This window comes from Varroa jacobsoni, unplaced genomic scaffold, assembly GCF_002532875.2.
Source record: "Varroa jacobsoni isolate VJ856 unplaced genomic scaffold, vjacob_1.0 scaffold_517, whole genome shotgun sequence".
Lineage (NCBI taxonomy): Eukaryota > Metazoa > Arthropoda > Arachnida > Mesostigmata > Varroidae > Varroa > Varroa jacobsoni.
This window is the reverse complement of record NW_019213419.1, coordinates 425985-498073: the sequence shown is the minus strand read 5'-3', so window position 1 is coordinate 498073 and position 72089 is coordinate 425985. Positions and strand designations below refer to the sequence as shown.

At 41.2% G+C, this 72089-nt stretch overlaps 2 protein-coding genes and 3 long non-coding RNA genes across 8 annotated transcripts; 3 read left to right on the top strand and 2 right to left on the bottom strand.

The window, feature by feature from the left end:
• The first annotated feature begins 40773 nt into the window (after window positions 1-40773).
• On the top strand, window positions 40774-45891 carry LOC111261086 (toll-like receptor Tollo). The gene has a single exon (XM_022834307.2). It carries the CDS (start codon window positions 40774-40776, stop codon window positions 44383-44385), a length of 3612 nt encoding a protein of 1203 aa, XP_022690042.1. The 3' UTR covers window positions 44386-45891.
• Window positions 45892-51866: 5975 nt separating this feature from the next.
• On the top strand, window positions 51867-54234 carry pug (pug C-1-tetrahydrofolate synthase, cytoplasmic). Its single transcript, XM_022834300.2, has one exon. It carries the CDS (start codon window positions 52054-52056, stop codon window positions 53977-53979), a length of 1926 nt encoding a protein of 641 aa, XP_022690035.1. The 5' UTR covers window positions 51867-52053; the 3' UTR covers window positions 53980-54234.
• Window positions 54235-57403: 3169 nt separating this feature from the next.
• LOC147753402 (uncharacterized) lies at window positions 57404-58300 on the bottom strand. The gene is made up of 2 exons (XR_015311353.1): window positions 58208-58300; window positions 57404-57789 (listed from the first exon to the last, which is right to left on the bottom strand). It is a non-coding gene; the product is annotated as an uncharacterized LOC147753402 (long non-coding RNA).
• A 218-nt stretch (window positions 58301-58518) lies between these two features.
• LOC147753401 (uncharacterized) lies at window positions 58519-62930 on the top strand. 4 transcript variants are annotated; one of them, XR_015311349.1, is made up of 3 exons: window positions 58519-58598; window positions 60495-60571; window positions 62014-62930. It is a non-coding gene; the product is annotated as an uncharacterized LOC147753401 (long non-coding RNA). The 4 variants fall into 4 exon arrangements; XR_015311348.1 differs by lacking the exon at window positions 58519-58598 and adding an exon at window positions 59616-60181; XR_015311351.1 differs by lacking the exons at window positions 58519-58598; window positions 60495-60571 and adding an exon at window positions 60267-60407.
• Window positions 59856-60564, bottom strand: LOC111261076 (uncharacterized). Its single transcript, XR_002680768.1, has 2 exons — window positions 60478-60564; window positions 59856-60273 (listed from the first exon to the last, which is right to left on the bottom strand). It is a non-coding gene; the product is annotated as an uncharacterized LOC111261076 (long non-coding RNA).
• Window positions 62931-72089: the final 9159 nt, after the last annotated feature.

Sequence of the window (72089 nt, the reverse complement as noted above, 5' to 3'; positions counted from 1 at the left end):
TGCACTGGGTTATTTGTGAGCTTCCCCAGTAGCACGATGTATGCCACATTTGACTTTCAACAATATACGGCACCAAATTTTCGTTGATGAAAAGATTAGTTAGTCGTCTACACAGATCTTATCGTATTCTTTTCTCGGCCATTGTTGACACGTTCTGCCATGCTATTCCTGCTGGAAGACTTTATCATCATGAATAGGTGAATACATCTCCGATAGCGGTACATAGTGTTCAAGTGCACGCCTAGTCTTTTTAACGCCGAAGCCTGGGATCATGTTGTTGGTTGTTATTGATAGCGAGCCTCAGTTGTTGACCGCGCATTTATTTACAGCTATAGATTTGTCAGCGTTGCTTCGAGCTGAATCCAGCTCCATAATAATGACTTGTTGTTGTTGTTGTTGCTGCCGCTGCAGCAGTAGCCGCTGTTAGTGCTACTGATGATGACCTGGGTCACATTCGCGTGTACAGCCCTCATTGGACTTCGCGTCGTCTTGTGGTCATCGATGCAAAACTTCAACAGGTTCCTCGCATCATATCGCTAACGGCATGAGCGCTTACTGATACCATTCTTCTGCTGTTATTGCTGTAGTAGTCGTTTGAAGCTGCGCTAACGGCCGAACCATGTCGGGAATAGGGCGGACTTTCTTTTGCCTGTTGATCCGACATGTTATTCGACAATCCAATCTTCTTGCGGTCACCACTTGTACGACTGACATTATCGATAAGGTTAGAACAACTTGTAACGATAACGTTAAGGCGTCCATATCACGGTGAAGGATGGCACGCCCAAACGTCATCGACCAAGACATCGCTAAAATGCTAGCAACTCCGAAGCACAGGTTTTCTACTGCACATTCAGAACGAATCAATGTAAAAGGATGCACAATGACTGATGTGCATACTCTTACATTTGCTGCCGCTGCCGCTGTGCTGCTGCTACAATCGGTTCTGCGTAAATTTCTATGGCCGAACGGGCTGAAAGCATCCCATTGAACGTGATCTGTCTTCGTCGTTCCTGTGACCATCGCCGCGATCATTCTCAGTACCGTAGTGAGTTGCCACTACCTCTTTGTAAGCGCCACGTATTCGTCTATTCCCTGTTCCCTGCGTAACACGTCCAGAGGTCATGCTCGCTATGAAAAGGTCTTTTTCCTTGACAAATTTGCGCTCAGCGTATCATCAGGCAACGCTGGCGGACTGGCCTTTTTTTGCAAGAGTCGATTTTCAGTAGTTGAAAACGGTAGCTAGTGGCACACCACAAACCGGCAATGAAACGTAAGTGCGAACAATTGAGGGAGCAAACTACATAGATAAATAGATTATGGTGAATTCCTAGTACCATCAATCTCTGTATTTTGCATTTTAATCTCCTGCATTATATTCTCCATTAGCATCGCCAACATCACCAGCAAAGCAGATCGGGAGCCAAGCACAGCTACTGAGGCGTTTTTGTTAACTTTAACTTGATCTTAGCCGGTGGACACGTTAATTTTGTGTAGGTGGTGGCACGTTGTGATGGCCATGTCAACCGAGTTATCTCACTTTAGCAGCAACAATTTTTGTCTACCTCTAATAATGTATCTATTTAATGGAGACCATTCGACGGTTGCTCACTGCGGTCTGAGTCTAAGGATTTTCCTCCAGCAAGCATCTGTAGGCCACTTCGACGTATTGCTTGCTTGTATGTATGAAATTATACATTACTATAGGAACTAAGCGAAACGGCCGCTGACTTACTTGCTAAACATTAAAAAATACAGGGCGAAGAGTGCTAGATTCTATAGATAAGCACATTGAGCCTCAGATACCCTGTCTAAACTAGCGACACCCTGCAAAGAACGTCATTTCATTGAAAAAGCTTCATTATTTTGTATAATGTAGAATTTCGTGAAGAAATCATCACGCACTTTCACCTACAACGCTAAACCTACTGTTTTTTGCCAGGCCTATAACTTCTAGACACAGATACCTCTAGTAGCTTCGTCACAAATGAATTAGTTGGCTTAAGGGTAGGATATATTTCGACATCTCTGAAACTGCGATCAAAAACATCTTTTTTTTTATAGGAAGAAGAACGAATGACCAAATTTGTCGAGCATCACTTGATATCTAAACTCGTGATCTTATACAAGTTAGCTTAAGTAGTGATAAATTAACAGTGCATATTATGAAAGTAATGCGTAAGTATCTTCCGCTTAGGTTTTCAAGCGTTCAATAGAGAAGCTGAAGTTATAGCTAACCCGAATAGATATATCATGCAACACTATTTGCCCATTAATTTATTTACGGGCCCATATACCTGTCCGCACTGTTTCATGTCAAAACACCGTGTGTTAACATTTTTCTAGATTATCCTGTGTTAATTTAGCTACTTTTCGTATCGTATATTCTGGTTTGTCACGTTGGAACAGTTATGGTTTCCAGATGTTTCTTGCTTTAGCGACTTTTGGCGAGAACGGCGCATACGATACAGCAAGTAGCAAACGGACGAGCGCCAGGCAACCAACAACGGAGTAACTCCCAATCTCGTAGAGAGACAGAAGCCGTTGGGCAGGAGAATGAATCTTGAGTATCATGGACTCAGTTCTGCTTAGGTACCTTAATCCTTCGACGTTGCCTGTTCCACAGTTCAGCACACCGACACACAGGTACTTGTCAAAAACGCATTAAGCGAATCGGTAGAGATGAAAAGCTCCCTGCGTTTTCAGACTTTCGAGCGCAAGTTTCAAGTTTTCGTGTCGAATTTCCGTGCAAACATGCTTGTATAACAGAGGTCTGCTAATGGGTGGAACTACCTGTTTCCTAAGACGCATATGCTGAGCTTGGCCCCCGTGTAACATTGCCACACATCGCTAATAGCTAATGATCTACGCCTCTAACTCTTCGGCTGACCAAGTCTTCCGAGACGCTTTCCCAGAACATTTGGAGTGCATTAGGCAGCAATAGAAGAAAGAGCAGAAGGCTACCGCGAATTGATCTGTTGATTCATAGGCAGCGTGAGCTTATGTGAACGCGGACTGCGACTGCCGTGGAGTACCACATAGATCGCAGCGCCTGCGACCAAACGCTCGTATCAGAAGGACAAAGCAGGATACATGGGTAAATGGAGTGAATTAGTTGAACTAGGTACTATTCAAGAGGCTAACTTAAAGTTTAAGCTCTTTGTTAAAATAATCTAAATGAGTTCAATTGATACACTATCAAAAGAGTAAGAAATTTCACACATGACCCAAGTGCTTGATCACAGAGAAAACGATTTGTGCTCTTCAGACAGGAATTTAATGTACACAGCCTACAATACGATAAGCTAATAGACACTGTTAATTCTTATTTGGTTATTATTTTACATTTTTTTGGATAATATTGATAGTACTATTATATCATTAATCAATTATGTCGGTAACCTTTGGAGGCCTCAAATGCTTGGCACTAATGAGACGCAGCGTTATCTATCAATGAATGGCATTCTACTGCTGGCTCGCAATGCGATGAATCAATATAATTTAGCTAGAAAATATCTTAAAATATCTGGTCTACTGGTTTGTACGTCCGTGTGGAGAGAGTATCAAAATTCCCGCCCTATTGACTTCTGCTGTCGTCATCATGAACCCACCTGTATACGAGGAGCAGTATTATTGATAAATATCAATGATTAGCAGAAGAAGGTTATAACTAGCTCGGCGGTTAGATACTTTTAGGAGAAGGTGATCCGTAATTTTTATCACTATTTCGAACTGCAGCCCGCGGCAGGTCGTGTCCGTTCTGCCGTTCCTTTCATCGTATGATATAGAGCATTCATCCGGCTCGGTTGACGTTTTCGCATGCCTCATTTCTACCATATTCTGTCGATTTTTAAAGGCAGAAAGCCCGCGAAAAGTCATACCGATTTTGCGATACTTCGGGTTTCTATGACCGCGTGTGACAGCCAGGGCCTTTGTCTGTATCACGATTGTTGCCGATGATCTCACAAAGATTTCTCTTTTGCTTCGTATTCCATAGATTCGTTAAATTCGTCAAACAAGCAAACGATTCATTTTTTTCACGTACACTTATAATCGCTATTATTGTTATCTGATTTTGACGATGACCTCGAACGATCCGCGTGACTGACTAAAACCGGTCGCTGATCTCTGTAAACTACTTATGTACAGGTTGACGTAAGTATCGGTCGGGCATTTGGCTAGAACTGTCGGCTACCAGATCGACAAACGATGAGAGGGGAATATCTTCGAAAATCCCAAAGAGGACGAAAAAAAAATGTACCGAAATCAATAATGAAGGCACAGATGAGTTGAACAGCTAACTAAGTCGCTTAAATGGCATCGTACGTGGCATATATGTACACCGATAATCATTAGTTATATTTAGAAATAACTAAGCAGTTACCGCGGTGCACGATTATATGTGCCGAAGTTACGTACAAAAAGTAAGAATATACGAATTTAAGCTGAACGCTGACAACTGAAAAAAACACTATACTTCGTTATTCGCATATTCAGTAACTACTATTTGTTGTTACTTATAACTTACATGTTAAGTACGGACGAGTCTCACGTAAACGGTGACTTCTAGCTTTGTTCAACATAAAGCTTAGCCAGACAGGCATAGTTGACCGAGTACGTTAAACAGGATTCCAACCGTTCAATACTGAAAGTCGCTTAAGTCGTGCGAAACAAGAAAGAACGTTTGCACGATAGAATTTGAATTTCTATAGGATATCGTATCCGAGGGCGCACATGTTTCCCCGACGTGCAAAGTTCCGTCGGAACAGGGTGACGAAAGCATTCCTTCAGCTAGCATCAAAGAGTGACATCGGCAATTTCTAAAATATCAATTGCGAGCTAGCGTCATTTTTCTCATGTAATGGATCTGCATGAGGTCGTCAACGAAACTTGTAAAATGAGTCAGTCGATGTCGCAACGACGTGCTCGTTACATTTTCATTGAAATAGCTCATATATTCGTAGGTAGTACGCTACTGTACAGAAGCCTTTTTTAAGCGGCACTGCTAATTCCTCTCGTAGAAATTCATAGAACACAAATGTTCAGATTCAACTTGGGCAACTTTAGCTAAAAACTATTAACTATTATATTTATTCGATGAGACCATGTCGATTGACGAAAAAAAAACTTCAAAAACTAAAAAAAGGCAGGGGTGGCCGCTCGAGACCAACGGTTTCAAATGAATTAAATAAACTACCTTCATCCTATCCACACTTCTTATTGATATAAAATCCGGCCAGGTAAATTTTAGAAATCAACTTAGCGAAAACTTTAGAGGATTTATGAAATTCTAAATTTCACTGATTTCTATAAGAAGTAAAATATCAATACCTTTACGCTTGCGCTAACTCAGCCCATAGCCGTTGATAATAAATGTTCGATGTCGGACACATTCTCTCTCTCTAGCTACACAAGAATACGTCATTCATAGTTTGAAACTCTTCACTATCACCCCCGACATTCCCATCTATGAAGGTGATGTTGGAATAGAGACAATGACGCGAGCTATAGAATAAAGGTCGGTAGCTTCGCGTAGGTTAGGTCGATCTGATTCGTCTGATCGAAGTAGGTGGTCCTCAGATTAATCCAAACGGCAACAAGCTGATTTACACGTAGAGCCTTCCCTTACTAGCTATCGCAGTTGTAGCGCTCGCACATCTGAGGTGTGTGCGAATATTGTCCTTTAGAACACCTAGCCTCTCAAGCAACTGCGACTCCAAAGTCAAACTTACCATAGCATCTATGCTTTGTCCTTAACTCGAGGTAAATTCCTATAGAAAATTTTACGAAAAGGCTTATGACCTTCAATCTGCAGTATGGTATGTTAGAGAGGCTTCGAAAAGTAGCGGAATAGACTGTTCACCGAATTTCTGGGTGTCAGGAAATGTGGCTTCTTGTGAAACAACCTTTCTGGTTTGCGGAGGCTTCCTAGTCTATCAGGCGAACTCGATGCCGTTTGTGGCAGTCGGATGAAAAATCTGCAGGCTTTAATAGCAAAATTAGAGAGCGCGTTCACTTAACAGTATCATCGTTTGCCCGTACTGGCTATTCATTGGTCGGTGTTATAAGCAAAAGCCATTATAGCATACTACAGAGTCACACCAGATGAGCGACAGAAGTTCAATATGATTATTCTGACCTGACTATCCCTAATTAAATATTATATGGCCCTGTTCCATTTAGCGAAGCACGAACCTTAGATGTTTTTCAAGTGTTTTTCTAATAGGACATGAACGCTTCACTTTTAAATGTTATATTCCCCTTCGTCAACTTACTAAGTTGAAATTGCCCCACTTAGAAAATATGTGACCGCGTTATCATCCTGTCATCTCTTCAAGAACTTAGAAGAAGAGTAAAACTAATGTACCTGAGAGCGTGCCTCAACAACGAATTTTATTTTTATAACTCTAACGCCAGGTCGTTAATGCACATTCGACTCGCAATAAAACAGTTCCCACATATTACTATAGCTGTACGCGGTGGTATTAAAACAACATGGCCAGTCATTAGTACATCAAAATAAAATACTTACAAATACAAAAAAAATCTATTAGCTTGTACAGTAAGTTAATTTTACTTGTCAGGATATCTCCACGTACAGGTCTTTTACCTGTATAGGTATATATGTTGTGAAAATATTTTGCATTCCTACAAGTAGCTAAGATACATTGAAGCCAGTTGCTTATCGCTCATTTCAGTATCTAGTACGGCAGCCTGTGGAGCAATCGTTCGTTAGGCATGAAAACGTAACATATTTAAAAAATAATCTCGGTATCCAGTCATTGTATATTGTGCATTCCTAATTCGATGCGAACACACTGCCCATCGCCAGCTTACTAGTTAGCCATCCATTGTCCGGACCACAAATGGTCAAAATATACGCTAGAGTTGTTATGTATCGCAGAGGCGATGAGCAATCGGTAGCGCTTGCGACTTGAAGCCAGACTCTTCCTACGGATAATGCCGTTTCTTCGTTTCGTCGCCCAGGACGATAGCTTTCGTTAAATGATACCCGTACGGCTGTTATATAGGAAAAAGAAGTTGGGGGAGAACTCGTAAGAAAAATCACTCAGTCCATCGATCGTGTGTTTCTGTCTTTTCGCATCCGTTCAACAGATACCGAGTATAGCCTGATAGGTTTCGATGACGCTGCTACCCGCGACGCAGCCCATGACTACCCCACAGCCGACGGCTGTTAGTCCTGGCTGCCGCCACCAAAAGCGCTGCCGCGTCGAACCGTTCATCCGTCCGAAAAAAAGCCGAGCGCATCTAATCGCGTTACAGTAGAGCCTAGCTTGAGGTGTTGGACCTTCAGAGGTGGTCCAGCATCTCGTCAACTCCCGTAGGAGAGGGTACACCGAACAGTCGCTTAGAGTACAACTAGACGGACACACGCGAAGCAGCCTTTAGGAAAACGCTTCAACTGGGACAAAGTCGAAGGCGATTTGGCCTGAAAGATGAACGCAACTGGAGACAACTGAAAGAGAATGGTAACCCGACTGGCGGCGGTACCATTCCTTCGTCTCTTTCGAGCATTTTTCGCTGGGTATTCTGAGACATGATTGCAGAGAAAGGACAAGGCCTCAACTTTGATAGCAATGACGACGGCAGCGGTGATTGTAGTTTTGCACAAATTAGTTACGGAAACGGTACCCCTCTACTCCTTCGTTTAGTTGAGCCAAAAAGGCTCAAAGAAAGTGGCGACGCTGTTGGCCCAAAGGGCATCTGGGATGAAGATTCATTCAAATATCACATGCGTAACTGTCAATAGATGTTTCTGGACGGTCCGGGTATTATTGAAATTTTTTGATAGAATTTTGTCGGATATAAATACGAACAGAAAAAATGCTGTGGAAGGAAATTGCCTAAATCTACCGGAAAATGACAACAAAAGGAAATCGCCATGTTGAGTTGACAACTACCGACTTGCGCAGTGTGGAATTTGCGTAATGTTTATGTTAAACTTTTTTTGTAATGAAGTTTTTGAGGATCGAATACGTCAAAAGGGAGTGAGTCTCCAACTAATTCTACTCGACAGCCTCACTTCATAAAAATCTTTATTTTAGTAATGAATAGGATTTCCAGAATAGACAAGCTAACCTTTAAAACAGTATCAAATCGACACATACTATGCGTAATGCACTGGGTATCTTCAATTTTTCTCAAATCTTCCTGGTTTAATTTTAAAGCTTCAGTAACAAAGAAAGGCCGTCGATAAGTTGAGGCGCACCTTTTAAAGCGGTAACCCCCAATGTATTTGAGACCAAACTCATTACGAGCTCAATTAGATTTGTTGATTTAACTTTTCTATAACCCTCCTACGCCTTGGCGAACAATTGTAACTCTTAGCTAAATACCCAAATATCGTTGTAACAGATACGTGGTTACTCATTATAGCTAGGTTTATATCAGATTTCGACTGGAAAACGGCGGGTTTAGGAGAGGGACCAGACGCCCACTCAAAGGGTAGATGGTGTGAAAGGATGGCTGAATGGAGCAGCGGGTAGATGCTTAATGCACTCTATGGCGTCTATAAGTACGTATGTCTTTGACGGCGGCGACGAGGTACTCGCATGGCGGTGAAATGAGCGTAAAGGAATTCGACTAGTGATGATCACTCGAAAAGCCTCGGAGGGGAAACTGTGGACTGTGACTCACCGCGTCTGTCTCACTGGTAACCAGAAGGAGCGCCCATTGCCAAGCCAATATGCTCAGCCTTCAGGCAGATATCAAAAAGGCTCATACCGTTGAACGTTTCTAATGAACATTTTGGCCTCGTGCAACTCATTCACTACGAACTTCAGAGTGAGTGCATTATTCATGGAATTAGAATTTTTTTTCGCATTATTATTTATAGTTCATTGTTTAATGATGTTGCTATGGCGAATTTATCTAGCATAGGAACATTAGCACACACTGACCACAAGTCGCAGCTCAACATCGATAAATCTACTAAGTTAATGCCATTATCAGTGTAGATGTGAAACGGCGCAAAGGTTCTTCACGCGATTTTGCCACTTCGACTGGTAACCTCGAAGCGGTACGTTATTTATAAGAGCCTGTGGGCGATGAGCTCATGTCGGTGCCGAGGTGGGTGTTCACTCACCGTAAACTCGAAAAGCAAAAGAGTTAGCCTGGGTTTGTGAACATTTTCGCATACTGGCTGATACACAAAACAGCGCTTCCACTCCGTGATTGAATACAATCGTAAGGAAGTCCTGGTTTCGAACTGGGGCTTCTCGTTTCTTATTCTAAACCTCAGTGAGTAACGACACTCCCCGATGAGTCCGAAAGAGAATGGGAAAGATCGGATTAATTAATTGCACTCCAGACATGTCATGCTTTTCGTATAGATGTAATCGTCATTGTAATAAACGTTCAGATAGACATTTTCCACAAGGTACTTTGAGTATCGGCACACGCGCGAATCTAAACCTCTGCTGAAACCTGCTAAGCTCTCGCTTGTTGCCTATTATTAGACAGTATTGAGACTTATTTTGAGCTCTAGTAAATTAACTCGCGAACTCAATTTACGTATCACCAACCGACATCGAGATACGCTGCGCACCATTATGTAGTCACCGTTATAACGATTGTTTGCGTCTACCTGTGAGCTGCACGTTTTCGAACTCACGGCTATCATTGAACGCTACTTCCGTGAACAGCAGAGGAGCTCATGAGTGCATCTTAGAAAAGTATCCAAGCGAAATATCCAGCGTGCGATATCCGCTACCTTAACGTTTGTCGCCTGCATCGTCGCTATTATTGCTATGTTCGCTGGCCAATTTGCCGGCCACGCTCGTGTTTCCCACGCATGAGCCTTTCATACAATAGCGGTAACCGTGTCTCCTTTCTGATACGGCTACGCAAGCGGATAACACTCTGGTTCTGACCGCCACTCAGTGCGCTACCAAACAATAGCGACAAATTAGAATAGAGGTAAGAAAACTGTCTTGTGTCGAAACGAGTATAGTTCATAGCTGTTAGCTCGATCGGCATTGTATCGTCGGCTTGGCTTTTGCATAATGCAGATCCGTCAAAATGGCTATCGTAGCTATTGTATGGATAGTAAACAGCCAGCTATTGTGTATGTATTAGGTAAACGTCATTAGACATTAGAGGATCTATTTAGCTCAATTCATTAGCTACCTAGTCAGCTCGTAACGCTAATATGAACACCATTGCTACGACCCAAACGCCACTCGAAGTCAGCCACTACTATACAGGAGGCAAATGATCGTCTTGAGGTAGCAGACTAAGCTCGGGATGAAGTGTCATAACAGGAACGACATGGCCATTTATCTTCTATACATAGAATGCTATTGATGATTGAAAAACGGCTTGTACAAGGAAATAATTCTATTGATCAGTGCAATTTCCGTTCGCAGGTTTGTTAGAGTGGCATAAGGTGGAACGTCGGGTCGTCATCCTCATCACCGTTACTATAGCCATCGCTTCTCTAATAGCCGAACCCAATACGTTGGATCTGGGTTTATTGCTAAAAATTATATAAGCATTGCATCTGACACTGTTCGAACGTACCAAAAATGGCGCTGGTTATTATCTTTTGTCGGTCGTGTGGGCAAAAAATCATTACAGTCTGCTGAACTCCACGATCAGGGGGTGTACACTATACCAGAATGAGAAAATCACCGTTACCCACAGATGTTTGAGACATGTACAAACTCATAGATTTCATTTTCTAATGAAGTGATCGTGTGACGTATTTTCGTTCGTTTCGCAGCGTTTCGATTTAATCTACAAATCGATGTGACTCTATCTGTGAGTATGCCGAAAGTATAGGTTGTGTACTGCACTTTTATGACAGTACTGCTTTACCAACCAGATTGGGGTCCTAGCAATGGATCCTCATGTTCACCTGTAGTTCTTGCGTGTCATTAGTCTCCCCGTTATTTGTATCGAGTTAACCGTTCTTTATGTCGTATTCCGCAACAACAACGACAACAGCAATAATACAGGGTATCTTTAATTCGAAATTGTGTCACGCCGAATTTCATACGTCCTTGGCAAACGAAATAGGTTCCTTTGCCGTATCACAAAAGCGTCAATGCTAGCTCTACTAATTTACCGTAAAAAGCTCTACCAGATTGAGTAGAATGTCTACTTGCGTATCGAGGTGTTTCAACGAGCTTTAGCTAAGATAAGAGACTAGTCTATTGGGATCTGTCACTAAGACGTATCCAACCTAAATCATGTTCTCATGTTTGTTTTGCATAAATATATACGTTCTTCACGTTAAGGTGCTGATAGAGCGATTCTCATCCGAAGCTGCTCTCGAAGCGGGGTCGACCCACTGGCTCAGTCCAAACTACGTTCGTACAAATTGTCATAGCAGCAAAGCCGTTCAGAAAAGAAACTGTTTTTGTTATGGTATTGCTTCGTTAGACACACAATTTTCACACAACTTCCCCATTTAGGAGAGGGAACAAATGATTCCTCAGCGAAGTGGGCACATATTCTGATAATCTCATAGGGCCTCCCGTTAGTTGATTGCTCACAGGACAGTTCATACATGATTTAAACCGTTACATGCGATGATGATGATGAAATGATTCACACCCTACGGTGGTCGTGACGCCACATGCTCCGAGCGTAAACTTTTAATAACATAAATAAGCTTAGATGTTTTTGGTCGTTTCACTTTGTGGAAAATCGAGGAAAGAAACACTTATCAGATTTAATCTCTAGAGTGCCGACGTAAGCCAATAAAGCTTTTTCCGTCCTTTAATCACTCCTCTGAGTCTCTTGTGGAGTACGCCTTTGAAGTATAACAATAGTTTTCAATCATAACCCTTTTTAGTTTTAATGGTCTTATTGAGCCTGTGAGAACGCGGCGTTACATCACATTCGGTATTGGATACAGCGAGAACAAGTAGCAAGTATTTGAAGTGCGTATGTACTAATTAAGCACTTATCTGGCCTTCTCCCAGGCGAACGTTTAACAAGTTTCCCAGCTACATTCTCCTTTTTAGGCCTTATGTAATCTTATACTTCGTCCTCTACATTATAAAATTACAATACTTAGTAATATAGTATTTCGATAAATCTGTTTGACGGTCAGCTTCAGCACAGGATCACACATCAATCAATTATCGACTACCGTCGAAGGACTACGGATGCGAAACAGTTAAAAATAGACTGTACCATAACTATGCGAATTTGTTTTAACGAGCTAGGCACATCATTCACGTCGATATACAGTCCTTTAATTTACCTTCGTTTGCTTTGAAACGTGATACAATCCATTTGCTACTAGTCCAACGAATGACCTATTCTGTCCTTAACTCGCTTTTCTTTCTGGTTTTTTGTGCCTTTAACTGACTCGTCGTCTTCCCGATAGATCGTCTAGCTTTTACCATCCTTCTTTTCCGCTGATGCTCCGTTTCATTGCAGTTGGGTTGAAAGCAACTGAGGCGAAACGCCTTTAGTGTATACTCCCCAGCGGAAACAGACGATATGTCTCAAACTCCCTCTTGCGTACCAGTCCGGTCAGTTCCTCACGCTTCTTGAATGATGCTTTCTCACTCAGACTCTCCATTCGTCGGCATTGAAGCTAGTTACTTAGCTTCGTAGATATCATCATCTATGAGTTTGACCTTATGGTTCTCACATATAGATGCGCACACGCCTGTACTTATTCAACGAGAATTGCTATCACTGGTTGCAACTCGTTTCAAATTTTCCTCAGAACCTACAGAGGGCGGCAGAATCCTCAGTTTTGATGACTACTGGGTGGTCCAACAGCTCGAGGGATAGATCTCCCATCTGCCGGACTCAAAGAAGAATACATTTCCGGGATTCGAATATCTTTTTCCCAAGTCGAATTGAGACGAAATCATGTCCAGTACTATACACCAGTTGATGAAAGTGATTGCACTGCCAGCGGGGCTTAGTCTCCAGGAGGAAATTCACTGATGAGGAGCCGTCCTGCGAAAGTAACGCTACCCGTTAGTTCCTATCTAATGGAGGGTCCACTCGATAAAAATCACGACCCGTTTAGCTTTCAAAATTGAAATGTAAATACTCCCGTTTTTAAATGAAAAATCGTATTCTTTTCGCCAACTTTTTCAATTGGTTTACTTTACAAATCGATTATAAATACATAAGTTATTTACTACTTAATTACTCAATCCTATAAGTGCGCATTGTGCAAAATAGTTCTTGCAAATATATTTACCTCAAAAAATCTAATGGCTATATTAGCGAAACGAAAATATGGAAATAAAATTATCACTGTTGCTTGGATTGGAGATTTAAAATTATTGCGGTTAGTATGCGTATCCAGGAAGCGAGACAAAACCGCGTTACTTTAGGGGCCGCATCTTAGATAGGCATCCCTCTTACAAGTTTTTTTTTTTTTTTTTTCTTTAATTAAATGACGTCCTGCGCATTCGTATGATTCATTTACTCGTCAAGCCAGCTTATAACACGATTCTAGTATAGCGGCAGGAATTACTAATCAACGATTCGTTTGGTTCTCCTTCCCTAGTCTACGGCTCATAGAGTGCGTATTGTTTTGAACAAAACCAAAACACTCTAAAATCAAGTGCGACGTTGCTTCACCGCATCGGTCGAATTCTCAGAGCTACTGGCTAGAGAAACAAAGAACAGATGTGCGGGTTACCACGGACGAGCGCCGTGAACGGAAACGGTAGTATATTAATTGCAGCATCTCTGATCTGAGGAGTTCCCGCTCCTGCAGTACAAACATCCTTAGACACAGCTTCCTATAACTCGATGTACAACTTGGTAGATTTTCTATAGAGACATATATGTGTACTAGTGAACGTAATCAGACCGGACGTTGGCGGCGCCCACCCCACCTTTTAATGATATCGCCAGATCTCTGACGTACACATATTGGCGCTGTCTGCAGGATATTTCGGAGTCTGGAGCAGGATATTTCGCGTGCACTGAGCTAATGCATTAACTGTGTCTGTCTGCCCCTAGCGATGGACCAGACGAGGATTGAGTAAATATGCGCTAGAAGCAAAACAGTTTCATATTCTTTGCGGCCTGGGTGATTTCTCACACATTCCAAGATGTTCTCAAGGCTCCACGTACGAACAAAGTCCATCGTCAACCGTGTGAATCAGTAAGGAGATAAATAGTGGGCACGTGTCAGCGCCGAAATAGCAGCTGCCGCAGTATATTCTTCGTCGCGTGAATCTACATGTAAATGGCTACTGGAGCCGAGTTGCATAAGAAGAGCATTATAAAAACAAAAAAGGAAGCTCCAGAATGACCACTTGTGTTAATATCGCTCACACAATCTGAATTGTTTGTGATAGTGGGATCGATGTATATTAACTTTTTTATAAACGAACATTATTTAACAATTTAGCTATTGTTATAAACAGAAATACGGCAGGTTTATGTGTGGCTGACATCAAGCGAAGAGTTTTGTTATTTGAAATCAAGTTGTTTATGTTATATGTATTTAGTCGTCGTCATATAAACCAGATTTTCTGGAAAATTTAAAATAGATTTTCGCAATGATTGCACATGTTCCTTAATTACAATTAAGGAACTTAATTACAGGATTAGTTACACGATCTCGTATTATGAGGAATCTTTACAACGTATGGAAAATTGTCGTCACCAAATCGATGCCGTCCGCATACGACCCTATCATTGATATGAACTCGCCCGTAGCTGACTTATTTTTTCACAGTTAACTTGTATCTATTCATACTAAGCCGTTACATTAACGCGCTTGTTTATTACTCGTCCATAAATTTGCGCAGTTGGCACGCGACACTTCGCTCACCGGTTCATAATTTAACATGAATGTCACCTTTGCACCAGTCATTTCTGTCCTTTATCCCTCTTGTCTCGGTAGCCTAAGCGCCGCACCAAACCTCTTCTAGGTAATTTCTCGCACCTCGGGTGTGTCAACCTTAAGTTCATCTCTTCACTTCAGATAACTCCAATTCGAACTACGTTACATGTTAATGCACTATCGGTAGTTTCTCTAGCGATCAATGGCAGCTTCTCCTGTCCATGTCAGGCACTTCTGAGCTTAATCCGTCCAGTTCGTACCTTTCGTTAGAAGTGGGTTGACGAACAAACATGTACCACCCTCCAAGTGCGTTTGGGACAGTCTCACAAATATGAGTGCGCGCTAGCATACACATTTGGGTCTAGATCGCAATTGTTCTGTCTTTCCCTTCCTGTACTATAAAAAAAAAGGAGCTGCTGCATGGTCAGCACCGGTACTCACAGCCCGGTTAACTGCCGTACATATCCAAAAGCGTAGATGCTTGATTTTGGGGCACGCACTCAGGAGGAGTCCATATAGACACCGCACATTGCTCTATACGGTAAGCAACTTACGTCGCAGGACTTTCACTCAGCAGAGGTAGGGTTTAACAGTGTCGATCATCCTATGTAAGGCAGTATCCTCCTCAATTATCTGATACATTTGTTGCATCTTATATAGAGGCACATGAGCATATTACAAATATGCAATCTTTCACAAAATTTTCAACAACTGATTGAACAGTTCTAATCACATTATTCAACATGTTAAATATATTAAACATGTTAACTCGAACGCGTGGCTAGCTTTTCCCCGCCAATGTACATTTCGTAGAGATCCTCGTTGTTTAAGCTGTTGTCAGTAGCCTGGCATTGCTTTTGGTGTTGGGGAAATCTGAAATCTTTACAATGTGGTTCATTTATATTATACAATTCACCTAAGTAAACCTTGAAAAACAAAAATTGTTTACTCTTAGTGCTGAACTTGTGCCTTAGCCACCCTCTAATATAAGTATTGTTGTACGTCTGTCTTTATGAGATAGTGACTATAACTGCCAGGATATTAGTATGTGTCTGTTCTTCTACACTTTTTTTTCTTCTATTGGTCAGATCTTTTGCTCACCCTACGCCCGCCCTTTGCATAAGCCCGTCTGTTCCCCACCATCAGGAGCACTGCGTTCTCATCTTCAAGTCACAGGGGAATCGAAATGAAATCAACGGCAGCTCCCACTCCGCCCCAATCGCCCCGATATTAGGCACTACTAAGCAGTATTGGAGCCTTCCGTCGGCATTGCTTTTTCCGTCTCCAAGTTCCTGCTATCTCCAAGACTCACTATGCCCTCCTTCTGTTTCATTTCTACAATGGCACACAAACTCACTCTTTTTCTATTCATCTGTATATCTCTTACCGTGCCCAAGACGAGCGTAGCGCTATTCTACAGGGAGTTCAGGTTTGAGGAGGCACTCAAGAACATTTGTCATGACTTAATTGCACCGACGGCAGCGCAGGGCTAACAGTAGCGGCGTCGTCAACTACGGCGGCAACAGCAGCACATAAAAAAGTCATACGTCGAACAGTACAGCATTCGACTTATGAATATTTATATTCCATTTCACCCGGTTTCGCTTGAGCACGTTCCTGGTCTCCCCCCTTGCCCAGTCAAAGTCGGGTCGAAATCGTCCTCCTTCGTCCACTCTACATATATCTCGAGGATATCCCACTTTTTCCTAATCTCCCTAGAGACAGGTAACGTTCATAGTGATGGTAAACGATGGCAAAATGGGGAGATAGTGGTGGCAAGTACTAAGCAGTAACGAATTTGCGAAGATGGCACACCGACACGACGATGATGATCTCTGGTGATTTGTATCTTGTCATTTTTGGATGACTGTTGCTGAGAGCTGTTAAATACAGATGGCTAATTGTTTAGGCAGAATGAATGACTTTATTGATACATCTGCTTCTGCTTAATGTAAACTTTTTTTTTTTCTAACTAAATATTAGGGCCACGTAGCCATAATTAATTTGGGGCGTAATTGGGATACCTGCTATTACAACGCTGACTAGAAATTACACGAACGAAAAAACGCTATATATATATATATATATCTGTGTGTGTGTGTGTGTGTGTGAGTGACGCTGTATATACACACACACACGCGCATTGATTTAAGCAATTGTTACCATTCGGCCTGCGGGTAACGTCTGCCCTTGTTAGGCAATTGCAGTTTGCTTTTCCCACCGGTTTTCACGATTCGATTCGAATGATTTTCTTCGATTATTTAATTATTCTGAATTAGATATTGTTATAACAACAGTCTTAATTAATTGAATCAATTATCCCATTTTTCCGCTATAATTAGGCCGTTGATATGCCACCATTGACTCACTGAGTCTGGGGTTATCTGCTTGTTTCAAGACGAAATTACCTTTGCCCTTTAGAAATATCGTGCAAATAATGAAATAATGAATAAAATAATGAATAATTAATAATGAATAAAGTAATGAAATATAATAAAATAATGAATAAAAATGAAGCTGCTCAGCCATACAACTTAAGAATATGAATATATGTATTTTTCCAGAAATTTCTCACCTTAAAAATATCAGTTTTGTTTTGTTTTGTGAATAAAAACAAGGGACGCTCTTTTTATTCACAAATTAATTTTATACCCATTGTCAAGAGTTCAAAACATTAAACCAGTTTGTATATTATATAAATTCTTAGCCATTATTGAGCTGTTATTAGGCTTAGAGAGATAAGGGATTAGAAAAATGGTTGGTATTTTTAGCATATTAGACCCTTTTCGACATAGCGTTTTCTCGGCATATCCTGAACACGCAAAAACCACTATAATCGATTGGCCTTTCTATACATGGATCAAATCATATTAAAAAAACGTCAGCTGGAACCAGTGTCTAGCAGCATTTACCAGGACAGAAAGAAGTATATATATATATATATATATATATATATATATATATATATGCACTAGTAGAGATCGTAGCGTTCTGCGCTCACAGTTTTTCCTGCTTAGGAGCAAGTTACTTCCAGCTGGCTGTTGCAATAGCAGTACTAGCTATGAGCATTAGAAGGAAACTTGACAAACCTGCCCAAATCCCGTCCATTTGCTACCACAACATACAAGGAAATCCTCTTTGCTTTCTAACAGCACAAGAACCGTTTTACACATCATCTTCACCAGAACCTTCGCCGAAAGGCTTGAATAGAAACGAGTAATGAAGTACTTCCAGGAGCACCGAGTTCTGGTTGCATGCCAGCCGGGACCCGCCCTCTGAATAAACAGGCTATAACCGCATCCTTCAACTCATTCCGCAGGCTCTGCGTGTTCTAACGGGCCTATGTCCTGGAATTGGGCGGGGAATGGTGCCTAACGGCGCGAGAGAGCAACATCACATTGAATACTCGTCGATGTCCTGCACTCAGATGGCATTGCACAAACAGAAGGCTTTCTGATTGCGAATCTAATGTCATCCAACGCCTGCGAAAGCTGTCGGAATGCACTGCGCTTTCGAGCAGCATCAATGATGTAATGAGATCATAAGCTCGGGAAGTACGCTAATGGACGTTTTACGCGTGAATGCCAACAAGTCGTTGGCCAGCAAGTTTGGCTAGGTTTTCTAATTCCTCCTAGCTTTTTAAATAAACTTCCTTTTTTCTGTCTCTTCTTTTCTAATCTATTTTATCCAGTCTCAATGAGGCGCCATTCTCAACGTCTTCAGATAATGAAAAAAAAAAAAAAAAACTATTATCGATAGACAGAGGTGAATAGTTGCATAGTTAAACCTAAACCGTTACAGCAACCGGCACTTTTGTGGGCTAATTTTTTAAAAAATTACTTTCTTTTTTAACCCATGCCATTTGCAAGCACGTAATGGCAAAGGCGCCATAGGACAATTTCGTGCTCGGTTTCTGGTTATCTAACAGATCTGCGTGAACACGTCATATATCTGTCCTGAAGATTTTATTTTCGCATTGACCGATTAGGTTGCTCACCAAAGCAATGTAAAGTGCTATATGAAGACACACAATTGAACGCAAATTAAAAAACAATATTTGTATAGTATCCTAGATGAATCTTTTTCAAGTGTTAACAACTCACTGGGATCATATTTTTGAAGTGTGTTTTGTCCGGTTGTGAAGGTCTACGGTAACGAACTCATATTCGAAATGTATTTAAATTACTTGCACTGACTGTCAACGGCGCCAGAACTGGAAGATTCGATACAAACACGTTTGCGTAGGTTGTATATAATCATAGAAAATAGATTAATTGTTTTCGTTATTGACGCGTCTATACGGATTCGTCATGATTTCATTGGTCATCTGCAACTAAATATCTACTTATCCGTTCAAAGCAATCACTAACGGCCGGGATATGGCGTGCATAGAAGGTTGAAACGAAAAAGCCGGTCTTCACAGTCAAAAAGCTTTTCAAAAAATCGACAGTCTATATGGCCTATATATCTGTGTATACTCCAACTCGTTTAGGGATGTAGAATAAATACGTGTGCGTAAATGCTGTTGTCGTGTGTAAATGCCAACCATTTCGAAAACGGTTTTAACGATCGTTGTGTTTCTTTACGTGTACGTATTCTTTTCTGAAATACGTACGCAGACTCTAGCGTAAATTGAGCCAAATTGCCGATGAACTTTTTACGCAGTTGTCCTAACAATTTTTGGGAATTCGTAGAAAAAAAAAGAGAACAAAATGTAAAGGCTGTTAAGTTTTTCGAGCACAGCATTAGCTTTCAAAACAAAGAATTGACATTTGTTGCGATAGAGTCCAACCTGGTCTCTTTTCCGGTTAACAATTAACTTTCTAGAAACTAGCCATGTTCCTATATTGTTGGTTTAACTTGTCGATTAACTTAACTTGAAGATATAATTTGAAAAATCGGTCAAGTTTCGACGAGGCAACAATAGCACAGTAACTGCTTAATTTTATTGGAAACACGGGACAGTTGATGCGGAGGAATATGCCATCTGTCCGACGCTAAGAATAAAAGCTATTAAAAGAACAAAAACCATGTAGTCGAGCTTTTACGACACAGATAATATAGGAGAGTCACGCAACCTACAAACAGTGCAATGGATTTAGCCGAACAGGGTAATGGGCGTTTAGAATATCTGCGTAGATGAAATAGAGACAGATAAGTGTTTGTATCTGAATATTCATGGGTTAAAGTTAGCGCATAATGTACATGCGTGGCGCTGTGGTCAAATGATGAGAGGCCCTGGGCCCCCATACACATGTGTTTTGATTTCTAGTCATTGCACGAACACTTAGATTATGGCAGTTACTCTCACAGAGTGCGCATTTATTGCTATGAGTATGCGACTAAAACACTTCTGATATAGTGGTATGATGTTCGTACCATGTCCTAAGGCTCGCGAACGCTACCACATGGCTGTTTGCCGCCGCCTACCAGTGACCAGTTTACCAACGTATGATGTACAACGCCATGCTGGATTCCAGGAGGCCAGTGAATAGCGCGACTAGTCCTCAACAAGCGCAATATTTATAATCATGATTACCATTGTACTAACGATGTTTCATCGTAGGTGGCTTCTTTCGCTCTCCCTCCCAACATCGTATACACCCATAATAGGCGCATCAACGCAAGGACACGCACGAATATATAACAAGGCACGCATACAGGCGTCCACGATACCGTACATATGTACAGATAAATAGGTATTGATGTATATAAATAGGGAGAGTTTCAAACAGCGGGAACAGTGGTGCCACAGTGCAGTACAGAGGCGAGTTATGCATCTAGCTGGCGCCTGTACTGTACCGTATCGTAGCAGTAATGGTGTACAACATTTGCCGTTCGCGCTCTCTACTTAGCGTTTTTAGCTGCTGGGCAGGCCGAGTTCGTGGTAAACGATATTGGTAACGAACAATAAGCCGCCACCGCGCGACGGTTGCAAGGCTACTCTCTTGGGACACGGAAAAGTGTCGGGTTGGGTTTGAGGCCTAGGTGAAAATGGGAAGCATGAGACCGGTGCTGTTTGGTTGGTCGTCGCGCGGTCCGCGTCATCAACAGCAGTGAGCTCTTCTATTGCTGCTGCTGTGCGAACAGGAATGACCTCGGATCCCTTTTAGCGACCCCAAACGCACCCCTTGCTAACAAAAGGATCCGACAACAGCACCTCCCATTTTCAGGCCAACGTAATGTCTGGATAGCCGCTGTCCTTACAGCCTGCTGCAATCTTCATCGACCCAGCCATGGCCACAGCGGTGTTGTCGTTTAATTTGTGCTAGGCTAGCCAAAGAAACGAAATTATATTGCGACTATTAAGTGGATATTTGGATCATATCTGTCTACTCGTAAGTATATTATGGATAGATCTGCAAGGAGAAAAAATTTCGGAGATCACGCGCAGTTAAATCGAGCTCACCTGGCTAAGCCTCTCGTACTGACGGTGCTAAAACTTCGGTTATTCCATTCGATAATATTACCAGATTTTTCTATTATACTTTCTACCATCCGTTTTATTATAGACGGTCTTCTTTGTATAAACATTTGAATGATGCCTCAGGAAAGCCGAAGTAAGCCAATTTTGATCCATCTAAAGATATATTCACTTCTACTGAATGTGCCGGTTTTTAATGCAGACATGCGACATGGCGTACCAGTATTGAAAAACTCCCGTCCGAAAAGGAGTAGGCCCACTTACAGCCGCTTTCCAGTAAAATACATTTTCGGATGCTGTCAGCAATTTAGCTGAGAACTTCGGTCAAAACTACAATGTGAACACTTTAAAATTCGACTTAAAAGATGATTTTCATAGAAATGGGCATGAATCTACATCAGTGGACAACTTCCCTGGGAAAATGGCATAAGTGAGTTTCAATGCAACTAGTCCAGAAACTAAAATGTCGATATCTGAGAAACTCAGCCCAAAATAATAATGTTAACCTTAAAAAAGTATTTGCGGAGTTATAAGCGGAGCTACGGAGGCGGTATGACGCCGGCGTCAACTCTTTGAAGCTCTCACGAAAAGGTCCTTGTTCCTGACCGATCACCGACATCGGCGCCATGTGAAGACGTCGAGGGCTGAGTTTTCACAGCTCGACTCTACGCCACCATTATCGCGGCCACGCTATCATCGACATCTGACGAAACCCTCCTCATGTCGCGACCGTTCGGCCTTTAGGCGGCACTTTTTTGGGTGTGCCCATTTCGCATACTAGAGGTAGACGGCGCTTAAGCCAACTTTGATGCCTTAATATTTTAGATAGCCAATCTACGAAGGTACTAACTAGCGCGTACTTTCAGCTCTTCATGTTGTCGACCGATTATTCCGCTGAAGTGCTCGTGCTGCCGCCTTACCCCTGGTGTCTTTTTGGTAGTTCGCTAGTGACGGGATTTCACACTTGACAGAACTCAATTGGACGAGATGTTAATCTCGTTCTGCAGGAAATATCTGCCGTATTAAAGTGCCAATGATTACTGAGGCGTAAGGCGCGAAGTCGGTACATAAGAATTGGTAGCATGCTTCGCTGCTTGAATAGTCAGGTCACCGATGTCGAGAAGGAGGAAGCTTGTTGAAGCAGCCTTGTTGACGCCTTGCTCAATACAGCCAATCCAGTCCAATAGGCGGATTCATTGGCGAAGCAACCATATCCGTCGGCACTTTGGTGGCGACTATCGCGCGTATTGGGATTATCTCTTAAGGTGAAGGGCTTACTGTGGAGTGAGTAGCATCCAGAAGCAAGCAGAGCGTCTGTTACTTTCAGTGGGTTGACTTTCCTGAGTATGAAAAACCTTCTCATCGTAAACAGCTGCCTCAACAGTACATAAGTGACCGCCAAGTACGCCAGCAAGACAAACGATCGATAGGTTTTTTAGTGAAACGACCTGTTTTGCTCTCTACGTTGGACTACGTGCGCTTTTATCGCTTATGCATTTCAAGAGCTCACAAAAATATAACTTTACCAAGTATGTTTCAAACGAGAAGTGACCTAAAAGCACCTTTCTAAAATATAATCGATTTCAGCTGGTCAAGCATTATTTGTCGAAATGTAAACAGAACAAAGAGGTTGGTCCGGAAACTCTGTGGAGATCACATATAAACAAGTTAGCGCGTTTAGTTGCATCACTCCATTATGCCAGCCCTTGTATTAAGACGCGCCACGACGAGAAGAAGCTAACAACCCAAGCCTAACCTAACCTAACCTAACCCAAGCAAAAAATTGTATCGCTCAGATTCTGCGAAGTACCGAGTGAGTCAAGTATAAATCTAGAATAGCCGTACTCTATAACGTCACCTAAAACGACCCTATGCACCTTTCAGTTAACATGTTTGTGTACCATCGCTTTTTAAGGGCTAAGTTTTTTTCAGCTGGTATTGGCAGCGGGAACAAGAAAATCGATCAAAATAATGGCCTAGTTGCTTTTCGTTTTCCAAGTACATTAACCACAGTCGACTTTTCCATAACTGGAGTAAAATTGAATTCTATAGAGGCACTAGTTTGTTTTAACAAACATTTCTTGCACCAGGAGAAACTGACTGTTTTTAATTATTGACTCTGTCTTAAGCTCATCATTGCTCACATACTTCACTTGGTGGACGTCGACGCAGCAGGTGCTACAAAATGCATAGAAGCATGATTAAATCATTTTCAGCGCTTCGCGAACTTCGATTCGTCACCGAGCGTTTGCTTCACAGATTCCAAGGCTACTACGCTATAATTTCTGCCGCTGCACTACCTGCCTTATAAGACGAAGATCAATATTAAGTACAATATTAAGATCAGTATGTTTAAAGTGATTAGCAAGTGATGAAATAACTCTTCGGAAAACAGGTGGAAGCGAACTGGAAACTAAAGCTGCAAGAAGACGTTCTCTTAGTTGTGTGTGTCCTTTCAGTTTTCTATATTGCTTCTCCAAGAGTATTAAAATTATATCATCTACACCCTCGCTTGGGAGTTAGTATGTAAAAATTGCACAGTGGTAGAAAAGTTTTTTCGACGCTTGATTTGCCCTGGGCGGCAGGTGATTCTCCTCGCCCTCTATTTTCCCTTGAATGCACTTTTTAAAGAGGGTTGGGAGGTAAAGTGCATAGAGCTGTCCTAGACGCCTTCCTCAGCTGCTGTACTTATACTCGGGCAAGAACTAGCTATACGTTCCCATTGCACGCTTGCCAGGATACCTTTAGCTGGTGCTCGTTGCAGGCATCCAAGCAAGTTTCTCCTAAACTCGTTTTTTCTTTTGAAGCTTTTTTCGGAAAGAAGAAGCCCATGTCAGGGGTGGGGCAGGGCAGGGCAGGATGCATATACTTCTGGGGCACCTAAAGTAAAGCACGTTGAGGATTCAATTGCTGAGAAGGTAAAATCCACTCCAGGTATGTTAAGGCTACATTTACATTCACAGTATTACCAAAGTGTCGAAATATATCAGTAGCAGACAGACGGAAGAAAAGGTGCTGCAGAAGTTGAGTACGAAGAAATCACTACACAAGAAAAGCATGATATTAGAGCAAAAAAATGGAAATGAGCTCCGTGAGAGTATTAAGAGCCGCCGCCTTTTCTAAAAGTTTTTCCTTGGAGTCTTATCGCTCTGTGGACAAAGTTACGACGTAATCCGTGGTCGGTTTAACCTTATAGCGGCTTATTTTAAAGGGCACAAAATAGACAACCGGAGAAATAAAAAAATTTGCACATGTGCACCTGAGCATTCAGCCACCAGGTGTTACGGCAAAGGTCCGAAATGCGTAAATCTTTTTATAGGAAGGTGCTTGCTTGTTCAGGTGTTCAAAACACAAGCGTGCAATAGCTTGAGCAATTTTGCACAACATAAAAACTATTGCTACGTAGCGGGCCGTGGAGTTAGCGTCAAAGTTCATATAAAACAATACGTTAATTTTACTAACATCATAGTGCTGGTTTAGCTTTTTCCTTCAGTAGTCCCTTATTAATACTAAAACTAACTTACCTTACAGTTTTTCTTTATTGTGTCCTCTATTGATGCGTTCATCGTTTCGGTTCAGGCCGTGGTGAAATATGAAGTCACAAATAATTCCTAACTTCAAGAGATCTCCTTTATAAAGTTGTAGTAAAGGGTTTCTACCAGATTTAAGGGTGATTTTTGCTCTGACTTTTTGCTTGTAATGAATAGAAAACATGAAATAACTGACCTTCCTATATATTTCTGTGGAATTACAACTCAGAATAATTAAATTCCCTGCCCATGCCTCTCCTACAACTTCAACTAAATGAGTCTTACAGCAGCGATAGCCAGCGAAACTTCAAAACCCGACCTCAGTCAATGTCGTTGAACTCAGATCGGGGAGATGCGTTGCCGCAGAACAACATCCAACAACACAGTAGACGACTATAATGAGGCAGGCCTCATCCCAGGACACGACAGGTGACCCACATCCGACAAACAGATATCCCTGCAGTGCTATGATATACCGTGTTTACTGTGATCTGCGGGTACAGAGCGCAACTGTAGATAGACAGAGATGGGATTCACTTCGAAATATTTACATGTTTTCTTACAAAAAAAAGAAAAAAGAGAAAAAAATAATAAATCTCTCTCTTAAACGAGACTTTGCGGTGACTCTGGCCAGTAGCTATTTCTCTCGTTTCAAAATCAGTCGCCAATAGAGAAGTGACCGCGCACCATCGTGACCAATATACGATTGAGCTCCGTACGCCTAATTCTACCGCGACTGCCATCGAAACGGCAACAACAGCAACAGGCCTTTCGGAGAGCAGGCAACTTTGCTGTGTATATATATGTATATATAATTGGAAAATAAAGCGAACGTTCTGTTTATTTCACAAACCATTTCTATTGGCTCGTACAAAATCGTACATGATTGGGTGCTCACTATGTATTTGTTGTCAACTACTTAACTTTAAAATTGGAGACATTATATTTTTTTGTTAAACATGTTTTATTGTTGACAATACAATATTGTTTTTTCTATTCTGTTGTATCTAATTGTTTAACACTCTATGGAGGGTGTAACCTGAAATTGAAAGCTGAAAAGCTGGCTTGCCTACACTAAAAATAAGCTATACAATTAGCTCACAGGCAATAATTGGAAGAGACTCAAAAGAGTAAATAGGAAATAAGCTACTCTATGACATGTAAAATCAATATTGGCTTAAAGTTCTCGTGAGGCTTTACCTATAGTGACCACTTCGATGTCGTCGATTATGCAAGAGTCATATATGCAAAATGGATGACAAAAGTTCAAAATATCGATCTGATGCCAGAACGAGGTATAATTCAGTTTTGAAGTTCAAGCATTGGAGCTTGATAACATACATTCTGTAGACGTTACTACGAGCAGGGCATTATGATATTTTAAATATTTCATTGAAAGCATATGTTCTAAGGACTAATCTCTCCTTAGAATAGGAAGAAGCATAAAAAGCACGCAATGTAGCGTGAACGATAGAAATAAATTCTTGTAATAAGATGACGCGGCGTACCCCGATTGTGCTGATTGATTGATTTCCTTCTTTAAAGATTTTTTCATTACCCCAGTGATTCCTCACATGAATAATACTTCAGATCGACATGACCCTATTTTGCACGAAACACTTTTTTCAGATTGTAGGAATAATTGGTGCCACATTGTCTATGCTGTTACTGGATTATTTCCTATGGCAATCATTTTTTACTTTATTACTTTGGTGTTAATTGGCCCCCTTCGAGGTCACAATTTAGAAAAAATGATCAACGAGAAGCATTTCATCATTATAAAGTGAACGCATGGCACGTCTAAAAGGATCAGCTATTACATAAGATTTTCGAAGAAGGCTAGACAACATTTCAACAATAAAATAAACTTCGAACTAAGCAAAAACAAAAAGCGCGCACCGAAATATTCTGCGCTTGTTCGCTTCAAGCTTCAAAGAAAAGCTAGATTTTAATCGTACGTACCAAACAGAACCGCCAAGATTATATATCTATGTATTAGATTAGGTTAAGGATGTAAATGTTGAGCACTTTTATAAAGAAAAAGACCTCAGGATTAGAAGACAATGCAAAGGATATATATGTATTTAATATTGTATATAAGTGTTTGGTGGATACTGGCTTTCGGCCAAACACGATTGGTCTCGATCGGTCTGGAACATGCAGAAAACAACTGTCCTTTGCAAAACGTCCTACGCTCATCCATTACCTTTAGTCCTGTCTTTAATAGAGTTTGCAATTGTTGTGAAGCGCTGCTTTCAGGTAAGCGAATAAAGCCTTCAGCTACCTATGCTCAGCGTGTGATGTAGCGATAGCCGTATGGGCAAAAACGCCCCAGGATCATAACAATTATCATTGGCAGTAGTAACAGGGTATAAATTCCTAGTAGTCTAGTGTGCTTTCTTGCCGTCGTTGCATTTGTTATATATATATGCATATATATATATCATGCCCATATCGAACTGAACCTAAACATCCCTTTAAGAATAACAGATTATAAGTCAGCCGAAAGAACGCCTGCTAGCTATGTGTTCTTCCTAGCCGTAATGGCGAGAAGCGACTCGAGTCATAATCACATAAAATAACTATTATATCTGAAATATTGGGCCACCTTTAAGGAACTTATAAGTGTTGTACTTATCAGTTCCTTAAAGGTTCTATTCAGTTTGCACATCTACACATGGCTCATTGGTCAATCTGCTTTTACATAATGTTGACTGCTTATGCGTTCCAGTCTTCCGCTCGAAAAGATCTGAAGTTATAACACACTACAGGAAGGCCGTAAGCCGGGGCGCAAGCGGGGCGCAAAGCGCCCTACGATTTTTGCCGACGCGGGCAATCGTGCAGTAAAATCGCCAGTAACAATAACATCCTGTTAAAAGTAAGGATGGTAATTATAGAGTATGAACTCTGCTGTTGGTGTTTAGACGTTTATTTGTCCAGGCGTCTGCGTACAAGCGTACGGTAGCTACGTGGCAACATTCGTTTTGCTTATAGCTCCACCGAACCCTCAAGTTATGCATAAAAGAAGTTTGCGAACTAACGCGCACACTACTGCGAGGAGCACGAACGTAACTTTACTCAAATGTAACGGCTCTTATAATAAAATAGTATAATCTATCCGGGTTTTCGACGAATATAACCACGATTTCCATCTGTTATTATACTACTGTCTCACAGTAGACTTTGTTTCTATTTCGTGCAGGAGCGCGCTTTTAACGAAGTCATCAAACGCTTTAGGCTCCTACACACTATTCGTCTACACTGAAACATTCGTAGAATAACAATGATATCATTTGTTAGCGGGCAGCATCGATTCCTGTGTCACGATCAAAGCACGTTCATTTAATTTGAAGGTACCTATCGACTATGATCATGTCTCGTTTGGAAATAGAGTTCGGTTTGAGCTTCGTTTAAATTGTACGGTTTCATGGATCCTTTGGAAGGGGAGATTGTTACAGACGGCTGCTGGGGTAATTTCGACTCAGATTATTACTAACTTGATTGGGATGTTATCGTTAACAGGCCTGCTATTTACAGTGGCGTCCATAAAAACATTTTCAACAAAATCCAGCACAGCCGCGTTGGTTGTTAGGGGTTGGCTGAGTTTATCTTCTGGGACAATTGTATCGGGCCGCTGACATCCGCCTACTTGTCTATATCTTTTCTAGTAATATTATACATCACTGTTGTTAATATTATCACGGTGTGATAACTGCAATGAGCTGCCTACAAAGGCGTCATCGCAGACGACCTGAGGTCTCTCAGGTCAGTGTTACCTTATGTCATATTTACCTGAATCGGCTTAAGGGATTTGAATTGGATAAACGAGATTAATTAGAAACCATGGTACAGTAAAATAACTTACATATCAATTATTATACAAATAAACGAATCGACGTGCTCAAGAAGAACCAACATTATGTTCAAGCCATGATATATATAAGGAACTATTTCATAAAAACAAGTACTTTGAATTCGGATGACTGTTAATCGTGTCTCTGATCGCTCTGAGTAACTAGGATAAGCTTACGAGGGCTTTAATAAAATATTATCCATTTGCTAAGATTTGAGAAGGTATTCTAACAGTCTTTCAAAACTATTTGTATCTAGACGTTATATCGGATTCAAAGGGTAAATTAGTCTACGTCCTCAACGATCGTGTCGCTTAGGGGATGTCATAATGAAACACTCAACGGTTTATCCGCTATTTTTTAATGGACACGGGCTTTTATTTACAAAAGAACTAATCAAATTGTTACCATTATCAACATATAAAGATTTCGCCATTCTCACATAGTTCTTGGGAACGGAAAGCCGTTTTCGTTAAGCAAAAATAACGGTTCAAGGAATAGATGCCAGTTCCTTAATTGGCGCAGTCGGCAACACTCAATGATCCACATTTGCTTCTTGCTTTGACATCTCGTGAACGTCCTTAATAGAAAACCTAATTTACTCAACGAGGCTAGGAGGGGCGAAAGATGACAGTAAAACTAAGAGCTACGAAAAGAACACGGCCACGTTAGCGTCATGGCGAAAATATACGAGCAAAAATTAACAAGTGGTCATATATCGTTGCCGGCGGCAGTCACACAACAAGAAAAACGGTCCCACCATTACTTAGTCACGATCACTGCAGTGCGCGGCATTAACGCTATGATGACGAAGATCTATCTCTGCTACTGGTCTGTAATTATCGCCATTATTATTATGATTATCAGTTGACGTTATATTATTATTGTTCTATTGAACGATGATGTGTGAAAAAAAAAAAAAAAAAAAAGGTCAAATAGCCGCTCTAACACCGCGCGGTAGCTTGGCCCCGCTGAAACATAATCGTAGTCTTCTCTGGAACTTAAACACAATCTCATCGTGACCCGATGGAAGGATTCGTTTTGACCATGCGAGATGGTATGTCCAGTGTCGCGTTGCCGGGGTCGCCCAGAAGGTAGTAATCGTAGCCCTGTTCTTTAAGTGGAAAACTCGTAGCAACAAAGTTCGTTCTTTACCTCTGTAATACTTCGTTGTCTGTTCTACTCTTTGACTCTCGTTTAGCCAATTTTTCTATCTGTCGTTTTCTGACTGTTGTTCTATTGCTTGAAACACGAATGCGCTTCACAGTAAACGAGCTCACAGCCCTACACGCGTAGACACTGTGGAGAGGGATTAACCAACAGCCGAAATGAAAAATGACCACGACGGACGCGCGAGCTGTTCGGGAAAAAGTTAAACGATGCCGTATTTATAGCGTGGACGTTTGCTATTAGTTGTAGCCGCCTCATCATCGTTAGAGCCATCACCATTATTATCGCCACCGGTGGAAAACGAGCTTTCACAATCAAATGCAGACCAGCAAACCATCTGGGCTCGGAGTTCGGAAATCGGCTGGATAAACGAATGGACACAAGGCGACACCGAAAGAGCGCGATCTGGGTCAATGCTGTTAGGTCTCTCTCCTTAAGAAATAACAGAGATAGGACAAAAAGAAGAATGTAACGATTACACTAGTTTCAATGTTCCTCTGAAAACTAGCCGTTTGCTTTGCTAGACTAATTGCGTTGACTGTTAAACCAAGCCGTCGTCAATCTCTGATTATTAATGTCTCTGTCAATGTTTATTAATGCATGCAATGATGCAATTGTGGCTTAGTTAGGTTACAAGTTTGATTCGAAGTTCGTTACATTAATAGCATCAAGTTCGTCAGGTAGCCGCTTCCGCTTGTCGGTCCGGACGCTCAGTGCTGATTTACGAGTAAGTTCTACCCGGGAATGCCTCAACTAATGATTAATATACAGAAAATGATTTGTCGTCAATCAGGGCTCTCCAGAATCGTCGTACGGAAATTTCACTTTTTATAGAATAATCTATGAAGCTGGGTATAGCGCTATAAATTACTTTTATGTACTCACCCAGGTCACACGTGTAGTTAAAATGTAACAATCCAATTTGGTCCAATGCGATGGGTTTTTCTTCGATGGGGCGACTGTTGTAGAGCGTTATTTGTACTTAGCAGTTATGGTGATCATTTTGTTAACTCGCAACATTATGATGAATGATCTACGACTTATACATAAGCTGCGAGAAAGTCTTTCCATCCATCTGTAGCACTTTTTCCCCTGAAATATATTTGTTTTAAGAGATTATTATAATTAATCGGGCGATGTGAAAATTGTAACGACGAAAAGGGTAGGTAACGTGTTGCCTATTCGAGCTGCCTCTTAATTAATGGAATTGGTATCTGAAATATTTTTCATCCAGTGCAGATTACCTTAAATGCGATTGTGTAGATAATTGTATGGGATTATTATCATGCTGATAATAATTATAACAACCTGTCGCGTTATTTTTGTGATAATCCGTATTCAGTGGGTCATCGTAACAACAGAAACTCGATCGTGCGGAACGTAACCCTGTATTAGTAACCGAATTGATTCGGAGAATCGAAGGAACTTTTCACTTTATAACAATTTACAAAAGTTACACTTATACACAGATAAACATCTCCCACACACAAAAACACCACTGGACGTCTCCATCTACTTTGAAGTACACTTACTTTCATGTGAGATCGCATACAGTGCAATCGTTTGATACACCCTAAAAACAATGACAACATGAACGTATGCAGTAAAGCAATGATGGCGTACCAAAGCTGTACAAAGTTCTCTGCTCTACAAACGAAATATCAGACGACGATGCACAGTGTTGTCGATTGATATTTCTATTATCCAGAAGACCACGCACTATTCGAAAACTAATACGAGCGTACTGGAAATAAATAGAATAGAAAACTTATCTAATAAGATAAGAGTCAAACAAATAACACTGCTTTTTAGACTTTTACTTTTTAGAAAAAAAAAAAGTAAACTAGCATAAAAAATTAGTGACAAGCTACTGGCAAATGATTACTTTTCGGCAGATGCTATGCCATAAGATATGCAAATCTTTGAGTAACGGCTTTTGTTCTCGATAATCATAATGTACTCGAGATGGCTAACTATAAACAAGTGGCGGTAATAAAACTCCCAAAAATCAGCGATATTATACTAAAACCCATAGCGGCATTGACCGGCAACACGACGTAACATAGTGTTGATACAATCGCTTAAAGCAAATATGTATTTTTACGTTGGCGCCCAGCCGCTAGGTTGAGGATGAGATGTTCTTGGTACTACTTATCTATCTCAAACTGCAGCCCGTGCTTGTATCGCCTAACACGAGAAAAGCCGTCCTATTGGGATGATAACATTTTATGGCATTTTCGGGTTTACTGTTTTTCTGACCGTAACGTAAGATTAAATTTCAAAATGACCACGCGGACGACATATATTGTAATTAACTAAATGATAGCATCCGAATATATTTAGACCATTAGTAAGAGTTACAAAACATATTTTGGTACCGCTTATAGCCTTGTTTATCGCAAATGTCCGTCCGTTGGCGCTCTAAGACGCACAAGCGATATCCTAAAATTTATTCATATAATAAATACAATGGTTGAACCTGAGCAGTCATTGGAATGGAGGAGGAGCACTGAAAGGGATCAGGCGTCTTGTGGTCTCAGACTGGCAAATAGACCACCATTGATGATCTGTACTAGCAGGCTTTTTCAAGGCCCATGTATTTCATGTTTTGAACTTTTTGTACAGCAACTACTATTTCTATGATCACTTGCAAGATAAATGTTTTGAATTTTGCGTATCGTTCCGCCGGTTAGCATCGCCTCGGAAGGCTTGGTCCTAGCGTGAAATGCCTACCGTTAATACTCATACTAATACCAGCAGACTACACGTAACCTCTGAGATGGCATCTTTTCGTTTACTCTGGACAAGCGACTTTTACTTCGATATATATGCATATGCATGTATATATATCTATTTACAAACGTACACCATAAATGACTATGACGCTAGAGACAGAACGGGCCGCGAAAAACGCCTCTATTTCGGATAGCCATATGCTACTCTTTTGAGATACGACAAAACGGGCGTTTGTCTAGAAAATAACGGCAATGAACAAATTGTAGAGAAGTAAAAGCTGGCGCAACTTCAGCCAACATTTCAATCTTGCCTTCACCTATACGAATACAAAGATAGCAAACTCTTTCAAGTAGCCGTGGGCTTGAGCCAGAGAAAAGGACGACGGGATGGGAACAGAGAGAGCGATGGGAATAAGCAAAAAAGAAATATGACGACACATTCAAGTCAAGTTAGTCGAAATCTGGAAAAGATAAATGATTTCGACCTTTCCGGAAATGTACGCTGCACCCACAGTTGACGTTTGTTACGTCTATTATATAAAAGGGAACGCAACGGTAGTGAATGACTGTCCCGTTGTGAATAGCTGTTTGAAAAATTATATTTCGGTCTATCCGCATAAGGACGCTGACACGCTAGTAGATACATAAACCCACGTTTGCTTAATTCTTTTTGTTACTGTTCGTATTTTACTTTGCTCTCTTTACCTAACAGAAGATATGATAGATGTAGCATGCCGTACGTCGTCGCATGCAAACGGATAGTCTTCGAATGGTGAACACGTACGCATAGTGTACGCGTATATACGTTACTGTACATCGTGCACGTATCCATGGTTCACTTACAGTTTGATAAACGGATGACGCGATCTAATAGAAGCCTGTAACTTATGCGTGTAAATGCCCCTTACAAAGGGAAGAGCTAATCATTAACCTGAGTCAGCTGGAGAATTGTGAAAGTTCAGGTTTTTTTTACGAATACTTTATTGAGTACTACTAATCGCAAGTAGTAGCAAGCGCTCAGCGCTACGTTAGCTTTTATTTTAGTCAGTCTTTGCACACATTCCCAGAACTAATTTCGTTTATACCTCTGGATAACAGGCGATCTTTTAGCTGGCGCATAGCTCGTAGTCGATAACTTGTTTTCAACAACAAATCGGAAATGCTAAAGTTTTGGATAAACATTTTTTGAAAATTCAGGTCTTACTTCGATTTCATGTGCCACCTCGATCGAACTGTGGACGCGTTATGTAGGTGTTCGACGCGTACGTCTTTCGTGTCGTCGACAGTGGGTTTAGCTTTGGATAAGCGGGAGTCTGATTCGCAAATACGTGACCAATTCGTTAAAGTTATGTGACCCATTTAGGCCGGTACTTTCTTTAGTTGGCGTCTATGAATAAGTCCCACCGTCAGAGCTAACAGGTAGCTAAGGATCACGATTGAAAGGTAGTAGCGCTCTTTGACGCAATGTTGACCGTCTTCCTGATAACAGAATCATACTATTCTCTATGTTTTTGACCACTGTAGAACTCTGTATCTGCGCACACATCTGTCCGGGCTATCCTCTTCTCTACTGCGTATTTTATATCGAAACCGCTAATGACAACGGCGATATTTAGATTATCAGGTGGCTGCCTCAATCAATGTAAGAGTTATTTCGAATCGTTCGAGTCGTTTCCTTTGAATAGATACTAAATGTTGAATACTGAATTGAATTCGTCGCATCATTTACGACAGATGATGACGTAGGGTATTCATCGTCCTTACGACGTCATTTTCGTCTTCCCTATTTTGGCGTTGACGCACAAAGCTACCCGTTCCGTTCCACTTGCGTCGATTTAGTCTTCATCCACAGGTTTGGACCGTTTTCGATTAAAAGCTATAGTAGAGTTACTAAACCTTAACGGACAGCTTTGAGACCGACGCAGGTAAAGGAAAGATGATCGATTTTATGGTGCCCGGAACGCTCCGGGTTCGTCTGGGATATTGAAACCTGCTAGCTCTCTACTATGTCTTTCAACTAAATAAATCAGTATTAATACGATTGTTCTTACAATAATCTTTCAGAGCTGATATAGGCGCGTATCGCTAAACGGTTAAGCGAACCTACGACACCTGCATAGCATAGCCCCAAACTATGATTTTTGACCGAGCAGGTTTTTTACTCGTATGTCATGACTATCGCCGAAAGGGCAAAAATGTCACACGCTTAGACAAATGCACAACACGACGATATTCCAACAAGCGATGTCCTTCAACAACTAGACAGAGTGGCACATCCTAAACTTGGAAAGAGATCGTCGTCATGCGTTATCTATCTGTCATTGATAGGTTCCTGTAAGGTGGTATCCGTATAAAAGCCGGCCATATTTATATCACCGAATACTTAATCTAAATGACATACGCCTAGTATTTAGTAGCGGCTAGCCAAAAGAGACTGGTCGAGTGGCACTTGCTGCTACCAAGCAGATTTTCTGCTTTACTCGATGTATGAGCGTTGGATCCTAGTCCAGATATTACTAGGTTAGGCGCAGTCGCGGTTTTAGGCTTAGGCTCGTTGCCTGACTGGCAACTCTGATATGCGCAATCTGTCGTCAGAGGAAATCAAGAAATGACGAAGAGCTACGCTATTGCAGCCACTGCTGTTCGGTTCGCATCGTTTTCATTAGCGTTGGTCGGCCGGCCGGCCGGCCGGCTGGCTGCCTCTTCGGTCCTAGTCACTAGTTTTTTTACGCTCTCCGCGTGTCTTTCCTACTGAATCAGCCACCCGATCCTTCCCGTCACACTGTTCATCGACGTCCTAGCTATTTAGACGACTGTCATTATCCGTCCAGGCATGAGTGTGTGTACGTGTGTCACCATGCCACTTTTCTGATGACTTACGACAAGCCGAACTAAAGCGGGCGCGTTCAACCAAAACGCTGAGCGAACACTCGACAGAAGAAACTAGTCTTCGACGTTGACGGCCATAGATTATCTGTCAACCACGCAGACCCCCGGTCACTCACTCCCCTCGGTATTTCTCTCTATTTATCGTACTTCCTTAACACTCCCAATCGTCCGAGCCTTCGCGCAGTCGCATTCTCAAGCCAGTTAGTGTTGTACGTTTAAAGAAAAGGAAAGGAAAAACCAAAAATTGATGCCGTCTCTAAGAGCGGCTAGAGCGAACGAGCCTCTACTGGGGATGAAGGGCATAAGTGATACCTTCCGACAACTAGAACCACAAGCTAGCAAAACTCATAGTAAATAAACGAACATATGAAATGACTTCTGTTAGGCCATCCGATGATGTACAATTCTTACGTTCAATGGGAATTTTCGACATATCTGACAGTGCGTTGCTAGATTTAACGTGATAGCGCCCGCTTAGCGAAGCAATAGACTCCCTCCTAACCGCTGATGACATTGTACGCTAGGATCACATCGTTCCTATTGAAAAAAAGCACCAGCGTCGTGTGCATTGAAATGTCTTAACTGTCACAACGCTGAAAAAAGACCTACTTGCCCTGTATATTCTCTAAGCTAGAGCTAAGTTTGATCAGGAAACAGTACCTTTAAAAGAATCACAATGTCCGATGCGTTCTTATTGGCAAACACTGAATATTATAGAAAAGTATTAAACTGTAACGTACTGTCTGGCAAGGGCGTGATCTACGCGAGGTATGAGGACTGCCGTCACGAAATTCAGAATTCGTATCGTACTAGAAAAATTTAACACTTTTTATAAACTTAAATTCTCAATACGTCATTTGGCCGTACCTATAATGCGTAGGCCATTACTAAAATCGCTTATTCAAACGTTTCGCAGAAATGAAAGGCAATAAGGGACGAAAATAGAAAAATAGTTGAAATGAGAACGTGATTTTTACCTTTTCGGATTACTCCACTGGAAGCATGCCCTCCCAATAAGCGCAGGAGTTATTAACAACCTGTTTTTATTCACATAAATTGTATATATACACTAATATTGTATATATATATATATATACAATATTAATGATTGTTCCGCCCCTTATAGCTTCTTAATGTTCAGTATTTTATGGCAGGATAAATGAAGACCGAGGTCATTCGACTCGGCCAAATGTCCAACGTTCAAGTAGTAACCTTTTCATCTGAATTTGTGTTAAATCGCTGTTAAAAACGTTGCACATGATGTTTTTTTAATTGCACTGAGAAAAGTAAAAGTATTTGTCAGTGTCAACTGCGGCGATGAGCGTAATCATGGCTAATTTTCCTGAATTTTCATATTATAACGCTCGGTAGGAAACGACTAACGTTGGTTGACAGACGTTCTGAAGTGTAATACTTAAACAAAAATATTTATCTGTCACACATTGAACCTTATTGTGCCGGTCCTGCTCAGCACAATTTTAACTATAAAGGATATTTAACAATAGGTGACCGACACGGAATTAACCGTCTGTCGCCGTCATTTTCGACGTACTCAACGAGGCCATTTTCGAGAGTCAATGACCATTAGCTGAACTGACAAGGGGTCGTTAACTGAATAACTAGGTGGAAGCGAGCCGGCCGCCTTCAAACAGCTTCGTTTTTACGTTCCTGAACGGCTTGACGTCTGTCAAAATTGCCGTTTCCTTATGATACCGAATGACGTGATAATTGAAGGTCAACACAAACTCTAGTTGTGCCATTGTGATTAGACATCCCATCAGGTTATTTGGACAATTTTCGAAATTTTTCAAATATCCCGCGCAAACCAAGCCTTATGCGTGTCACTGCCAATGCTTCTCATATATATTACATCTTATTTTAGGCAAGTTGCGCATATCGGTTTAGTATAAACCAATAATTGGTACTTATAATCCATGTCTTTAAAAAAAATACAGTTTGCCAAGTGTAAGTAAGAAGTTTTCCCTGTCTTTAAAAATATTAGAATCCCTACTGCATAATTTATAGTATTATTATATAGATCGACTCATATATAGTGAGTTTAAGAAGGATACGTAATTATCTGCAGCCTCACTCCAGTACTTTTGTCAGTACATGCAAGATGAAATCATCTGTTTTTAGAGTGTGTGTGTGTCTGCGGGTGTGTAATAAACCTAGAATTCAAACATCTTTCTCTTTTGCACATTTTCAGGGGCTTTAGAGTTACTAATAAGCGGCCTTATAATAGAAAACTCAAATAATCTTGCCTTGTTTTTTAATCAAGTTATGGAAAAAGGCTTAGCCATCATATGTCTGTTCTTAGCCACAAGTTTCAATGATCATCAGCGACAAAAAATAATTAATTTCCCGTCGTATTTAGTTAGCAAGCCCAGTTACCTGCTTTGAGTATCTACAACATAAGCATTCACGAGGATAAGTTCTAGCCAACTAAGTACGTTTTTTTTAGGTTCTGACGTTTACTCTTAGGATACCACATTTTGGTAAAGGTGAATGCACCAAATCCCTACGTAACAGTTAGTTGTAAACTGCTTTTTTAAACGGCTTATTTTTTAATATTCTGTTTAGTGCAGTCTGAGCTGGCCAACAACGTTGTCCGTTCACGGACCTTACTCCCGCTAGAAGCATGCGCACAGTTTAAAATCGAAATAAACATAAGTTATAATTGAGTTACTTTTTCATTCGACTATCATACTGGTTGAACGTATTCAGTTCTTCTCTTTATTTTACACGGAATCAACCCACTTCCTGATTATTATCATTGGGTAACTGATTTTTCTTCGTATTTCGAATTTTGTTAAAGCAGTTGGGGATTCGTTGATTGGTACGCGGATTTTGGCGCCTTCATTTTAGCGGCGTACGTTTAGTTCCACATCGATGCCTGGGCTGCACCCAAGCTTACTAGCGCACCAAAAAAAATGAAACTTTTTCTTTGTAAGACCCAAGCGAGTACACCTCTTCAGGCACAGTATACTTCTGCTTGTCTACGCCTCCACCCGCATCTACTCGTTACGGTGAGCTTACTAAATAGAAAAATATCCAGGGGTTAGCAGCATTCGTTCCCAGAGGGCGCCACATTATTGTAGAGCGGATACTCGTTGTTCACCAGGTATCTTCATGACCGTCATCGCTTTATTCTGTCTCTCTCTCTTTCTCCCTGTCGACCACGGACTTTTTCTCTCCTACCGAGCGAAATCCAGCCGAAGCTCTAGCGCCTCGAACCTGCTTACTTTACCACCAACACAATTTTGCCGTTGTTGGCGTCGCTTCGAATGATTGAGGTTGCTGCTGAGGCACCTTATATACCTCATTGTTACTATTGCTGTTGTTGTTTTTCTGTCCACAATCTCAGTCGAGTCTCAGATAATGATGAGGCTGGCTGGCTGGCTCGTTCTTGCCCATAATGCGGTGGCATCGTGAGGCTTCGCAGTTCCATCTACTTTTCGATGGTGCTGTCCATCGTTCCTTACAGCCGTCGCCTTCAACCGACCGCTAATGTCTTCAGGCTTTCAGCACGGCGATTTTCTCCTTGTCGCGCTTCTTGCTTCGTTTCGCGAGCGAATAAAAACGCAACAGCCTCGCGAACGGCAGCAAGCTCTTGGCGTCTTTGGTTGTCTCTTTTATTTGGTCCAGCCATCCCTGACAGCGGCAACGTCATAGGTGGCGATGAACGCGGCGCCATCATCGAATCGTTCGTCGAGGGCGCCGAAAGGGCGAAGACATGAAGACGAGGCGCTAGACGAAGGATTCGACGCCACCGATCGACGGCACGACATGCCAAACTACAACTGATGAAGAGAATCGGAGTAAAGAAAAAAAAATTAACGAAAGCTAGTCGAGGGCGCAAGAACTGAAATCGATTGAGCTAGGGGGCTTATTGTTATAATGAATCTGTTGCGCAGTCCGAACAAGAGTTACTAGGCTGTTTTGACATAGTTCCTTTTTCTATTTATGTACCTTCGCTCTTGGAGAACTTCGATTAAGTTAGTTTGACTATTTTCTATGATTAATTGAGCAGTGTATTATCATTCGCAGAGTATTTTTGATTCTTTACATTAGCCGAAACCGAAACCCATTCGCCTTTGAACAAACACGTTATTTGAGAAGCCTTGTAAGTAAGAAATACTATTAGATTTGAGGTGAAAAAACTGTACCCCACAATTACAACAAACTGAATAAAATTCTTAAAAGTATAGGAAAAAAAGCAACTAATTAAGTTGAGCTTACTGTAACAAAAGAGACAGGAAACTATAATAGGATTCACTACTCATGTGTGACAAACATTGTGTTTACACGTATGATTAACGTCATATAGAGCGTAGGTTCGGTCGCGTTTTTGAATCTTCGAAATTTTGTGTGCATCTGTTGTTAAATATGGCCGCCCATAAATGTCTTAATGTAGTATGACCCATATCTGGACGACGAAGCAGACGTCTTCTGATCGTATTAAGTTTGGGTGAAATAGATTATTGAGGTATAAGCTTCCTTTTCGAAATATCTGTATGGCGATGCGTGTACTTAACTAGGTTCATCAGCATATTAGCGGTAATGTTAACTTTGTACCATCTTCAAGTGGCTATTTGAGGCTGTTAGCATGATATAACATTTTTACGAGAAAACCTTTAGGAGGACTCGTATATGCGTCACAGGGGTTCGAGCGTATCGATTGGAATTGACGTAATTTATATGAGAATGCATTGACTCCGGAGGACGAGAGTGAAATACTTTAATGTTTAAAGATGCAGTTGTCATTTTCTTCAAATACGCTTTAATCGAGGGAAACAAAATAAAGATAAAATAACATCGTTCACTGAGAATTCCTGCTTTATTATTACTATTTAATTTGATCGTACAGGTCTTTTTGTCCAAAGGACTAGACTGGTAGTATCCTACATCCATCACAGTCACCAGAAATCTGAAGAGCGGCGCGCAACCGTTGTCTAATCGCTGTCTACCTGCCCTTTCCCATTTATTAGATCCTTACCCAAAAACCTCTCCCACAGAGAAAGAGCGCCACCAAGATCTCGGTGTTCGTAACAGAAATTGACTTAAGCTCTAGTCAGTCTTCTAAGAAAAGTTATAAAAGTCATGCCATTGCGCCTTTGCATAATATGAATGCTGTCATGGAACAAAATTATTTTTGAATGAATCACAGTGTCTGTCTTTTCTTCATGATAAAATTCAGTTTCAGTGTGTCACCATCGCCAAATGTATTTTTGTTGGATACTTGACCACTATTTGGATAACAAACGATAATGTGCAGTGTGAGCATTGGATAACATGAACTTTGGGAAATTTGTGTGCCAGCCTAAAGGATATCAACCAGTGCGTTATCCTGGCTCCTCCCATCACCACCATGAAGTTTTCCACGATTTCGGCGAGCATCAGTGTTCTCGTTTGCACTCTGGTAATATATTTTTCGAGGTCGTGCTGGGCTGGAGGTTATGTTCGGCCCCAGGATTGCACGTGGGAGCCGACGTCCGATACTTCAGTTGTATCAATGACATGCAACGTCCTCACTTTACGAGGCGGACATGATCCGACGAACTTTTCCCTCATCATGTCGGATCACACCGTCAAATTAGTCATTCGTTGTATCGATCCAATGCTTCAAAGTGATATGGCGAACAATACGTTTGAACATCTGAACAGACTTTACTCACTTAGGATTGAGCGTTGCAAACTCGACAAGATACCGTCTAAAGCGTTTCAAGGCCTGTCAGACCTTGAGCACTTAAGCGTAAAAACATACAACTCAGATTGGGGCCGTCGCTACCCTCTGCTGGTATCGCCAGCCAGCTTCACGCCTCTTAGATCTATACAAACGCTTGATCTTAGTTACAATAACATCGAACGATTGCCGCCTGGTATTCTCTGTGGTCTTCGTCACTTACAGTTTGCTAACTTTACGAAGAACTTGTTTGATGAAGTGCTCGACATGGGATTCGGGCCGACTGCTATTGCCGAGCGATGCGTAACGTACGTGCGTGAACTGCAAGTTTCCTCAAACAGACTTAGAGCGTTACCTGAGAAGGGCTTTGCTACACTTGTACATCTAGAAGAACTACGGCTGGATCACAATCAGTTAGCAAGGATGGAAATAACTGCATTATGGGGACTCGCGAAACTCGAACGCCTTGATATTGCGAATAACATGTTGGTGGCCCTTCCAGCCGCGCTTTTTCAGCCAACTTCAAAATTGTCAGAGCTGTATTTGCGGAACAATTCTCTAAGTGCACTGCCTCCTGGTCTATTTACTGGACTTGATGAATTGAAGCTGCTTGATTTAGCCTACAATCAGCTCTCAGCACTTGGATGGCTAGGGCCAGAAGTTTCGCTCTCGCGTCTTCTTGTGCTTGATCTTAGTTACAACAGATTGACCCGCCTAGACGCCAGCTCTTTTCAGTCTTTGATCAATCTTCAGACACTTCAACTGCATGACAATTTGATTGAGTTCATAGCCGATAATACGTTTAGCAGGCTCAGCAATTTACAGACATTGGTGCTAAGTAACAATCGACTCCAAATTATCGGACCTCTAATGATGCAAGGCCTAAGCTTATCCATTGTGGCCCTTCAGCTGGATCATAATCGTATCAAAGACATACATATTGCTGCATTCAAAAATGTTTCTATGCTACAGGAGTTGAATATCGCCAGCAATAGGCTAACTTCAGTGCCGGCCGCCGTATCATCTCTAAACATGTTACGGTCACTCGATCTGGCTGATAATGAGATCAGAGAAATAGCCAATGTCTCGTATCACGGTCTAGAACAATTATACGCACTGAATTTGATGGGTAACAAGATCCGTAACATCAGCCAGGGCGCATTCACCGATTTACCTTCTGTTCGGATACTTAATCTGGCCAGTAACGATATCCGAACTATCGAGCAGGGGACGTTTGATGATGTGTCTGGCCTTCATTATCTCCGACTAGATTCAAATGCTATCGAGGATGTGAATGGCTTGTTTAGCAATCTGCACGATCTGATTATGCTCAATATATCAGTAAATCGGGTGCGATGGTTTGACTACGCTCTTATTCCGGTAGGTCTTCAATGGCTTGACGTGCACAATAACCAGATTGAAGCGCTGGGCAACTATTTTGAGCTTGAACAGGGTCTTAAGTTGCGTACACTTGACGCGTCCTTTAATAAACTTACTGACCTTGACTCGTCATCGCTTCCCAACGGGATCGAAATCGTATTCCTCAAAAATAACAGCTTGAAACGCATTCAGCCTTTTACGTTCCTCGGAAAACAAAATCTAACGCGAGTAGATCTGTCGCATAACGATTTACAGACACTTGATATGACAACGTTCCGCCTAAGTGAGGTACCATTACGAAAACCCCTACCAGAATTTGCTATCGCCGGTAATCCATTCGAATGCGACTGCCAAATGGAGTGGCTTCAGCACCTGCAAAATCCAGCTGCAATGACAAGTCACAACGATTCACGCCAGTATCCTCGAGTCATCGATTTATACCGCGTCGAATGCAAGCTAAGCTTCTCAAAGAACGGACAAGTCTTGCCACTGGGCAAGGTCAAGCCTGAGCAGTTCTTCTGCGAATACAAGAGCCAGTGTTCTTCGCTCTGTCACTGTTGCCATTTTGATGCGTGTGACTGTGAGACGGTCTGTCCGGATAATTGTACCTGCTACCATAATAAGTCGTGGACTACAAACATTGTCGACTGCAGTGCTCGTAACCACAAACAGATCCCTAAACAGCTGGCCATTGACGCAACAGAGATCTACGTGGACGGAAACGATATAGCGGTCGTAACGCCATATATGTTTGCTGGCCGCAAAAACGTCAAAGTTCTCTTCCTTAACAATTCGAACGTAATGACCATTCAGAATGACACCTTTGCCAGTATGCAAGAACTGCGTGTTCTACGTCTCGAAAACAACCAGATTTCTGTTCTCTACGGTCCCGAATTCAACGGCCTTTTTAAACTCCAGGAGCTATATTTATCCGACAACAAACTTCAGCACGTAAGAAATATTACTTTTACTAACCTTAAAAGCCTTCGAATTCTTCACATTGACCGGAATCGCCTTATGGAAATGTCTCTATGGAGTTTGCAGCACAATCCACGGCTCAGCGACTTACGTCTGGCGGATAACCCGTGGACGTGTAGCTGCCCTTTCACTCAAGATGTTGCGAAGTTCCTCCACGAGCGTGGAGACTCGGTGAAAGACATCTTCCAGTTGTCTTGTGCGTACAATGAAACGAGCGCGTTGCCTCTATGGGAGCTAAACATAACCCAATGCCGTCAATCCAAGGCAACCTCCCTCGTGCAACGTCTCCAGTTTCATTCTTTCGGTGAACTTCTGCCTCTCCTCACCACGCTATCGATACTTTCGATCGTTCTACTGGTCGTTGTCGTTACGTTATTTACTAATCGTCACCAAATCAGCGTTTGGTTATTCAGCCGTTGCGGAATTCGCATGTTCCATCGCGCGCCCATCGAAGAAGAGAAGCTTTTTGATGCGTTCGTCTCGTACAGCAAAAAAGACGAAGCGTTTGTGGCACAAATACTCGCACCAGAGTTGGAGTGCGGTAATCCGCCGTACCGTCTCTGTTTGCACTATCGGGATCTACCGATGGCAGGCACCTACTTAAGTGAAGCGATTCAAGAAGCTGTAGAAAGCTCTCGCAGAACGATTGTGGTTCTTTCAGAGCATTTTCTGAAAAGTGAATGGTGCCGCTATGAGTTTAAGTCTGCTCACCACGAGGTGCTAAACAATAGTCATCACAAGCTGGTGGTCATCTTCCTCGGTAAAGTGTCATACCGTGAGCTCGATCCTGATATTCGGATATGGCTTAAACACAGTACGTTCCTGCACTGGGGCGAGAAAAACTTTTGGGATAAGGTGAGATATGCTATGCCTCCAGACGCGCCCCGTCACCGTAAAGTAATGCGAGCAGATCTGCACACGGTTGCTGTGCACATATGACGACAGGATCAATTGCCTTCGGACGGCGTCCTAGAACGAACGTTGCCGAGGCAGTATCCCGCATCAGAAGCAACCTCGTTCTCTTTCCATCTCAGCTCACCTGATTGTCGTTGGCAGACGAATCAACCTCGACATAGAAATCTATCGAGAACGGCAAAACCAACACAGCAAGAACAGGCCATAGCCCTGCACTTTTGCGATGATTCCTATAGCTACAATCATGAGCCCGTCGAAGCTATATACGAAAGCGTCAAAGACAAAATAGAACAAGGATAGGTAATGTAATGATCTAAACAGGCTCGATAAGTCGACGGCTCGCTCGATTTTCAGGCGGCACATGTTCCATGTGCCCTCCATGTGGAGTTAAACTGCACCATGGGCAGTAGTCAGTCGCAAAATCCAGCCGCCGCCATTTTCTCATACACAACAACTGCAACAGGGGCAGCTGGATAGCACTGAGCACCTATACTGAGAAGAGAAATGCGGTAGCTGTTTTCATGATGTCTATCCGCGCAATGGCTTGGAAGCAGCATACGCATCGATTGCTTGTAAATAGTAGAGCTAACAACATACAAGTGGATTGTTGTCTGAAGCATTTTTACTGCAAGAAAAAGAGCGGCAGGAGTGGGATTTATTTGAAAGTGTGCGCTTTGCCGGTTCTATTGCGATAATCTATTTCACAAGCTAGATTTTCCTTTTGGTAATGTCGAATGTACATAGTACGACGGATAGCTAGACAGAAGGGCGGATATACGTTTTTAAGCAATGATTTATAAATCTCTCCGTGTCCTACACAGTGTATGTACATATTTATCTATAGTAAAAACTGTGGTCTCCACAGCCTCTTCGGTTATGTCTTTTTCGAGTAGATAAAGTATTAGGTGTTGTTGTAAGAAGTCAACGGTGACGAAGTTGCCTGTTGCATGCATTTATCTGCATGCACTGGTCTTTACCATAATAAAAATTGAAGATAATTTCTTGTCTTCATGTTTGCAGACGACATAAAGTGGTTAGCCATTTAATTTGTTTCTTGTCTATGCAAAAATATTTATATAATTGTGTAGTTATATTAGTCAACAGATTGCTAAAATGTACGGCGAAATACGAAATTAGTTGGTTTTAGAAATAGCGTTGCTTAAGACGGAAAGTTGTGCAAATAACGATCGCGATCACTGCTGTGTTATTACCTCTATTTATTGGAAAGTACTTATTTAAGAGTACTTAACAACAGTAACTAAGCAAAGTGCCATCAATTAACCATTTCCTACCAATCTGAAAAAGGAACGACGCCGTAGATATTGTACAAAGTGAAGTACATAGGAATGTATAATGATGTAAATATATACTTTTGTATATATACTGCAAGATTGTGCCAATTTAAGAAAGACAAGGACAACGGCCGCAGGCGGTAAAAGAAGCCAGATATAGCAGAAAAAGCAGAAATATAATTAAAAAAATACTTTAAGAATAAATAAAGCAGCAAAGAGCTGTTTGAGGATTATAACAACAAAATGCGTGCGCTAATTTGTAAGTTACCATAATTCGATATATCACGTTAAAAAACTGACTGATTGGTAAAGCCATGACTACGGAATAATATTAGATAGAGAAACTATTCAGACATCTTTTAGGAAGCCCTCTTAATTATTGGGTACTCTAAAATAATTTCATTTCGGTTGCAAGGATCTATGTTCTGTATCCAAAATATACTGTTCACCAGATAAAATTATATTTGTTAAATTTCAAGCCTTACGTAAGAACACAATGTAAAAGGTAGAGCCAGTTGCTTGCTTCTATTCAATGTTTTATTTATACTATAATTATATGCAAATAACCCTAAGTAAAACTAAAGCATATACATATGAGGTTGTTAAAAGTCTTAGCCGGTACATTTGTGAAATATTTTTTTTCCATAAGTACAAACTTGTGTTCACTTACGAAACTGTACTTTTGGCAACGCTCAACCTCCCGTAAGTTATTAGGATAACAGAAATCACACAATAACAGCGTCAGTTGCAAAGAATCTGTTTTTCTAACTATTTTTACATAATTATACAGTATTGCATTGTATTTGCATGCTTCAAAACTTCTCTCATGAACTCTGCCACTGAGTTGGGCAATTGATTCTAGCCAAGAAGCGGTTCCGGATCGATGGGGCAAGTGGCCAATGAAAGCATTTCTACTGGATTCGTTACCAACAGGAGTAATTCCGTTCAGGCGGCAGTGACTGTAAGGATGATTTCATACGTCTCAGCATCCTAACGGGTACACGATCCATACAGTTTAATTACTTTCTACTTGCCCTGTTCGATGAAGGGTGCCATCTCTCCTGCGTGTTTCTTACGACAGAGGCCAAGTGTTAATGTTTTGCGAGGTATTTAACCCACTGTCGTATTATTGAAAATTTAAGCTTATACACCTCCATCGATGAAGGTGACTAATTAATGGGGTACGCAATGAAAACATCGAACTGCTTAAACAGGCCTTGTATAACAAAAATTGAGTATGGTATTGCGATTGTCAAATATAGGCCATTGGGATTCCTCCAAAGTTTGAACTCTTGTTATAGCCATGCTAACAAATACATAATTTTATTTTTTAAAACACGAATGTTTAAAGACACAACTTTGATCCTTTGAATTTTAATTGTTTGGTGCAATGCTTTATATATAAGCAACGATCAAAGCGTAGCTTCGATGCCGACTTATTTCGATTTACTTAGAATTCATACTTATCGGTGTCACCCTAGACAAGGTGCTTTGCAAATAAAGTTAGTGATATTACTTAAATGGAAACCTGACCAGTCGTATTACACAAAAGGTTATTTTTTTTTTGTTCCCATTCATTGTATAATCGAAAAAAAAACGCATGGGAATTGCCTATGGCCAAGCTTCACTTACTTTTCACTCGTTCAGGACAAATTTCTCTAGGATTGCATGCTCTTAAAATTACCGAGTACAGACACTAAAAATACAGAGTCCTTAACAGTAGCAATAATAACTGAGCTGTTTATTTATAGACGTGCAGCCATTTATGTGTGGAGGTACGTGCACTCCTGTGAGCTTACCAGACCGAACCGAACCGATCGGAGAGGACTAGAAAAGAGATCTCTATTTATGCTAGAGCTGGTACTCAGCATCCTCAATTGCTGCCATGTGTTGTCTGCTAATCTTCGACTGCAAATTACCATTTCGTTTCTCACCGATAGACGAGGAGCACAGCCGAGCTGCCTGAACTGTCCTTCAGCTAGCATTGCTTTGGGCATGATCGAGGTAAAACGTCATCAAGGAAACGGATGCGTTTTCAATCTTAGGCTCCTGCGGTCGTCTGACCGCCTTCCGCTTTAGAAGGACGAGGGATTATATCCAAAAAAGAAGACGTGGGTCGGAGTTTTTCAGTTCAGTGGCGATAAGCAGCGAAAAAACATTGAGAACCCCTGGGCAAGTGGGCCAGACTTAGGATCAACGGAAAAGTGGGGCATTAAGAAAGTGCTGCCTTCATGATAGGTAGTATGATGTTTTTGCAGCGGGATTCTTAGGTATTGAGGGAGAGGCTGAAGCATTTGATCAGTTCCACATAACTCTGCTCGCTGAGCCGGGTAAAAGCAAGACAAACGAGGGGGACGAAGTTCATCGCGTAAATAAAATTCCTAGCGCATTTTTAGAGGCCGTTTCACGTGTGGCAGTTGACAGTCATTTAATGCTTATACTGAAAGGAGCTGAATTCAGTTAATGAATCTGAATATGCGAGTAGAGCGTGTGGAAGGGTCTGAAGTTATGACACTTATTTGGCATTTTCTAGTGTACACACAACGATACTGAAGCCTAGCTCAGGCGAACGGTTGTTCATTTTTGTGTGAACAATTTGTCTCAGGAAAAGGCTGAAATTCCCAATGTACAGTGAATTATAGCAGATGTTAAATTAATCTATTTATATGCCGGTTATGATTGGGAGGCGAATATCTAATTATTTCCTATAATTTTTCTCTGGCAACCGTAATGTGCGTTAGCCTTATAATGTCAAACCAAATCGAAATACAGCTGACATGGTATCAAACTCAGATTCATTTCAACAAATATTACCACCGTTCAGCTTACACGAAAAGAAGTCATTTGCAAGTCAGATACACAGTGAGTAGCCAGCTTACCAAAAGGGAAAAATGTGCACACTTGAGATCGTTGTCTGATTGACACGATCTTCCTGAATAGCCACATCTTCCGCTTAATCACTCGTCATATGATTATCGCCTGATTAGGCCGGTCCTAGTGGTCATAGGAGAGAGCTCATGTGTGTGCGCATTATTTGCATTGCAAGTTTAGTACTTATGGAAAGATGGTGTCCATGGGCATTCTTTGCAAGCTGTTTTCTGCTCACAAAACGTAAGAAACAAGCAGACCAAAGTAACACGTAATGCCATCGATAGTAGCCAATTAGCTAATGATTGTTGATTTTTCAAGACGGAGAATAGCAGACTTAGCTCTGGCAGTTTTTATGTATGACTGCAATATATTTCGACACAGATTTCCACCCTCTAATGCAACTGAAGTCTTAAAAATGTATGCTATACCTAGGAGGTGTAACGATAGTGTACGTTCCGAAGTATTAACCACATTGGACTTCAATCTTCTCATCACTTCCCAGAAAATACGCCAGCTTTCTACGAGGATCACGTGACGATGGTGATAATAATAATAGCAACTCTTACGATGCTGATTAATTTGCCAATCTTTGTTCAAATGAAAGCGAATCTTCTCTAACTGATCGTTGCCAACAGTTGCACAAAAACTTATAGTACGTCAAGCTTATGTTATAATCCGAGCAAAACACTTTCTAGAGACACGCAATAATGTTATAGCGTCAATAGCTTCAGAAGGATCCTTCTATAGTAATCGTATTCAATCTGTTGCGCTCCGATTTGTCTTATTCACGTGACAAGCTTGTCTGTCTGCAAAATGCATTGCCAGAGTGTTCATCTTTATAGACTCTATGCTGTTGAAACTATAGAGAAATTCACAGATTTGTCTTAAAAACAGTTGGTTTCAAATCGGAGTGCTTTATGAGGACAAGTTTTGTCTTATCGTGCACATATTACTTAAAAGACAAACCATTAATAGTACAGGATATCTAATAGTATTTGCCTAGCGCAAATCAGGGATGCATCTTTCACCTATTTAAAGAAAGTAATTTTTAGGCCACTAGGCGGTGAGTTTTCTGCGAGTGTTTTCTTTTTTTTCCTATCGGTATTCGTTTTTAGAGTACACAAAGACAAGCCCTGTCATTCTATTGAAATAACACTTATTTCCAACTGAAGCCCATTGCAAACTATGAACATTATCGTAACCAGTCTTAAAGACAGCAGTGTTCATCACACAAGGTAGGACTCCTGCGTAAAAACATCGTTGTACATCTTACAGAATCTAGCCATAATACTAATTACAATACTATAGTATCATAACTCTAACTTGAATGCACCCGAATGCTCTTGATGATGGCGTAGCGGTAACGCGACCGTTATGTCGTGGTGGTGTCGGGTCCTCATGTATTTTGTCATGCAGTATGTCCGGAAAGTTAGATTGCTTCAGATTAGGTCAACGGATGCCTAAAGATTGTTCTGTTGTGTGGCCTAAATAGAATACGGTTTCAAAAAGCTGAGACGCTTGACGAGTTTGAATTTTGTTTAGAATGCAAACTTCTCTCTGTTGTTAACTAATTGTAACACAGCTGAACTAGCGTTTTCATCTTATCGGATACCAGTTGTGTACTTAACTAAATTTAAGAGCACCTTTATTGATGCAAAGAGGGGTGTATTTTTTTTGAGAAATCTGTGTATAGAAAATTTTCTTGTAAAGGGAGTTATTACTTGCTCAATAAGTTAACACTTCGTTTGATGGCTTAAGCCCCAAACACCGCGCCTCGTATCCTACACTTAAAAATGACTATCCAGCGTGCGTTCGTAACCGGTTCGACAAGGTAACGGCCAGGAGGCTGCTACACTCTGGGATCACTGTAGTTGCGTTAAGTCTTACGTCCAGAACTGCATCAGCTTTACTTCTGCATAACTCTTAGAGTATCTAGATTTAGGATGCAATCAATATGTCTTTATTGAACAATATATATATATATATATGTAGTAAATTATAGCGTCCTTCATAGGAAAGATTATGCCAATTTGATATTTTGACAATATTAGTATTCTTGCAAGTTGGAAATAGCAACAAAAGCAACCTAGCGGATGGACGAAAACAGTCGTAGAGTTAATGATAGTATTGCTCGATACAAGCAGTACGAATATCTTTTCTAATTGAAGCTCCTATTGTGGCACTTCTGACATTGTGATATCAATTAGAAGTTTCTGTTTGTCGTTGTCAGGGTATGGGGTCGACTCTGAAGTTGAATCGAAGGCAGCTGGCAAGGAAAGGAAACTATTCCCATCGCGCCCGCACTATTCATGCACAGGATAAACATAACCTTTCAATCATTTTGTCTATTATTCGTGGGCAACGGTAATGATAGCCGCGTAGCAGTATCTGACATATAAACAATGGCAAATATTCAATTGATAAAACAGGAACAACCCTGTTCGTCACTATATCACATCGAGCGCGCTTTAAGAGGAGATGGAATAACTGAAAGTTTCCGCTATTAGCCAAAAAATTATTATCAGCGAGACATTTAGCCGCTTCGAAGATTGCCATGTGGAGATCTCGATCTGTGCAAGATTATTCTATTCTGGGTTATCAAGATTGATATTGATCGTATTGGGGAAAACACAGTAGTAGCGCACTACAGATTGTTTTTCACGTCCACTGGTGACCTGTCAATGACTATTACTCGTGGCTTCTGGTGCCATTAGCTAGCTAGAGCCATATTCAACGCACCTTTTTATTATGGACTCTTCTATATTAATCACTCGTACAATGAAACCCGACTGGCACAAAGATCGCTTTATCAAGCGAAATTGACGAAAACAAATTTTGTATCTGTTTTGTCCTGTGTTCTTAAACTCTGTCTCCTTCAAAGGCCGTCCCATCAAATGCGCGCCAATCAGCATGACTTAAACGTTGTTTATTACTTATTTTAATCAAACGATCTTTTGGCTAGCCTTGTCCATTGACTAATAGAGTGGCACGCTTTTGCGTGCGCGTATTGTTGTTGAACTTTTTGAAGTAACGTTTATCCTTAAACTCAATTTTCCCGCATGCTGCGATGTAGAGAGACGATGCTTTCTATCTTGATAAGTGTGAGTGCTAGTCATACCGAGTAGCGTAAAAGCGAGCCAGTCTAGCTGATCTCCAGCAATATAGACCATGATGTATATGCAAGGAATAGAGCGAAGCCCAAGCATACAAGTGTCGCCGTTGAGTGTTTGGCTGATAGCCGTTGTAGCCAATTAAGTGGCGACCGTATTTTCACGGGCGAGAGCCATCTGGCGGTATTCTCGCTCTCAGCTGAATCAGTCATTAGACATTATGTAGATAGATATGTTCCAGCGCGTAGCGTACATGCTAGCAGTGCCCCGCAACCAGTTGACTGGTCTTGCTGGCCTAAGGATGTTTGCGTAAGAACGGAACGGTGCTACTTTACGAGAAACTGTGCATTGAAGGCTTTTGTTATTAGTTCCCCTTTATTCAGTAGTTTATAGCTTACGTATTCCAGAGCGGTACCCGAATGGGAACACCAGGTAGAATGTGGAGCCTAAAACCTCTTTCAATAGAGCGCGTAACTCCAGTACCAAGTGATATTGACATTGCTTTGGCACAGGTACCAAAGAACATTGATGTGCTTGCCGAGGAGATTACACTGTTGCCTGCCGAGTACGATTGCTATGGAAGACAGAAAGCAAAGGTGGATCTTTCCGTTTTTGACAGACTGAGAGATCAAGAGGATGGTTACTATGTACTCGTGACGGGCATTACGCCCACACCGTTCGGCGAAGGTAAGACCACCACGACAGTGGGTTTATGTCAGGCCCTCGGAGCCCACCTAAACCGAAATACATTTGCTTGCCTTCGACAGCCCTCACAGGGACCAATTTTCGGCATTAAAGGCGGTGCTGCTGGCGGTGGGTATTCCCAGGTCATTCCAATGGTAGATTTCAATCTCCACCTCACCGGCGACATGCACGCGATAACCGCGGCCAACAACCTGCTTGCAGCGCAGATCGATACCCGCATTTACCATGAAAAGACACAAAGTGATAAAGGCCTTTACAACAGACTTGTACCTAGTAAAGGTGGAAAGCGTGAGTTTTCACCGATTCAACTAAAGAGGCTCAAGAAACTCGGTATCAACAAGACGAATCCTGATGACCTTACTCCTGAAGAAAGAGAATCATTTGCCCGCCTTAATATTGATCCCAAATCGATTACCTTCAACCGTGTGATCGACACGTCTGACCGCTTCCTTCGTGAAATTACAATCGGTGAGGGCGTACTAGAGCAAAGATTCTCGCGCAAGAGCCAGTTTGACATCACACCTGCTAGTGAAGTCATGGCCATTATGGCTTTGGCCACCTCGCTAGATGACCTTAAAGATCGCCTTGGAAAAATTGTTATCGCGTCGAATTTGAAAGGAGAGCCGGTTACTGCCGATGATCTCGCGTGTACAGGTCCAATGATCGTGCTGCTTCAGGAAGCATTCAAGCCAACGCTGATGCAGACGCTTGAGGGAACCCCTGTGTTCGTTCATTGCGGACCCTTCGCCAACATTGCCCACGGATGCTCGTCAATTATTGCCGATAAGATTGCGTTGAAGCTCGTCGGCTCAAATGGTTTCGTTGTCACAGAGAGCGGCTTTGGTGCTGATCTTGGAATGGAGAAGTTTTTTAATATTAAGTGCCGTTATTCCGGTTTAACGCCCAATGCCGTCGTTATTGTAGCGACAATTCGAGCCCTAAAATCTCACGGAGGTGGGAGCATTGTGTCTCTAGGCAGCCCGTTGCCTGACGAGTACACCCAGGAAAACCTCGATCTTGTTAAGAAGGGTTTCTGTAATCTCAAAAAACATATAGAGAATATTGGCAAGTTCGGTCTACCAGCAATTGTTGCTATTAATAGATTCAAGTTTGATACTGAGCGAGAGTTACTGCTCCTGAGAAATCTGTGTCTTTGTAACGGAGCCGCTGCCGCAGTTATATGCAATCACTGGGCCGAAGGAGGTGAAGGAGCATTAGACCTAGCTAAATCCGTTGTTAATGCATGCGAGACTTGGAAGGGTTCCTTCCGCTTCCTCTATCCATTAGAGTTAACGATTGAGGAAAAGCTCGAGAGAATTGCCCGTGAGATATATGGTGCTGGAAGTGTCGAATTTAGTGATAAGGCTAAGGCTAAAGTTAAGTTGTACACAGCTCAGGGCTTCGGTAACTTACCTCTCTGCATCTCAAAGACGCAGCTATCACTTTCTCATGATCAAAGCTTTTTAGGCGCCCCCGTCGATTTCAAGTTCCCAGTGCGGGACATTAGAGCCAGTGTAGGCGCTGGCTTCTTGTATGCGTTATCAGGTGACATCATGACCATGACGGGACTAAACACCCGACCGGCAATCTACGACATCGATCTTGACACAAAGACCGGCCGGGTTATTGGCCTATTCTAATTCTTCAAAAGCACACTATCCAGTGTACAACGAAAAGAAGAAGAGCGTGTCCAGCTTGATCGTTCACGTTCTATGGCGAGTTTGAGTGCATCTACCTCGGTAGTTGGCTGGCCGAATCACACGCTCGCATTGGAAACCGGCAAAGCTGTCTACGTTACGTGCGCTTTGTAACTAAACATACTCATCATATCATGCATTTGACTATCTGCAATCTAAACTATATTAAGCAAAACAATAAAATCAGTGTCAAAAAGATCGATGCAGCTTTTCCTAACATAAAAATAGTTGAATAGCAATAGAGAAAATAGGATACTTTGCTATATCACTTGCCTCTTCTTGGATCAAATCCGACCCGTCTCTGCACAATACATATATCACCCAGACTACCAGTAAACAAATTATTTATAGGAGGTCCGAAAGCGTTCGTCTATTTTGCATGGGAAGTGCGGTGAGAACAAATCTCAATGAAATTTAATTTACAGGAACATGTTGCCTATTAGAGACGCATCCATTAGTATGTACACTAACTGGATGCCAATGTTGTGCGACAGTAGCTGTTTGAGAAGTCTAAAATCTAAAAAAACACGTTTTTTCGACCTTGATAATTGTGACTCCACACGAACTTGTATCTGGTCTAATATTGCTATAGAGTTTTACTTGTTATCCCGTTAATTAGCGATATTACAAACACGCAATTTAATTTAATAAAAGAACATTCGAGATTTTCTTTCCTCTCCGTGTCGCCTTCAATCGGAAACTTCGCAGAAGATTTTTAACTGTTGCAATGGAAAATGTAACCACACTTTGTCTAAATACAGAAAATCAAGGATTTGGATCAACAACTGGGCAGGTAACAAGAATAGATGCATACATGCAAGCCTTACATAATAAATCACGACGAATTCTGACTACGGCCACGTCTAAGTTTATTACTGCAATATTTTTAAAAATCGATCTCTAAGATTGGCTGGATAAAGCCATTATTATGCTGATATTGTAACAATTCGACATAAAGGCATACCGTTCACGCGCTCTGCCATAGCATTTTCTATAAACGCTGGTACTCGCCCGGAACGTAGATAAGATACGTTGGCATTAGTGCCGATTGGTCACAGCAAGGGATGAAGATTTTTGTCAAGCGTAAATTTTTATTGGTAAATAAAAAAAAAGTTGCGATTATTTGCGTTGCAACAGCCATAAATATAATGACTACCTAGATGCACCTTGAAGATTACAGTTACAACTTACAAGCATTTCGAGAAGCAATTTCGCGCTTAGGGAAATTACGGAAGTTCACTCAGCCATTGTAGTTCGAACCAGGCCAACTGGTTATAAGCTGCCGAATGCAACCGTTGTCAATCAACTGATTAGAGAGATTATGCTTAAGTAAACTTAACTTTATAATCTAAAGCAGATGACAGGATGATATAATTTTATAATTAACATAGTGTTTAGCACGTAACGGTGCGAAATAGATGCAAACGGCCAATTCATACGTTTCTAGTCCTTGTTGAACTGTTAGCTCACCTTTCACATGTTACGTTCTAGTCTTATATGGGATACCTAAACCAAAAAATCAAGCTTACTTACTGGTCTACCCGCACTGTCCCAGATGACCAGTTCTCGCAAGCTCGTTACCGAGATATTTTTTGCTGTTACGCTTGCTGTATCAAGTCGCGTCGCTGAACTGCAGTGAAAAAAGATTACGGTGAGTGTAACCGGTGTCACCGGTGGCTGAGCGTCGACGATTTCTTCGCTTTCGGGTAATGACTTATGGCGCCGCAGGGGCGACATGGCCGCTTCCGCTGCGTCGTGTCTCAGTTTCCGAATTGAACGGCACTTCTTCCGGTCCATATCGCCGATGAGGCCTTACTTGTGCCTTGTAGGCGAAAGGACAGCTGGGAGACAGCTAGTACAGCGGGCCGCGGGAAGGCCGTGTGGCACAGCAGTAAATTAAAGGCTGACATGGAAACAAATCGGCCATCATTACCGCTAGAAGGGCGTAGGTGCCCAGGAAACGGGTCGATAAAGGTCAGCTTGGATACTGTCCGTCGTGCACGGTGAGGAGTGAAGTCTACTCTAGAAAAAAGCTACCAACTATAGAATAACTGTACAATGGGCTAGTATATGTTTCACTATATTGAACTACATTAACAAGGATACCACTAGAGCTTATTGACGTTATGCGCTCTTTAGTGAGCAAAGGGAGAATCCATCTGTAAAGCTACTAATAAATTTTAACAGTACTATTCCTAACAGTATTAGTTTATTAGGGAAATAAATTTATATAGAGGCTTGAAATACTATGAAACGACTGAATACTATATATAAAACAGGTTAGCATTATTACTGCGGCATTTTCCATCGAGGAATATTCTTGCCTATGTACGACACTGCGTAAAATACTTTGCTATATGTTACTAGTACCGCATTCAATAGCAATAACAATAAAGTAGTAAGTATCCCAAGAAGCTTATGAAGAAGAAATGGGTTGCATCTATCTACTACTTACATACATACTCGTTATCGTAATGTTTGTGGTCCTTATTTGATAAATTTCTAGCGCAACTGGAAAACAACGTATTGTATGTTCACGTTATTAAATAATTTTATTTAAATTAAATTTTTTTTTTTTGAGAATGACTAATCTATTAAAGTGCGTTAAAAACGTCCCGACGACTCATGCTATAGAATAACGACACCAGTCTTAGATCAAGGGATCATGCCGTTTGATCTATTACGGTACATTTTGAGTTTACGTAAGTTCTACAATTTCGATTTAGATTTCACTTGCTTTTATTATAAAAAAAATCTCTTATTTTGAGTTTATCTGATGCATGAAATATGGAAGTACGCGTAGGCTAACGTTCAGCCGAGAGGCGCCCCATTTCTTCATAGATTTCAATTCCCAATCAGGGCTGCTATATGTCTGATAATCGCCGACTACTTTTTTGCTTTGCACAAGAACCTTTCTGGTTTTTGCCTGAAGCGTTTTCTAGTAACATGACGTATATCCGTGTCATCAAACCACGCAGGAGTTAATCTCACCTTATTTCACGTAAACCTTTTTTGTTTCCTCGTTTTCCTATGATGATTACGCACTAAATTATACATACGCTCGTGTCCTATATATATATATATATATATACCTTTTTTTATTTCGTTTATTGCATATTCTGTGCATGATCTTCGCTGTTTTTCTTTTTTTGCACCGAATATATAGGATGCAAAAAAATGTCCAATGTTATTATGATACTGTTCACTCGATGCTTTTGCTTGGCAAAATTGATAGCTATCGTAAGAAGAAGCAATTCAACGCGTGGACTGCGACGCCACTGAATGGAGTTTTCAAGGCGAAAGGGGGTTTCCATGCATTGACTTTTGGCCGACGTTTTCTGTTGGCACTGCCGTCGTCCCTCTTCGATTTCGTTTTTTTTTCTTCTGTTGTTGATTTGTTTACACTGGTTTTTGACAGTGTTACGCTTATCCACTGCATCACTCATGAGTTATACGCTGTCTAGTTTTTTTGCGTGAAATAATCTTCTACGGCCGGACCGCGAAAAATGGTTCGTAGATGCCATACACATATTTATGCAACTCGTTAGTCTTGGTCGAAATACGATTTCCCCAGAGACAGCCAGCCAGGTGAACATTATGGCAAGTGGCCAGATTGCTGTTGTAAATAGATTCACGTCTAAGTACGTGACAGCTACCCATTTTGTAGCGAAGCGTTGCTGGATCGGTGAACAGGTGACCTGTAGACTTACGATCAATATTGCTGCGGTCGACTGGTATCAACACTAATAAAGGCTATAGCGAAAGCAATCCAATGGGTGTACCGTTAGGAGATGCGAGATACCTTTTAAAAACCCACTTATATAATGGGTGAATAACAGTTATTACAGAAACACTCGGTGTCTATGGGTGTTCATTTCAAATTGCCAAGCAAATAAGTCTAAATGCTGTAGCGGTAAATTAACAAACTCATCGATCCCCTTATACTATGTTCTACGATCTTTTGGCGACTCCTTTCAGCCTATGTTTTAGATCGATACGCATGTTCAGTAGCTTGATCGAAATCGAATGAGGTTCTTCGTAAAAGACGGAGCATATAGCCTTTGTTTTTATATTATAACATTTTCTGACACTTCTGCTCTGCGTAGCATAAGCAGAAGTGCCAGAAAATGTTAGCTTCTTTTCTTTTTTTTTAGATAAATTCCAAGCTTACCTCTTTGAATCTTCACCTAATGCAGCTGGTCTTGAGAAACGCGCTCTTTATTTGAGTTGACAGTAAAGTTGCTTTAAATACAGCTACTTCGACGAACTCAATCGACACACGACAGATAGTCTTTTCTTCTTTCTTACTCATTTGAATTTAATCTGATTATTTCTAATCCAATTGTGGGATGAAGGAACTCTTGTAAATATTCGTCGTACCTTTGAGCGGTCACACACTAGCAGACGACAAGTAGCCGCAGCTAGTCTGGCGCCCAAATGCGACCGCTCGTTATTTCCGTCGATTCGTATCTTTTGTCGTCGAACAGTTGTTTCTGGCTAAGATAAATCGAAACGATTCGCAGAAGCCTATACCTGTCGCGAGACACATCAATGTGTAGGTGGTAAGTTATTGTTTAATATGTGTTTTAAGCTTGCGCTACCAAGCAGCTGCTCGTATCTATAAAGGCGTAGGCCTATCTAGCGTACCAGTGAATGCGTACTGATAGGAAGTTTTTTTTCGTAACACATAAAAGGACCGGTTTGCGACTGACGAGTACTTGTAGATATGCAAAGATACAGATAAATATATATAAGTGATAACTGAACATATGGAAAATAGGCATTTGTTGAAGAAATACGCGGCTTGTGACTTCATGGAAAAAATCCCAGGATGCTGCGTGGTCCCATTCGGCCTATCAATACATTCCTATTCTTGCCAGACAGATACATCTATTAGTGTTAAGGTTTTTGTGCTTGTACATTTAAGATAGTTCAAGCGGACGATGCAACTCTTCTTTGTCATTACATCTCACACGAATTGCATGGTATGTGTAGCATGCGCAGCTCAAACCGGGACGGTACCTAGTCCTGTCTGCCAAGCCGTGTAAGGGTTCAGCAAAGCACTTGGCCACCTCCAAAAAGGAAAACATATGCACCCGCTTGTTTCGTAAGCTATTAGAGAAGATTTTTGAAAATTGGTTCGCAATCGGTATCCACAATACACTGACATTTAGATTTGTTCTCTTTCACCAATAAATAAATCTATGGTTCACTATGGGAAATAAAAAAATCTATGGGAATTAAACGTTGCTATTCTACTAGTAATTCTAAAAGCGGCTATGTGTATAAACAGTGATGTGCAACGATCATAGGTTTGCAGTAACTCTTATAGTTTGTATGGATTATTGAGAATTTCACTCAATGATAGGCAAACTATAAGAACTTTGCTCAGTGACCGCTTGTTAGTCTTGTTTTACAATGCATTTTCTGGACACCTTAATCCGTATACACGTTAGTGACTACCATCGGAAAAACGCGTTTTTCCAGAAAAAATATTCCGGTCTGTTTAACACTGATCGTATTGCGACGTTCACAATGGCTACCGTGCGTGAGAAGCTTATCGTGCGCGTTTCCTCTCGCATCTAACTAATCTAGATAAGTTTACACTTGAGCCAAACATACGGTGCAGATGGATGGACGTAAGCTATAGTACGTGGCTTTGCTGTGGTGGTCATTGCTATTGTCTTTTTGGAAGCATTTGATAAACAAGTTGAAGATCATCGCCATTGATTGACGGCCGATCAAGCACGAATCCTACCTACGAAGCTCCCAATTAGCAAATCCTAGTGTATATGGCAAACGAAAGGAAGACGCGATCGTTACGCTGTAGAACGTTTAGCACATTTATATTATGTTGTCTGTCATGATCCCTTCATACCGCTTCACGTTGGGGATCATGGGTAACTCGCGGTAATTTCATTGAGTTCGCCATCTCTGCGTGGGTGGCAGCTTGGCATCATAACACAACAGGCATTTATATGCGTAGACAGCAGGCACTTTACTTCGATCCTGGCCACAGCCGCCAATGCTGCTGGCATCTTAGCGTGCCATCGACACCATAATCTCCTGCAGTCATGGGTGTCAGCCATGTCTCAGCGTCGGCTTGGTCAGCGACGTCACCGAGCTGGCAGCCATTCCCCCGCTGGTACGTTTCGTTGGTGGGTGTTTGAGACGGTATAAACGTTCGTTGTTCTTTCGCGTGCCCAATAGCTTATTGGTGTTACCGTCGGTGTCGATCTGTTGTTTAATATCGAAAACACACACATGCATATCCATACAGGTTATATATACAATACAATACGCGGTCCCGCACGATGGATGTTAGTGACTGGCAATTGCTTAGAGAAACAATAAATTCTGAGCAATGTAATGTACGTACAATATATTTTGTTGAACACATTGACCAAAGAGATGCATAACTATTCTTATACATAAACATACTATGTCTGTGTGTGTAGGTGCACCGTCGCTGAGAGAGCACCCCTACGTGTCCGCCAGCAACCCTGTCAGGTCAACTCAAAGACTTTGAATGAACGTGCGTGGAAGGATACGGACTTACTTGAAAAAAAAATAAGCAGAAAATTTATGATCAATCAATGAAAAATGTTGGTTGCAAATCGTAGAGTCGATACAAGTCTCGTTTTCGCGGTGATGAACAAGTATGAGCAAAATTATCGTGGGGTGCTTTCGGTAACGGGCGGTAACGTTTATTAGTTTAACGGAATCAATTTTTTGCGGGTTAGCTGGGTTTTCGTGCGTCTGTTTCGTGTGTGAAAAGTTAGAGCGTCTCTATGAGTGCTTCAACTGGTAGATCCATTCGATGATTTCACTAGTAGAGGGACTTTGTCATTGACGCGCTATGACGTCCGACAGGCTTACTAAGCTTCAACGGTTGTTACCTAGCTATTTCGTCTATGAGATCTTTGTAAAAAAAACGTCCATGAACGGTGCTTGTTAGATTTTACAAACAAGTCTCACACATTTCCCGTTTCGCTACCGTAAACAGATTTCCAATTGCTTCTCGATGTGTTTAAAATGTTGTTTGTTCATGTTTTCGTTGCGGCAAAGATTCTATTTGTGTGTGTGTTAGTTTTCCTTAGCTCGATTATGCATCAAATTATATTGAGCCAATCATCGCTTGAGGAGACGTTATATTGAAAAAGTAAACGATCCAATGCATGCAACCTATTTAGATGTTAGAAAAACTACCGTTTTTGACATGCGGACATGGAAACCTCTAAGATAATAGAAGGACAATTTAATTTTTGGCAAACTTCGATCGAATCGTTTAAAACAAATTGAGCCATTGTAGTTGTTTGTGCTAATTGCCTTTGAAGCCGGCTTCATTTTTCGAAAGCAGGCATATAAACTTCGACAGGTTCAATGTAACTGAAAACGTTATGAGTAGGCTTTGGGTTCGTCTCCATTTTGAATTTTCGACTGTAGCGTCTCGTGCGTGTTACCTCAGGTACTTTTTATAGGTTTTAGTTGTAACGACAAACAGTTAAATGCGACTTGATCCTTCCCGCTGTGATATTTATTGTTTAGAATAGCACTTTTCGGACTTAGGTTAAAATGTCGGTAAAAACAGGTGTCTCAGACCGAATCTAACTATTCACCTCAACTGTGTTATTTAAGTGTTTCTCTTAATTGTTACACTGTAAAGAAACGCATTCATTGAGACGCTCAGTAACGAAGAAAAAGAAAAAACCAAAAGTAAATCCGAAGCCGGGACCTGAAAAGCGTTTACCCCTTCTAGAAGCATGTGCATATTTTATAATGAATTTCAGTCAAGCTTGATTATCAGTTGATCCGAGCGAACGTCTACATAACACTATAGTGATAACGCGACGTCTCGTATTTGTATACATATACGCGCTGTAATTATGGACATGGGGCGTGCTTTCTAAAGAACCTATTTTGTTTTTTCATCACTTTATCCCATGGCTAAACATTCCTGTGTTTTTCTAAATGCAGATCTACAATTGGACACCTTTCTCAGAGTATTTTGTTCAAGTCTCGCCCTAATTGATTGCGGGAACACGAAAACGCGTTTACTTCGATCGTATCAGCATCGATTTTTTCTTCTGAACGGCAATTCGCACATTCGGACTTAAACATCAGCCGATAAAGGATCTGTAGAGCAACGGAACCTCGGACGTGTACAGCGTAACTTTCCGTTGTTATAAGGCTAGCAACAGTATCACTTGTAGCAAGGCGTGTAACATCCGCGTAAAAAGATCATATGACTATAACAACAGTAAATGCGTCGCTACATCGATCCGCGTCTGTGTCGAACAGTACATATTGTAAATTAAACGTTATAGAAAATCAAGAAGCACACCAAATAAGGCGACTTGACAAGCTAGTTAATGCCGATTCTCCAACGTGATAACGTTTTACAACCATTGAAAAATCTAACGACCATCTGATGCTTGTCCATAATTTTCATCCCAGTGCAGCAAAACATCGTCTCTTATATCGGCATTCACGAGCTAAGGAAACGTGTTTCGCTAAGAATACGGATTGCTTTCGCAAAGCGATAATTATTTGTTTATTTTCTTTTTTTTTTTTTAATTAATTTTATCCAAAATATTTTTGTTGCAATCCGCAGTAACCGTGCATTTGTACTTGTTGCTATCGTTGCATACGTTTCGCAGCATGCTCAATTATAGGCAGAGCTGCTGACAACAAGGTTAACAGCTCCATGAACGCTTATTTAATATATATATATAATATATATTCCGTTAAGTAATTATATATTGTGTACCAAGTACCTCATGGTCTCAGTGTAGAAATATTGCATAGTTTTTAAGGAGGTTAACCTCTGTGTTAGAAGAGTCTTAGCTATGCCAAATTCAAATAAATATTTAAATAAGTAAAAATATAACGCACGTTTAGGCCCTCTTCATTTTTAGCGGAGATGATCTATTCAAGCAATTCGATTCTTGCTGACAGGAATACGAGGTTGGTCCAGAAGAATTTAAAAAAGAATGTTCTAAATTAGACACTGGTCGAAACAGCCATCGCTATAGTCTTGTCCACGATTCAGAATTAGTTAAGCGTCAATTTGGTGGTCACCCTTTTGCTTGCCACTAGATGTCATGGTGATCATCACAGATCCTGCAACCGCTGAGCACCCGTCTCTTCCAAGTGCACAAGGTCCACTTGAGAAGAACAACATTTATTGCCAGCCGCAGACTATACATTATTTAGTATATCCTGACCAGCTGTAGAGCGTAACCTGGCCGGACAGAACTGTTTAAACGGTCCGAAACCTGAACGGAGTCATTGGCATCGACCTAGACACGCACTAGTCTGATATTTCTGTTGCCGTTCACACCGCCTATTATCCTTTCAAAGGCGCGCAACGTATATATAGCATATTGATTTTTTCTGTCCTGCTTCTGCATACCTTTTCGTCTCTCTCTCTCTCTACTTGAGTCTCTACGTATGGTGACAGCAAACAACTCGCTGTCGTGTTTCCGATCCACCATGGACTCAAAAGCGGTTAACGACATTTTTCGCTAGGTTAGCAGAGCAGTTGAAGGGCGAGGTACCGTAGAGCCCGGAGTGCCCTCACATCGGGCTAGCGGCAGCGACTGCTACGGCCAAAAACTGCTCGTAATGGCGAAAGCCTGTGAAGCTTTACGCTTTTGTCAGCACACGATGTGTGTCGCACAGGCCGGAAGCTTGTCAAGGCAAAAACGTAGGTTTGTGAAGCGGCGTTGTATGAAGTTTCGTGACGGTGCGGCTGGTGGATCGCTTCCCGGGGTCTGAAATTCACTTTTTGGGAAACTGACACAGAGTAGTACGTGGTGGTTTGTTCGGAGCTTCGTCGCTTCAGCCTAACCCCAAAGGCTGAGGTCCGTGGCAGAGATTAGAAAAGGTCTTAGCGTTCATACCCTATAACCGTCTAGCCCAAACCCAAACTGTCTCCTTTAGTTTGTCCCTGTTCGAACCCTTGCTCGTGTTCGAATAAACCTGTCTAATGCCAAATGTATCTGCACCACGTCTTTTCGATATTATTTTATCTCTTGCCATTGGGCGAATAGTTCACCCTCAAGTTTCATTCCTGTAAAATTTGTATCAACAGAAATATTTCAAAATAAAGTTGAGTAGTATGTCTTTTCTATGGAAAAACGGGAAATACGCAGTCGAGCCAGTCAGATAAAAGCCTGAAAACTGCATGGAAACCAGTCGTTTCTATAGATCTCTGATTTATCTTTGAGAATGTTCATACGTCGCTATTAAAATGTCGAGGTTCAAAGAAGCATATATGGTAATGCGTGCACGTGTTATCAAACCACAGCCTATTCAAGCACTATAAAATATCTGATATATGATTATGGTTTCATTTTTGAATTGAGCACATACAAAGATGCCATTAAAAATATGAATATGTTTCCAGTCTAGACTGATTTTTGATGACGGAGGTTTAACAAAATCCATTTAATAATGATATATAATAGTAGTAAACACTAATAACATTGTGCCAAATGTTTCATATTGCTGGTAGGAGCGATCTACGTTACATTGAACGAACTTGAGAAATGACTTCAACCAATCATTGTAGTATCCCAAAATAGTAGACACAACATGGGCTACAATTAAATTTGAATGTTTCTTTTTTCAGAAGTCAGTCAATCTGTCTGGTATTCCTGAGTCATGATTCCCCATGGTCCTGCTAAAGCAAAACAGCCATACAACCTATATAAGTCGTATTATCTTTAATAGACAGCCTTAATAAATGAAATGTATTAAAATACAAATATAATGACAACACAATTAAATTAAACAAGTTACGTCAATGAAACATGATTAAAACAGATTTTTCTTACCTTACTTTTCGAAAAAACAGAGCCTATTTGGTTACAGGTTCTATATATATATGAGCAGCAATACTCTAAACCTATTTCTAGCTAGAAGTCATCATCTCTAGCCCTCATTGGCTGCAGGTCACTCCCGGAGCAAAGTGCCGATTACCATCATGTAATCGTAACCTAGAACCTAGTATGAGATATTGCATACGATATGCATACGATAAGCAACGCGGATTCTTGAAACCTACCAACAACTAATTTAGAGCAGGTATCAGTAGTGAAACTAGAATTTTTGGGTTTTTGCAATAAAATTGGGTTGATCTTTGGTGTACCCATTATCTTTACGGAACACGTGAAAGAGCAAAATACATATTGATTTCATTTGTGAGGCGTGAAGAAGCTTATTTCACAGAATACTGTAAAGTACACATGGCATGCGGAATATAGCGGACACATTTAAATGAATACGTAAATGGCCGGGTTATTCCTCATAAAATTTTCTTGTTTAACAACTAATTGACACCTTGTAATTTACAAATAAAATAGTACCATAACTCACACTAGACAAAGAAGTAGATACGTTATCCTTATTGGGTAAAGCAGTGTATGACCAGAAGGTGACAGAACAATCCGATATGTATTTCCGCGAGCAACGTAATTCCACTCAATAAACGAAGCTTGAAGAAACCATTATCGGTAGACTTGTTAGGACATCTCGTGTGTACACGACATTGCGAATAAACTGGGCAAACTCTAGGTCAGGATAACGAAACTTTTGAGGGGGGGAGAAGGGGTTAAGGAAATACACTCTTAGGTTAGAGCTGTTCAAGGATAGGAGATTTTCGGTAGCGCGCCCGTACAAAGACGGTTTATATCGATTTTTCGCTACCTAAACTTGGGCGGAACAAAGGCTAGAATCTACGCAACCCTGGCGCAAAAGATTTAAGGCTATTCCACCTCACCCACGCAGCCAGTCACCCCTACCGCTCAACTAACAAAATGTGTAACTGGTCAAAAGTTCGAAGAACCGTTGCTTGGCAGGAATGGGAATCAGAGAGGCCTTGCAGGGGCGACCACATTGTCACAAAGAACCTTTATGTGACAACCCTCGCCGTGGTCGAAAATCGGAGGGTGGGTAGCAATGCGTTTGCAATAGCGGAATACTTCACGTGACCAAGTTTACACTCGGATTCGCTGAGGAAACTTTAAAGCTTCAAATTCGGTTTGGATCTGTGGCTTGCAGCATTCACTCCAGGAATTATCAGGGTGTGAGTTGACTGGCCTACTTCGACGCTTGTCAGGGTTTGATACTCACCTGTCTTGTCGGTTACCCAAAGGTTCCTAGCTAACACAAAACTTAGTAACCATGAAACATTTATGTCTATGCATAGATAACTGAAGTATTTTAAAGTATACTATTGTGAAACAGTAATGTTGTGGAACAACAGGCCTACAGAGCAAGGAGTATCTGTATTAAGCGCAGACCTACTTTCCTCTTTAAAAGAATGTATTTTAGGCTTTAGACTTAAATCTGCCTTCACTTTAAGCCTACTCTTCCTCATTTTATATATATATATATAGTGATGTTGATATAAAGTAGATGTCATTCGCCTGGTAAATGATGATTCTCAAAAAAATAATTATGAACCGTATTTGTTGTGCGTATTTTATTGCTTTTTTTTGTTTTTGAGTGAGTGGTCCTTTTTGGCTATTTGATGGCATGTATGCAATTGGAAACAGCACTAAAAATCTCTGTATATGACACACGAAGTTGTAAATAAACATCATCAGCAACGTAGCATCGGGCGCTCGTAGAATTTGCTCGACACTCGGAGCGCATTCTATATCATCTGTATCAAAATATTTAAAAATATCTATATCGGTATCCTATTCAAGCGTTCGCTGTCCTTTCGTCTAAATAAGTGTGACAAATACAAGGTCAAACTGCCGTACCTCGAAACCCAACCGTCCCGATATGTCTTTTGGGCGCGTGCCATATTGAATAGACAGCATTGTATTTTGATCCAAAGAAGAGACGTAGGTCAGATGAGAACGATAACGAAGCGTTTAAGCAAACAAGATATGAGATTACCTCTGTGACATAACCGTATTATTTAAGTACAGCTTTTCAATTTTGTAGGAGTCTGTCAGCTTAAATGCATTTATTTAATTGGTTTGGTAAGACTATAAGCCCATTTAATAATCGGCGAAACATAACCGGCAGAAAATCGCTGGTAGCCTCATAGGTCAAGGCAGAAGCATTTTTTGATCGGTGAAGTATGAGCTATTTCAGCGAAGCTTTTCTTGGCATTTAGAATAGAACGCGGCCATTTCCGAAAGCACATTAGGTATTTAAGTTGTTTACAAACGTTTACCACGAAATGAAAGCACTGTCCAACAGTACTTTTGATAACAGAAATTATACACTCGCTTTAGCCAGTCACTTAGGCACTTTTTTCAAAAAAATTGTTTAGCCTTATGTTACCCTCTCTAATACTACCCTAATCTTATGCAATGGTTACCCTGATATCACCCCAATAATTACTTTAGTATAACCTTGGAATAACCCTAAAATTAGCCAATGATTACCCTTAAAATTACCTAATATGACCTTAATATTAATCATTACTCTGCTATTACCTTAATAACACAGAATAATTACACTAATGATTCAAATAATTACCCTAATATCACACCGGTGATCACCCTAGCATTACCCTGATATTATCCGATGGTTACGCTAACACCATCCTAGTTGTTACCCTCATATCACTCCAAAGATTATCCTAATACTACTCTAACGTTATTTTAATATTACCCTAATCTCGCCGGTAATTACCCTGATATCATCCCAGTAGTTACTCTAATACCACTCGGTAATTACCCCTACTGTTACCCTAATATTATCCAATTAATACTTCTAATATTACCCTAATACCATTAAAAAAAATCACCCCAATATCACCTTGGCAATTACCCTAATATTACCCCAATGCTGTCCCAGTGGTTACCCTAACATCACTCGATAATTACCCCAATGTTACCTTCATATCACGCCAATAAGTACACCCTAATATTACCCTAATATCACCTCAGTGCCATTACTGGTATGAAGGTGGTACATTTATACCAGATAGCCAAATGTTTGTTTTTACTCGAAGCGATTTTCCTTGAACGCAACAGCCAACATATTTACTAATATACACATAAAACAGGTTAACAATTGACTAGGTTGTGCATATCGTAAACTACAGGTTTTTCGTTGAAACAAAGAGTAGCACCTATTAAAACGTAGTACTACTACCTATCTACGTAAATAATCCACTACACTTTTAGGAATGGCGACTCTACCAAAACTACTCTAGTGGGGTGGGCGATTATAATTGTTAAACTGTTTGATTCGCACAGCAACAGCCGTAAACATACACGTACATTAACGATATCAGCAGCACTGGCAATAACAGACCGCGTGGTTCTGCCAGTCGTCCCCAGCTTAGGTGACCAAAAACGAATCTACCTTAGAATGGCTTCGCAAGATGCCAGCTTGCCAGGACCTATAGTTTTGTTTCAGTTTCATACAGTCATACGCCGTACAACCATTGCCGGCGACGCGATCGTCGCCATTTTCTAGTGGGACAACAACAACAACAACGACTGCAAGTAGCGTTCGGATTAAGTACAAGTGATACGGTAGTGACGCTGAGACTGACTAGACATTAAGCACTGACGGCAGCTCTGCAAGTAACCATGCCGCAACCACATGCTACTTGACCCAGCCTAAATAATAAATCATCATTACCAGCATCATCATGATCATGATCAACAATATGTGACATCGTCGTTGTCCGTTTGCCGGTTCTGCTCGTATTACTGCCGGTCCCATGCTTGTCCACGTTTTACATTTACAGCTAGTGCTAGTGCCAATTCGGTCCGCACACATTCGAGTCAACGAGAAGGAAAAACCATGCAGCCAAGTTATCAAGCGTTTGAGCTAACTATATCAACAAAATTTAGCAAAACAAAAACAAACATTGCTATAAAACCACAGCCTGACATCAGCCGGAGCGAGTGGCGGTCACGCACGCGACAAAACGAATGTCTACTGCTGCTACCATCATCATGGCTACGCTGACTGGACAGCGCACTGTGGCAGCAAGAGCGATCCATTTGCGACGTGACAACCACGCCAGCCTCTTACATTTCTTCAGAAAGAAGCTAAAACAGAACGCATAAGGGGTCGAATGTTCGAAGCGTCGTCTTGCCGCGCCGCATTCAGCCAAAAACTGCAGTTATATATGCAAAAAGCGGCGTGCAGGTTTCGGGGTCGGACGCGCTAGACGCTGGCTAAGAATGGCAACTAACTTCCATGCCAAGAAGACCTTCAGAATGGTAGCCCAACGAGCCGCATTGTGCAAATGTTGCTGCTACTGCTGTAGCATTGCTAATAACGCTGGTGAACCTATTGACTGACGCTGGGCCGCTGTACGAAATGGAGGTATACAGTTCGCGATAGGCCACGCGAGCGAAGTCGCGGCAGCGGCATAACCGCACCAGGCGGCATGGTAGTGGTCGCTGCTGCCATGAAACATACGTCAAAGGTGGCAAGCGCAATGACACAAGCCTAAGTATATAACGGAATTGCGCCGTATAGCTTTGGCTGGTTAACGTTTTTAGAAAAGCCATGGTCAACTAGGGCGTTGACTGTTGTGCACATTTTCAACGCCGTTTCTTTCTGATCGCGATGTGCCAAATAGCGCGATTTATCACGGGACTAGGTACGCGATGTCTGCACGCAAGCCAACACTGGCGACTGATCCCGCCGTAGACGTGGCCGAACGCCACTGAAAAGCCGAAAGAAGACGTGTATTGCCCTAATAGTAGTATCATGCTAATAAGTGACGTTTACAGTTAGCTTCTGGTTAAGCGTACACGGTTGATCTTTTCGATTTGGTCAAGGCGCACGTTTCGGTAGTTGATTATATTGTAGATTTTAGGTCAGCGGTAATGGATTGAACAATCGACCTCATCGAATGAGTAGGCTCTTCCTGCTACCATGAAAGTACTTTCGTTTTTATAACTTTAATGGAATAGCCGTTTCGAAGCAGGCAGTTGAATCACTGCAACACTCACGACAAGAAGTCGTGTAACGTCTTATACAGGCACTTTGAGATGCGATGCTAAACTACTAGAAACTTGTGTTTTGTCAAGAACGATTTTTTCTTATGGGTCCGCAATATATGCTGTAGTAGATCGATGAATGACCATACCCATAAGCATTTGGTCTGCGTGTGCTACTTTAAGCTAGAAATTAGGTTTAAAAAGGTTGAATCGTTTTTGCTCTAGGCTTGAGCTAGGGTTTGTGCGTGCGGAATTTCATAGGGGAAGAATTGTCATCAATATTGCATTAGTGTATTAGACCATATTTGCTCAAAATTAGCCATTATAGCTGGGTTTTGCTGCTCAAACGAAAACAAAATACAGGTCGATCTTATCCGTACGCGACGTTCCGTGTGCTAGATTGCACAAAAAGTTTAACTTTATACTTGGGACGGCTGTAACATTGTTATCTCTGTAGAACTCATTGTCGGCCAACCTTTCCATGCGTTAAAATTACAAATAGCTCCGCGACGCTGTCACGCCCATAACATATGCTCCTCTTCTTTAGAAATCTTAACTTCTTTATATGAAATGCTAAAAAATAATTGTCATTGTCCATCCGGCAATAAACCAAGGGTAATATGCCTACCTATGCGTGCTGCGAAATACATTAAAGCCCTATTATTAGCGGGCTTGAAAACATGGTCTCGTTTACCATTTGTCGCTTGTGCCATGTTGCCCAGCCTTGCGATATTTATTCATTTAAAAGAAATTCCGTTGCACGTAAATAGGATGTACATTTAATCCTTGTGCAAAAAGAATGTATATATAATCACGTTTGCTGTGACGAACAGTCGTGAGAGTGTTATGGTAGTACAATAGGAATGGTAGAGAACTTTGTCATATTGCACAACAAGTGTCGTCTGCAATATCACATTTATTGTCCTTTTTGCGAGAACTTGAGCCTTCTAATAGTAAATCTAAGTTTGCATTATATTGTACACTTAATTTACCCGTTCGGTTCGAGACCTGACATACCTCTGGACTGTTGCGTTTGTGGTCTTTTATCTAAATCTTGATTTGCTCCATCGTATCAAACCAAAAGAAAGAGAAACAGTTATTTTCTTCGCTGTCGCAGTTAAAACAGCCACAACAATAGCTAAATGAGAGATTCAAGAGGGATAAGATAGGTTTGGCAGCGCTGTTGTCAGTGCTGAAAATTTCGACAGGAACGCTTTGCGCGGCCGCCGCAAGCGTATAACAAGCAATTATGGTCTGCTCTGTGCGGTTTGACAATTACTTCAGAAATTTCCTGCCTGGGTGTGTTGACGGCCGCCGCCGCGCTACTTTGAACAGCCGACATACACTGAGACTGATTCGGCATGAGGTCAGTGAGTGACTATCTACATATTATAGAAGAAGGGAGTTGATGAAAAAGGACGGCTTTACAGTCATCTTCACCGAACAATTCGCACGGTCTTTTTTAGAGGATTTGATAGAACCTGAATTGTGAACTATTTAAACGCAATGAAGCGAATGGTAATCGCGACCGGATTAAGGTCGTCGAACTTATTTCACAGTTTAACAGGGAACGGCCCTGGTCAGATTAGCGATAGAGTAAAGTGATCTTGGACTGCATGGCTTTGGCGAGCTGAAAGTTATGACCAGCCAAAACTAGCAAAAAATATTTTGCGTATATATATATATATATGTACAAACAGATGTAATATGGTAAATTATGTTAATTAATGTGACTCAAAATATTTTCCTACTTTTGGCTGGTCATAGTTTTCCACCTCTCCTCTCTCTCTCTCTCTCTCTCTCTATATATATATATATATATGTATATATATATACATATATATATAGACTGCGTCTTATGTCGGAACGGTAAGGCAAGGCCAAAAAACTAACATTATTATGTAATTAATTAGACTGTCTTTTAAATTAACGGCATCCAAGGTGAGCCAGAAAAATGAACCTTTTTTTTTTTTCTAACAAACCCAACATTGTAGGTTTAGCACCGACTCAACGATGGCGTGCTTGTTATCTAAATTGTTATCTATCGTGTATGCATCGTATTCATAGCTCTATCGAAAATTTTAGAAATTTAAAAAATTAACAGGTTATTGT

What these genes read in the sequence shown, in the direction of transcription:
- LOC111261086 (XM_022834307.2), top strand. Translation starts at nt 40,774, where the DNA reads ATGAAGTTTTCCACGATTTCGGCGAGCATCAGTGTTCTCGTTTGCACT.
- pug (XM_022834300.2), top strand. Translation starts at nt 52,054, where the DNA reads ATGGGAACACCAGGTAGAATGTGGAGCCTAAAACCTCTTTCAATAGAG.